This window comes from Gadus chalcogrammus, chromosome 17, assembly GCF_026213295.1.
Source record: "Gadus chalcogrammus isolate NIFS_2021 chromosome 17, NIFS_Gcha_1.0, whole genome shotgun sequence".
NCBI classification, from domain to species: domain Eukaryota; kingdom Metazoa; phylum Chordata; class Actinopteri; order Gadiformes; family Gadidae; genus Gadus; species Gadus chalcogrammus.
The window spans coordinates 17,507,786-17,579,874 of record NC_079428.1 but is presented as its reverse complement, the minus strand read 5'-3'; the positions used below and the strand labels follow the sequence as shown (position 1 = coordinate 17,579,874).

At 43.3% G+C, this 72,089-nt stretch overlaps 1 protein-coding gene, 3 long non-coding RNA genes, 6 other non-coding genes and 2 pseudogenes across 15 annotated transcripts in view; 10 read left to right on the top strand and 2 right to left on the bottom strand.

Annotated features, from left to right (window-relative positions):
• Positions 1 to 78, top strand: part of LOC130370611 (U1 spliceosomal RNA) — a 165-nt gene extending 87 nt beyond the window's left edge. Inside the window, exon 1 of the small nuclear RNA XR_008893098.1 lies at positions 1 to 78. This exon is cut by the window's left edge and continues 87 nt beyond it. This is a non-coding gene — a small nuclear RNA (U1 spliceosomal RNA).
• Positions 79 to 4,477: 4,399 nt separating this feature from the next.
• On the top strand, positions 4,478 to 4,668 carry LOC130370552 (U2 spliceosomal RNA). The gene has a single exon (XR_008893046.1). It is a non-coding gene; the product is annotated as a U2 spliceosomal RNA (small nuclear RNA).
• A 2,892-nt stretch (positions 4,669 to 7,560) lies between these two features.
• Positions 7,561 to 7,696, top strand: LOC130370622 (U1 spliceosomal RNA; annotated as a pseudogene).
• Positions 7,697 to 12,406: 4,710 nt separating this feature from the next.
• On the top strand, positions 12,407 to 12,597 carry LOC130370628 (U2 spliceosomal RNA). Its single transcript, XR_008893109.1, has one exon. It is a non-coding gene; the product is annotated as a U2 spliceosomal RNA (small nuclear RNA).
• Positions 12,598 to 15,820: 3,223 nt separating this feature from the next.
• Positions 15,821 to 15,959, top strand: LOC130370620 (U1 spliceosomal RNA; annotated as a pseudogene).
• A 4,310-nt stretch (positions 15,960 to 20,269) lies between these two features.
• LOC130370627 (U2 spliceosomal RNA) lies at positions 20,270 to 20,460 on the top strand. The gene has a single exon (XR_008893108.1). It is a non-coding gene; the product is annotated as a U2 spliceosomal RNA (small nuclear RNA).
• A 937-nt stretch (positions 20,461 to 21,397) lies between these two features.
• Positions 21,398 to 21,562, top strand: LOC130370610 (U1 spliceosomal RNA). Its single transcript, XR_008893097.1, has one exon. It is a non-coding gene; the product is annotated as a U1 spliceosomal RNA (small nuclear RNA).
• A 3,034-nt stretch (positions 21,563 to 24,596) lies between these two features.
• On the bottom strand, positions 24,597 to 28,114 carry LOC130369685 (uncharacterized). Its single transcript, XR_008892875.1, has 2 exons — positions 26,637 to 28,114; positions 24,597 to 25,961 (listed from the first exon to the last, which is right to left on the bottom strand). It is a non-coding gene; the product is annotated as an uncharacterized LOC130369685 (long non-coding RNA).
• Positions 27,135 to 27,325, top strand: LOC130370623 (U2 spliceosomal RNA). The gene has a single exon (XR_008893104.1). It is a non-coding gene; the product is annotated as a U2 spliceosomal RNA (small nuclear RNA).
• A 9,221-nt stretch (positions 28,115 to 37,335) lies between the features above and the next one.
• LOC130369692 (uncharacterized) lies at positions 37,336 to 38,107 on the top strand. Its single transcript, XR_008892882.1, has 3 exons — positions 37,336 to 37,432; positions 37,557 to 37,719; positions 37,896 to 38,107. It is a non-coding gene; the product is annotated as an uncharacterized LOC130369692 (long non-coding RNA).
• A 6,906-nt stretch (positions 38,108 to 45,013) lies between these two features.
• On the bottom strand, positions 45,014 to 47,309 carry LOC130369674 (uncharacterized). 2 transcript variants are annotated; one of them, XR_008892864.1, is made up of 6 exons: positions 46,920 to 47,309; positions 46,656 to 46,815; positions 46,186 to 46,269; positions 45,623 to 45,795; positions 45,433 to 45,531; positions 45,014 to 45,345 (listed from the first exon to the last, which is right to left on the bottom strand). It is a non-coding gene; the product is annotated as an uncharacterized LOC130369674 (long non-coding RNA). The 2 variants fall into 2 exon arrangements; XR_008892865.1 differs by lacking the exons at positions 45,014 to 45,345; positions 45,433 to 45,531; positions 45,623 to 45,795 and adding an exon at positions 45,974 to 46,107 and having other exon boundaries at positions 46,920 to 47,296.
• Positions 47,310 to 59,388: 12,079 nt separating this feature from the next.
• On the top strand, positions 59,389 to 71,902 carry LOC130369647 (uncharacterized). Of its 5 annotated transcripts, XR_008892848.1 has the most exons (11): positions 59,432 to 59,725; positions 59,944 to 60,111; positions 62,880 to 62,926; positions 65,978 to 66,165; positions 66,738 to 66,858; positions 67,020 to 67,075; positions 67,190 to 67,258; positions 67,687 to 67,749; positions 67,858 to 68,417; positions 68,783 to 68,942; positions 71,593 to 71,902. XR_008892848.1 is itself a non-coding variant. In XM_056575142.1 (4 exons), exon 4 carries the CDS (start codon positions 63,399 to 63,401, stop codon positions 65,139 to 65,141), a length of 1,743 nt encoding a protein of 580 aa, XP_056431117.1. In that variant the 5' UTR covers positions 59,389 to 59,448; positions 59,603 to 59,725; positions 59,944 to 60,111; positions 62,880 to 63,398; the 3' UTR covers positions 65,142 to 65,923. The 5 variants fall into 5 exon arrangements, 4 of the variants coding, with proteins under 4 accessions (XP_056431117.1, XP_056431116.1, XP_056431115.1 ...); XM_056575142.1 differs by lacking the exons at positions 65,978 to 66,165; positions 66,738 to 66,858; positions 67,020 to 67,075; ... (3 more) ...; positions 68,783 to 68,942; positions 71,593 to 71,902 and having other exon boundaries at positions 59,389 to 59,448; positions 59,603 to 59,725; positions 62,880 to 65,923; XM_056575141.1 differs by lacking the exons at positions 65,978 to 66,165; positions 66,738 to 66,858; positions 67,020 to 67,075; ... (3 more) ...; positions 68,783 to 68,942; positions 71,593 to 71,902 and adding an exon at positions 63,392 to 65,923.
• The last annotated feature ends 187 nt before the right edge of the window (positions 71,903 to 72,089 follow it).

The window sequence follows — 72,089 nt, the reverse complement described above, 5'->3', positions numbered from 1 at the left end:
CCGTGCGAATTCCCCAAATGTGGGAATCTCGATTGCATAATTTCTGGTAGTGGGGGACTGCGTTCGCGCTCTCCCCTGATCATGTTGTTCTAAAGAAATAATAGCTATGAATGATACCACCCTGAGCACGCCCGATCTCGTCTGATCTCGGAGGCTAAGCAGGGTCCGGCCTGGTTAGTACTTGGATGGGTGACCGCCTGGGAATGGCTCATGACCCCCCAAAGTCCCTATCCCTCAACACTGGGATCGATCCAAAAGGATCGAGGATCAAAACGGACGGCTCCATCTGGTGGCCACTGGTGGGTGGTTTTATTTTCAGAAATGTCATGTGCAAGGCCTAGATTATCAAAATCCACTAGTCTGCTGGATGTTTTGTTTATTATTTTCATACTTTGAGTGGATGTAGCTGATGAGATTCATACAATCAAGTGGAAAAGTGTTAAATTGTTACATTTTTGGGCTGAATTAAGAAAAATAATAAGAGCCATTCACAGAACTCATTGTTTTGACCACACAGGGAGTGCAGCCATCACAGTGGGGGTGTATTCACACCTCTGGTTGCGGGAGTGAAGACACAAGGACTTCTAATTTCTTTGGTGTGTTTTTTCTTTCCAATACCCCACCCCTTCTGAAACCCAAGCACACTGAGACTCCAAAATACTTTTACAACTTTTATTTTTCAACCAGAATGTGTTTCATTGAAAAGGCAATCCATATAAACACAAATAAACAAGATCATTTTAGTTAAAAGCTCGCCCACCACGACTAGGTACAGATCTACAGGCGAGAACACGAGAGCATGAGACGAGAGACAAACATGTACTACCATTTGCAAACATTTAGTTAAACATGGAGCTGACAGACATACACACATCACAAGGACAGGCACATATAAATAACATTAATAATAATAAAAAACACTCAACAATTAAAGAACACACACACACACACACACACACACACACACACACACACACACACACACACACACAACACACACTTGTACTTAAGATACAAATCAACAATTGGCTTGTACAGGCTAAAGTGCAATAATGAACATGATTATCCATAGACTCGGGTGACCAATCAACAAATAAAGGCTCAAGCTGTTCCTCCCTTTTGTGTTTTCTTGAGCAAACTTTTGTTAAAACTGAAGCAGACAAATACATACAAACATCACAAAGACATGAAGCTGACAAAGACAAACAACATGCATGACAAAAACACAGATTATCTGAACATGAACAACCACTAAAGGGTATGTAAACTGATTGTGTTAGATTGGAACTGATTATGGTTTAAAAGATTGGCCTCGATATTGAACATAGAGCAGAATGGATACTACAAAGTTAATTTTAACAGCAATATAAATAATAATAAATAAAAAGCGAACAAAAGAACTTCAAGTAAATCTGCAAAGTGCCTTTTTTTTGAACGATATAAATAAATAGATAGTGCTTAATGAAGCACTTTAAAAAACACACACAAAGACAAAGACAAACACACACAAACAAGCCTCTTTCTCTCTCTTACAGATGGCACAGGAACAGTGGCATCACAGAGGTAAGTTATTCACACACACACACACACACACACACACACACACACACACACACACACACACACATACACACACGCATTTCCAGGTATTTACACAGTCCTCCTGTCCAACTCTGCATCCACGACACTCTTAAAGTGTTCAAAGTTGTCATACACCACATTGTAAAAGCCAGGGGTAGTGGACTTCCTAGTGGATGGACAGTAGGAAAACATTTTCTGCATGCTTCCAGCCACTTTGTCCTTGAAAGGGTTGTACCTCTTCCACTGTCCACCACAGTTTGGCATGTGGCAAGCCCCACATGGCCTTGAGGACTTGTTAGGCATGAATGTCTTCACTGTTGGTGCAGGAGGGACAAGGCTCTGGCTGCAGGATGGCCCACGAAACAGGACGGAGGGGGCCTGTGGCTGTGCGGGGAGGACCAGCAGTATGGGTGCTGCCGACACAGGGGGTGGGCCGTAGGTCAACGCAGCAGGTGGCCTCGGCTGGAGGTGGGTGGGCGCAGGAGGCCTCGGCAGAATGGGGGTGAGCGCAGCAGGCTTCAGCCGGGTGGAGGACGACAAACCCAGTGGGCTGAACGGGCCGGTTCGCTGGAGTCACAGGCTCATCAACAAATAATCTGGAAATATAAAATACACATGTGATCAGTATTGATATGACGTGTGTGCTATTTGCTTTCCACAGCCAACAGGTGAAACAAAGTGCTTATGACAACTTAGCTCCGCTTCTCACCACGTCTCTTTCCAGCCTGGTGATGGATGTGCCGGTACTGGACCTGAGGCCGGTCTGGCGGAGCAGTCGCTCCTTCTGCCACTTCAGCAGCTCGTTCTGCTCTCCCTGCTGGCAGTACTGGAACAGCAGCCACACCAGCCAGCCGACATCATTCTCCACAAGCCACCTGAAGGTCTGACCGGCGTGCTTCCCGAACGTGATGACCAGCTGACCTTTCCAAAGGTCTCTGCTGTCTTGAGATCCAGCCATTTAGGGTCAACAACAGTGCTGCTGCGGGCCTCTGCCACAGACCTTGCTGCCTCTGTACAGTACAGCCTGGCCTCTCCTAGCCGGTACAAAATGATGTTGGGGTACTGGTGTAGCTGTTGATGGCTGACCAGCGATGGTTTAGTGGCCAAGCTCTTCCCGCAGACATCACAGGTAAAGGTCTCCCTGGCGTCTGCATGGATCTTCAGATGACTCGCCAGGTTGGACTTTTCACCGAATGTCTTGTCGCACACGGTGCACTGATGTGTAGGCATGTTCCATCTGGTACTGTAAAACATGAATAAATGAGTAAAACTAAAAGCAGATCATTTAGATTGACAATATGTAGCCCTTTATTATACAGAAATCTGCTGTTGGTGTATTAGCCTAGGACAACAAGCTCGCCAGATTGTCAAGAGATTAACACGGTCGCCAAATTGCTTCATGTTACAATTACTCTCGCATCAGCTGTTGTCTCAACAGTCACATTTACCCATATTAACACATATCCACATCAAATTGACCAAGAAAACGTTGATTGTCGCCGAAAAGCAACAAGTTTGCAGGTATGCGACGTAGCCCTTACTATTGTAAACAGTGTCGTTAGCCGCGCCTAGCTATCGTCACAAAACACACATTAATCAGCTTATTATTTCAACAACCCTTGGGTGAATATAGTAATGCCATACACCGTTGGAAAGCTTAGATTGCCACGATTAAAACGAGACTTCCCACGGGTAATATGGTTGCTCACCGACAAAACGGCGATAGGTTGACTAAAGTCTACCCAGCAGCTAAAAACGTAACCTCTACGTCTTCCCTTTATACACAACGACCACGTTATGACACGGTCGAAATCTTTTCTCTTTCTACAAAATCGAAACAGCTTAATACAAACCGTAAAAAAAAATGTCTAATTATTAACTAGCAAACGATGCAGGGGATAAAATTTACCTGAGTGAATCCTCCGTTGACTAGGGTGACCAGATTTGAGTTTGTGAAAAAGAGGACACTTCGTCGCGGGGGGGGGGGGGGGGGGGGGGCGAAAACAGGGTATTTTTTTCTTTAGTTCGTCCGTGAACTTACATTTAAGTTTAGGGGGGGGGGATGGGGGGGACGGGGGTATGTATCGTGAGCCTACGGACTTCAGTGGGGGTTTCATTCCGTCTATACACGGCACCTTCTCAACGAGCAGGTGTGCGCCTGCAACATGGGTCGCCAAAATACCTATTCCCCACACAATGTGGTACTTCATTGATAACCGCTACGCAGCGCATTTTTTTTTTATATTGCTCGTGGCGCCACCCGTCAGCTCGCGCAAGAAGGTGGAACGTAAGGGAGATACCATTTCCAGAACTTGGAAGGCCGTAATAACCATAGACATATACAATGGTAATAACTAGTAGGTTATGTGAAAGACCCAGAAACACAAATATGCGACGACGCAAAAACAAATATGCAACGAGATACTTCACCGGGGAATACCACGTGCTGTAAGCTATTTTCTTTTTCAACTCGAGCTCATTGGCTGCAATAGAGTTCCGGGTGTTATAGATATATATTTATTTGTCATTGGACAGAAGTACAACGAAATTCAGTGCACTCACGTACTGGTCTAATTTAAAAAGGTAACATAATAAATAATAAAGAAAGAAAGAAAATACATTCAACATTTCGTTCACTCACTGCTTCACCTGTAGTCTCATATAAGCCTCCACTGCTCCAAACTCTATTTGTGAAACATGCAGACGGAATAGTGAGACTGCCAGCAGGCAGCAGCAAAGAGATGTAGCGACCTCGGTTTATTTCTCCAGCTTTCACAGACACACAAACACGCACACAGATTGCTTGGTCTTTTTTTTGTTTCGTCGTTGTCTTTTAAACCGCCAAGTGGAGCGACGTGTCTGGGAAGCTAGCCTCTTGGTCTGAGCATGTGTGTGCATCGCTTCTCGGCCTTTTGGCTAAGATCAAGTGTAGTATCTGGTCTTATCAGTTTAATATCTGATACGTCCCCTACCCGGGGACCATATATTAAATTGATTTTTCGAACTGGGAGATGGAAAAGGGGCTTGCTCCGTCCACTCCACGCATCGACCTGGTATTGCAGTAACTCCAGGACCGGTGCACCCCTCTCTCACTGTGAAAAACAAAACTAAACTCCTCCTGAGAGTACACCCGTCCGCCTGTAGACAATAAAGTGTCATTTACAATTCACAAACGCACTGTTTACAATTACTCCAACGATATTCTGTTGTAGTGATGTTATGGTTTGCGTCGAGGCATCGGGGCGTGTGTCGAGTACCTCGGCTCCTCCCCCAGCGAAGCTCCGTATCACAAGCAAACATCACATCATCACAGGAAACTCTTTCTTTCATCATAATTTCATTCCTTGTCCCTAGCGTACTCATTTGAAGCTTCGAGGTCGAACCACTTTGATGGTTCACCTGGCTGCGAGGCTTTGACGTTTCATGAGGCATCATCTCGCCACCACTATTCTGTTGTTTAAGAAAGAAAAAAGGATTCTTTCTGTGGCGTGTCGATAACTCGGACCTCCAGGTTTCCTTTCGTTATGCTTCCATCACGCTGATTTCAGATTCGCCTGTCATCGTGTGACCGGTGGTCTACAGTGTTTATTAAAGTCTAGACATCTCCGAATGCTTTGCAACCGTTCTCCTGGGGAACACGCGTGGGCATCGTTCAGCCCACCTGAACGTGTACAACTCATACTTACCTGGCAAGGGAGATACCATGATCAAGAAGGTGGTTCACCCACCCAACGTCGGTATTGCCTCTGAACTCGAAAGTGACTTAACTGTAAATGAATTGACTAAAGCCATACAGAGCATGCAAGATAATAAGGCCCCAGGAGCTGATGGGTTACCCAAAGAATTTTATGTTACCTTTTGGGATATATTAAAAGACCCACTTTTAGAGATGTTTAATGAAAGTTTGCATAGTAATAATCTACCATTATCCTTAAGAACAGGTATCATCTCCTTGCTTTACAAAAAAGGAGACAAAAAAGACATTAAGAACTGGCGCCCACTTACCTTGCTTGGTGTAGACAGAAAGATCCTTGCAAAAGCCCTTTTTTTCCGCCTGCAACAAGTGTCTGGGCAGATTGTGGGGGAAGAGCAGACATGTGCAATACCTGGAAGATGCATGAGTGAAAGTCTTGCCTTAGTCAGAGATTCCTACCTCTACGCATATGACCGCAGACTGCCATTATGTATATCCGCCTTAGATTTGGAAAAAGCATTTGACAAGGTTAGCCATACCTTCCTCAGGAAAGTCCTGGTTAAACTTGGTTTTGGGCCTCAGCTTAGAGCTTGGATTGACTTGCTGTATACTGACTGCTTAAGCAAGGTTGTTATCAATGGTCACTCCACTGACACCTTTGAAGTTTGCTCAGGAGTAAGACAGGGATGCCCATTGTCTGTTATGTTGTTTATATTTGCCATGGAGCCCTTGGCTCGGGCTATAAAGGAAGACCCTTCTATTCATGGTCTCCAAGTCCCTGGAAGCGGGGGACAGGAAGCCAAGCTAGCCGTGTATATGGATGATCTAACAATATTATGCACAGACAATAAGTCAATACTCAAAGTGCTATATTGGTGTGACCAATTCTCCGCCGCCTCTAGTGCCAAACTCAATAGGTCAAAAAGTGAAATCTTGTATCTTAATTGGCCTGAACCTAATTTTAACCACGGCCTGGTCCAAAGGGATGAGAGAATTAAGATTCTTGGACTAGAGATTGGGCAAAATATGGAAAATATTAATTGGGAGAAAAAACGACCAATGATTAAAGGTAAACTGCTCCAATGGGAACAAAGAAATCTCACCTTTACGGGGAAAGTACTGGTGATCAACTCAGAAATCGTTGCTTCTCTCACTTACCTTGCCGCAACAATTCCAGCCCCCAAGCATGTAATGACAGCCCTGAGAAGATGCATTTTTCAGTTTGTGTGGGGAGCGCAGCAAGAGAGAATTAGACGAGAGATAATGTATAGACCATTGCAGAAAGGGGGTCAAAATGTCCCTGATCTAGCAAAGAAAATGGAGGCTCTATTCCTGACGCCCATATTGCAGGCAGTACTAAACGAAAATAGGAGGAGCCTATGGTCAAATTTCGCCATGTTCTGGTAGGCCATCAAGTCCTAAGGAAAGTGGGGTTAAGACCGTGCCTAAAAAGACCTCATGCAGAGAAGAGACCTCCGCTGTATGAAAGGGTGGTGACCTTTGTAAAGTCTGGAAAGTGGCGGGATGTTGGTCAGGTAGACCGAGCCTTTGTGGAGAGTTGTTTTAGCCCCGAACGGTCAAGACTGGTTACTGTTGGCGTGCTGGCTGAAACCAGCTGCCTTAGGGTGTGGAGAAATGTCAATTCACCTTTTTTGTTCAATGCATATAGAGAGCTCGCTTGGCAGGCAGTTCAGAGGTGTCTCCCTACACGAGACTTTCTGAAGAGACGGGGGTCATCTAAGAGTGCAAGATGTCCCAGGGTGGGGTGTGGTGGAGATGAGGATGTTTCACATTTGTTGTGGTCATGTGGGGTGGCTCGGAGGGTTTGGCGCTTATTGGGGCCATGGCTGGGTGACCTGTTTAGAGTCCCAACGGAATCAGATGTCCTGTATGGGGTTATAAAGAGTGGTGACGGTAAGGGCTGGGAAAGATGGTGGGCCTTGATTAATTGCACAAAAGAGTCGATGTGGAGGTGTCGTAACCTAATGGTGTACAAGAGCCTTTTGTTTTCAGCGGAATCAATCGTTAATTTGAGCATAACCTTGGTCAAGGATTATGTGTGGAGGGACAAGGAACGATATGGAATTGTGGTATGTAAGGAACTCTGGAAAATAGAGAACACTGAGTTATGTAGAATTTTGTGTTAACATTTGAATGCGTTGACCTTGCTGTAAAATGTAACTATTTTGCTTGTTAACCTTTGAATGTGTTTTGACCTTGAAACCATGTTGTAAAATGTAACTCTGTGCCTGACTTAAATAAACGCCTAAAAATTGAAAAATTGAAAATTGAATTGGTTCACCCATAGCGAGGCTCAGCCATTGCACTGAGGCTGTTGCTGACCCGTGCGAATTCCCCAAATGTGGGAATCTCGATTGCATAATTTCTGGTAGTGGGGGACTGCCTTCGCGCTCTCCCCTGATCATGTTGTTCTAAAGAAATAATAGCTATGAATGATACCACCCTGAGCACGCCCGATCTCGTCTGATCTCGGAGGCTAAGCAGGGTCCGGCCTGGTTAGTACTTGGATGGGTGACCGCCTGGGAATGGCTCATGACCCCCCAAAGTCCCTATCCCTCAACACTGGGATCGATCCAAAAGGATCGAGGATCAAAACGGACGGCTCCATCTGGTGGCCACTGGTGGGTGGTTTTATTTTCAGAAATGTCATGTGCAAGGCCTAGATTATCAAAATCCACTAGTCTGCTGGATGTTTTGTTTATTATTTTCATACTTTGAGTGGATGTAGCTGATGAGATTCATACAATCAAGTGGAAAAGTGTTAAATTGTTACATTTTTGGGCTGAATTAAGAAAAATAATAAGAGCCATTCACAGAACTCATTGTTTTGACCACACAGGGAGTGCAGCCATCACAGTGGGGGTGTATTCACACCTCTGGTTGCGGGAGTGAAGACACAAGGACTTCTAATTTCTTTGGTGTGTTTTTTCTTTCCAATACCCCACCCCTTCTGAAACCCAAGCACACTGAGACTCCAAAATACTTTTACAACTTTTATTTTTCAACCAGAATGTGTTTCATTGAAAAGGCAATCCATATAAACACAAATAAACAAGATCATTTTAGTTAAAAGCTCGCCCACCACGACTAGGTACAGATCTACAGGCGAGAACACGAGAGCATGAGACGAGAGACAAACATGTACTACCATTTGCAAACATTTAGTTAAACATGGAGCTGACAGACATACACACATCACAAGGACAGGCACATATAAATAACATTAATAATAATAAAAAACACTCAACAATTAAAGAACACACACACACACACACACACACACACACACACACACACACACACACACACACACACACACACACACACACACACACACACACACACACACACACACACACTTGTACTTCAGATACAAATCAACAATTGGCTTGTACAGGCTAAAGTGCAATAATGAACATGATTATCCATAGACTCGGGTGACCAATCAACAAATAAAGGCTCAAGCTGTTCCTCCCTTTTGTGTTTTCTTGAGCAAACTTTTGTTAAAACTGAAGCAGACAAATACATACAAACATCACAAAGACATGAAGCTGACAAAGACAAACAACATGCATGACAAAAACACAGATTATCTGAACATGAACAACCACTAAAGGGTATGTAAACTGATTGTGTTAGATTGGAACTGATTATGGTTTAAAAGATTGGCCTCGATATTGAACATAGAGCAGAATGGATACTACAAAGTTAATTTTAACAGCAATATAAATAATAATAAATAAAAAGCGAACAAAAGAACTTCAAGTAAATCTGCAAAGTGCCTTTTTTTTGAACGATATAAATAAATAGATAGTGCTTAATGAAGCACTTTAAAAAACACACACAAAGACAAAGACAAACACACACAAACAAGCCTCTTTCTCTCTCTTACAGATGGCACAGGAACAGTGGCATCACAGAGGTAAGTTATTCACACACACACACACACACACACACACACACACACACACACACACACACACACACACACACACACACACACACACACACACTTCCAGGTATTTACACAGTCCTCCTGTCCAACTCTGCATCCACGACACTCTTAAAGTGTTCAAAGTTGTCATACACCACATTGTAAAAGCCAGGGGTAGTGGACTTCCTAGTGGATGGACAGTAGGAAAACATTTTCTGCATGCTTCCAGCCACTTTGTCCTTGAAAGGGTTGTACCTCTTCCACTGTCCACCACAGTTTGGCATGTGGCAAGCCCCACATGGCCTTGAGGACTTGTTAGGCATGAATGTCTTCACTGTTGGTGCAGGAGGGACAAGGCTCTGGCTGCAGGATGGCCCACGAAACAGGACGGAGGGGGCCTGTGGCTGTGCGGGGAGGACCAGCAGTATGGGTGCTGCCGACACAGGGGGTGGGCCGTAGGTCAACGCAGCAGGTGGCCTCGGCTGGAGGTGGGTGGGCGCAGGAGGCCTCGGCAGAATGGGGGTGAGCGCAGCAGGCTTCAGCCGGGTGGAGGACGACAAACCCAGTGGGCTGAACGGGCCGGTTCGCTGGAGTCACAGGCTCATCAACAAATAATCTGGAAATATAAAATACACATGTGATCAGTATTGATATGACGTGTGTGCTATTTGCTTTCCACAGCCAACAGGTGAAACAAAGTGCTCATGACAACTTAGCTCCGCTTCTCACCACGTCTCTTTCCAGCCTGGTGATGGATGTGCCGGTACTGGACCTGAGGCCGGTCTGGCGGAGCAGTCGCTCCTTCTGCCACTTCAGCAGCTCGTTCTGCTCTCCCTGCTGGCAGTACTGGAACAGCAGCCACACCAGCCAGCCGACATCATTCTCCACAAGCCACCTGAAGGTCTGACCGGCGTGCTTCCCGAACGTGATGACCAGCTGACCTTTCCAAAGGTCTCTGCTGTCTTGAGATCCAGCCATTTAGGGTCAACAACAGTGCTGCTGCGGGCCTCTGCCACAGACCTTGCTGCCTCTGTACAGTACAGCCTGGCCTCTCCTAGCCGGTACAAAATGATGTTGGGGTACTGGTGTAGCTGTTGATGGCTGACCAGCGATGGTTTAGTGGCCAAGCTCTTCCCGCAGACATCACAGGTAAAGGTCTCCCTGGCGTCTGCATGGATCTTCAGATGACTCGCCAGGTTGGACTTTTCACCGAATGTCTTGTCGCACACGGTGCACTGATGTGTAGGCATGTTCCATCTGGTACTGTAAAACATGAATAAATGAGTAAAACTAAAAGCAGATCATTTAGATTGACAATATGTAGCCCTTTATTATACAGAAATCTGCTGTTGGTGTATTAGCCTAGGACAACAAGCTCGCCAGATTGTCAAGAGATTAACACGGTCGCCAAATTGCTTCATGTTACAATTACTCTCGCATCAGCTGTTGTCTCAACAGTCACATTTACCCATATTAACACATATCCACATCAAATTGACCAAGAAAACGTTGATTGTCGCCGAAAAGCAATAGGGCTGTCAAAATTGCTCAAAAATGACATTCGAATATTCGTTTGGAAAAAAATCACGAATTCGAACTATTCGAATATCTGGTTGCGTATTTTACGCAGTTGCCGTCAATATGTCAATAATGCGACAAAACCATGGTTCAAATTAGTGGGATATATATATCCTATATATAGGGCGGCGGCTTCCTGCTGGGCATTTCCTTACTTTAAAACGAGGGACATCGCGAACAGACGGAGGCTCATTCATAAAGCAGTTAGGCGCTTGTACCGCGGGAGTGTTTTTTCACATTCGAATATTATGAGGGACATCGCGAACAGACAGAGGCTCACTCACAAAGCAGATAGGCGCTTGTGTAACCGAGCGTTGGCACTTAGATATTTATATGACAAGAATGACACAAGCGTGGAAGGGAAAATAGTCTCGTTTACTTAGTACCTATCAGAAGTCACCCAGTCACAGCGTGAGAGCTGGAATACCTATATCCAAGTACGGAAACCCCGAGGGGATAAAATACATTCGCTCTTCACAATACTAGTCTGTTACACTTGTACCGCGGGAGTGTTTTTTCACATTCGAATATTATGAGGGACATCGCGAACAGACAGAGGCTCATTCACAAAGCAGATAGAGGCGCTTGTACCGCGGGAGTGTTTTTTCACATTCGAATATTAATTTTCACGTTCGAATTCGCGTTTTTGGATGCATTTCGAACGAATATTCGAACTTCGAATATTCGTTGACAGCCCTAAAAAGCAACAAGTTTGCAGGTATGCGACGTAGCCCTTACTATTGTAAACAGTGTCGTTAGCCGCGCCTAGCTATCGTCACAAAACACACATTAATCAGCTTATTATTTCAACGACCCTTGGGTGAATATAGTAATGCCATACACCGTTGGAAAGCTTAGATTGCCACGATTAAAACGAGACCCACGGGTAATATGGTTGCTCACCGACAAAACGGCGATAGGTTCACTAAAGTCTACCCAGCAGCTAAAAACGTAACCTCTACGTCTTCCCTTTATACACAACGACCACGTTATGACACGGTCGAAATCTTTTCTCTTTCTACAAAATCGAAACAGCTTAATACAAACCGTAAAAAAAAATGTCTAATTATTAACTAGCAAACGATGCAGGGGATAAAATTTACCTGAGTGAATCCTCCGTTGACTGCTTCACCGGGGAATACCACGTGCTGTAAGCTATTTTCTTTTTCAACTCGAGCTCATTGGCTGCAATAGAGTTCCGGGTGTTATAGATATATATTTATTTGTCATTGGACAGAAGTACAACGAAATTCAGTGCACTCACGTACTGGTCTAATTTAAAAAGGTAACATAATAAATAATAAAGAAAGAAAGAAAATACATTCAACATTTCGTTCACTCACTGCTTCACCTGTAGTCTCATATAAGCCTCCACTGCTCCAAACTCTATTTGTGAAACATGCAGACGGAATAGTGAGACTGCCAGCAGGCAGCAGCAAAGAGATGTAGCGACCTCGGTTTATTTCTCCAGCTTTCACAGACACACAAACACGCACACAGATTGCTTGGTCTTTTTTTTGTTTCGTCGTTGTCTTTTAAACCGCCAAGTGGAGCGACGTGTCTGGGAAGCTAGCCTCTTGGTCTGAGCATGTGTGTGCATCGCTTCTCTGCCTTTTGGCTAAGATCAAGTGTAGTATCTGTTCTTATCAGTTTAATATCTGATACGTCCCCTACCCGGGGACCATATATTAAATTGATTTTTCGAACTGGGAGATGGAAAAGGGGCTTGCTCCGTCCACTCCACGCATCGACCTGGTATTGCAGTAACTCCAGGACCGGTGCACCCCTCTCTCACTGTGAAAAACAAAACTAAACTCCTCCTGAGAGTACACCCGTCCGCCTGTAGACAATAAAGTGTCATTTACAATTCACAAACGCACTGTTTACAATTACTCCAACGATATTCTGTTGTAGTGATGTTATGGTTTGCGTCGAGGCATCGGGGCGTGTGTCGAGTACCTCGGCTCCTCCCCCAGCGAAGCTCCGTATCACATAGGCGAAATGACGTGGCGCGTGACGTTCGAGGCTTCATCTCGGGCTGATCCGCGATATGGGTTCACAATTGGCACATTTCTACAAAAAGAAGACCCTACCCAGTTCCAAGATCACTTTTATGGCTATGTAATTAATCACACTCGTTCTCAGACATCATGCAGTTCTATTATTACAATTATTAGTAGGCTACTGTAGTTATAAGACAATCTATTTTGCCCGGGATGACTTAAAACCTTTGTCAAATGATTTGTTCTCTACCATGAGCTCGGGAGATATTTATGAACGGCACACTCACACGTATCACTGAAATGACTTTAATTCTTAAACGTTTTGATGTTGTACGAAGCAAACATCACATCATCACAGGAAACTCTTTCTTTCATCATAATTTCATTCCTTGTCCCTAGCGTACTCATTTGAAGCTTCGAGGTCGAACCACTTTGATGGTTCACCTGGCTGCGTGGCTTTGACGTTTCATGAGGCATCATCTCGCCACCACAATTCTGTTGTTTAAGAAAGAAAAAAGGATTCTTTCTGTGGCGTGTCGATAACTCGGACCTCCAGGTTTCCTTTCGTTATGCTTCCATCACGCTGATTTCAGATTCGCCTGTCATCGTGTGACCGGTGGTCTACAGTGTTTATTAAAGTCTAGACATCTCCGAATGCTTTGCAACCGTTCTCCTGGGGAACACGCGTGGGCATCGTTCAGCCCACCTGAACGTGTACAACTCATACTTACCTGGCAAGGGAGATACCATGATCAAGAAGGTGGTTCACCCACCCAACGTCGGTATTGCCTCTGAACTCGAAAGTGACTTAACTGTAAATGAATTGACCAAAGCCATACAGAGCATGCAAGATAATAAGGCCCCAGGAGCTGATGGGTTACCCAAAGAATTTTATGTTACCTTTTGGGATATATTAAAAGACCCACTTTTAGAGATGTTTAATGAAAGTTTGCATAGTAATAATCTACCATTATCCTTAAGAACAGGTATCATCTCCTTGCTTTACAAAAAAGGAGACAAAAAAGACATTAAGAACTGGCGCCCACTTACCTTGCTTGGTGTAGACAGAAAGATCCTTGCAAAAGCCCTTTTTTTCCGCCTGCAACAAGTGTCTGGGCAGATTGTGGGGGAAGAGCAGACATGTGCAATACCTGGAAGATGCATGAGTGAAAGTCTTGCCTTAGTCAGAGATTCCTACCTCTACGCATATGACCGCAGACTGCCATTATGTATATCCGCCTTAGATTTGGAAAAAGCATTTGACAAGGTTAGCCATACCTTCCTCAGGAAAGTCCTGGTTAAACTTGGTTTTGGGCCTCAGCTTAGAGCTTGGATTGACTTGCTGTATACTGACTGCTTAAGCAAGGTTGTTATCAATGGTCACTCCACTGACACCTTTGAAGTTTGCTCAGGAGTAAGACAGGGATGCCCATTGTCTGTTATGTTGTTTATATTTGCCATGGAGCCCTTGGCTCGGGCTATAAAGGAAGACCCTTCTATTCATGGTCTCCAAGTCCCTGGAAGCGGGGGACAGGAAGCCAAGCTAGCCGTGTATATGGATGATCTAACAATATTATGCACAGACAATAAGTCAATACTCAAAGTGCTATATTGGTGTGACCAATTCTCCGCCGCCTCTAGTGCCAAACTCAATAGGTCAAAAAGTGAAATCTTGTATCTTAATTGGCCTGAACCTAATTTTAACCACGGCCTGGTCCAAAGGGATGAGAGAATTAAGATTCTTGGACTAGAGATTGGGCAAAATATGGAAAATATTAATTGGGAGAAAAAACGACCAATGATTAAAGGTAAACTGCTCCAATGGGAACAAAGAAATCTCACCTTTACGGGGAAAGTACTGGTGATCAACTCAGAAATCGTTGCTTCTCTCACTTACCTTGCCGCAACAATTCCAGCCCCCAAGCATGTAATGACAGCCCTGAGAAGATGCATTTTTCAGTTTGTGTGGGGAGCGCAGCAAGAGAGAATTAGACGAGAGATAATGTATAGACCATTGCAGAAAGGGGGTCAAAATGTCCCTGATCTAGCAAAGAAAATGGAGGCTCTATTCCTGACGCCCATATTGCAGGCAGTACTAAACGAAAAAAGGAGGAGCCTATGGCCAAATTTCGCCATGTTCTGGGTAGGCCATCAAGTCCTAAGGAAAGTGGGGTTAAGACCGTGCCTAAAAAGACCTCATGCAGAGAAGAGACCTCCGCTGTATGAAAGGGTGGTGACCTTTGTAAAGTCTGGAAAGTGGCGGGATGTTGGTCAGGTAGACCGAGCCTTTGTGGAGAGTTGTTTTAGCCCCGAACGGTCAAGACTGGTTACTGTTGGCGTGCTGGCTGAAACCAGCTGCCTTAGGGTGTGGAGAAATGTCAATTCACCTTTTTTGTTCAATGCATATAGAGAGCTCGCTTGGCAGGCAGTTCAGAGGTGTCTCCCTACACGAGACTTTCTGAAGAGACGGGGGTCATCTAAGAGCGCAAGATGTCCCAGGGTGGGGTGTGGTGGAGATGAGGATGTTTCACATTTGTTGTGGTCATGTGGGGTGGCTCGGAGGGTTTGGCGCTTATTGGGGCCATGGCTGGGTGACCTGTTTAGAGTCCCAACGGAATCAGATGTCCTGTATGGGGTTATAAAGAGTGGTGACGGTAAGGGCTGGGAAAGATGGTGGGCCTTGATTAATTGCACAAAAGAGTCGATGTGGAGGTGTCGTAACCTAATGGTGTACAAGAGCCTTTTGTTTTCAGCGGAATCAATCGTTAATTTGAGCATAACCTTGGTAAAGGATTATGTGTGGAGGGACAAGGAACGATATGGAATTGTGGTATGTAAGGAACTCTGGAAAATAGAGAACACTGAGTTATGTAGAATTTTGTGTTAACATTTGAATGCGTTGACCTTGCTGTAAAATGTAACTATTTTGCTTGTTAACCTTTGAATGTGTTTTGACCTTGAAACCATGTTGTAAAATGTAACTCTGTGCCTGACTTAAATAAACGCCTAAAAATTGAAAATTGGTTCACCCATAGCGAGGCTCAGCCATTGCACTGAGGCTGTTGCTGACCCGTGCGAATTCCCCAAATGTGGGAATCTCGATTGCATAATTTCTGGTAGTGGGGGACTGCGTTCGCGCTCTCCCCTGATCATGTTGTTCTAAAGAAATAATAGCTATGAATGGCTTCATCGTGCTATATTGCAGTCCATACCATGTTTTGCATCGCTACGTTTCTTCAAAAGATCACGCAAACGATGACGCGCAAGCAGTGTAATGCATTGCGTTCAAATATGGAACTCTGAGTCTGGAATAACGCATTCATTCATTCATTCATTCATTCATTCATTCATTCCTTTCATTCATTATGGATCCTTATTTCCAGAAATATTATGTGCAAGGCCTAGATTATCAAAATCCGCTAGTCTGCTGAATGTTTTGTTTATTATTTTCATACTTTGAGTTGATGTAGCTGATGAGATTCATATTATCAAGTGGAAAAGTGTTTAATTGTTACATTTTTGGGCTGAATTAAGAAAAATAATAAGAATGTATTCAGTGCACTCCCTTTGTCTGGATGACAGAGCCATTCACAGAACTCATTATTTTGACCACACAGGGAGTGCAGCCAGCAAAGTGGGGGTGTATTCACACCTCTGGTTGCGGGAGAGAAGACACAAGGACTTCTAATTTCTTTGGTGTGTTTTTTCTTTCCACTACCCCACCCCTTGTGAAAGCCAAGCACACAGAGACTCAAATTCTTTTACAACTTTTATTTTTCACCCCGAATGGGTTTCATTGAAAAGGCAATGCATATAAAACACAAGTAAACAAGATCTGTTTAATTAAAAGCTCGCCCACCACAACAAGGTACAGATCTACAGGCGAGAACACGAGAGCATGAGACGAGAGACAAACATGTACTACCATTTGCAAACATTTTCATTAAACATGGAGCTGACAGACATGCACACATCAAAAGGAAAGGCACATATAAATAACATTAATAATAATGCAAAAATCTCAACAATTGAAGAACACACACTTGTACTTAAGATACAACTCAACAATTGGCTTGTACAGGCTAAAGTGCAATAATGAACATGATTATCCAAAGACTCAGGTGACCAATCAACAAATAAAGGCTCAAGCTGTTCCTCCCTTTTGTGTTTTCTTTAGCAAACTTTTGTTAAAACTGAAGCAGACAAATACATACAAACATCACAAACACATGAAGCTGACAAAGACAAACAACATGCATGACAAAAACACAAATTATCTGAACATGAACAACCACTAAAGGGTATGTAAACTGATTGTGTTAGATTGGAACTGATTAAGGTTAAAAAGATTGACCCGCTTCTCGGCCTTTTGGCTAAGACAGTGATCCCCTCCGTTGTCTGTCTATATATTGCCTATTTAGTGGCAATTATATAGCAGGTTAGGAGGATATTGCACCATCTTTTTGGTAAGTTGGGGTCAAATACCAGTTGCTGATACCCTTTACCAAGAAGACCATTGTCCAGTTTGTTTAAACGGTAAAGTGCATTTTATTGTTGCCTGTATTACCTTGTTTACTCACTGTTTTATTGCTTTTAACATCTTGAATTTTTAAGAGTGTGGTGTCTCCATCATGTCGGTTAACCCCTCCGGCATGAGGAGGCACCACAGTGTACGTTTTAAATTTAAGTCAATCAATGGAATTTTAATTCAGATGTCCCGGCTTGATTTTTCAAGGAAGCACATCCAAGGAATCCTGAAGTTTACCGGAAACGACTTGAATTGTATTCTTACTCTGCCCTTTAACAAAGGATTCGATGTTAGCTTCGCAGCCGCAACAACCCTCAAAGAATTTTGGACACGCTACGACACGGTAAAAGACCAGTTCTCAGCATTTGAAGTGGAGAGACTAAATGACGATTCCATTAAAACCGTAATCGTCAGGATGTTCAATGAAACTGTAAATGCTGATGATATTTGTATATGGCTGGCAACAGTGGCATCACAGAGGTAAGTTATTCACACACACACACACACACACACACACACACACACACACACACACACACACACACACACACACACACACACACACACACACACACACACACACACACACACACACACACACAGTCCTCCTGTCCAACTCTGCATCCACGACACTCTTAAAGCGTTCAAAGTTGTCATACACCACATTGTAAAAGCCAGGGGTAGTGGACTTCCTAGTGGATGGACAGTAGGAAAACATTTTCTGCATGCTTCCAGCCACTTTGTCCTTGAAAGGGTTGTACCTCTTCCACTGTCCACCACAGTTTGGCATGTGGCAAGCCCCACATGGCCTTGAGGACTTGTTAGGCATGAATGTCTTCACTGTTGGTGCAGGAGGGACAAGGCTCTGGCTGCAGGATGGCCCACGAAACAGGACGGAGGGGGCCTGTGGCTGTGCGGGGAGGACCAGCAGTATGGGTGCTGCCGACACAGGGGGTGGGCCGTAGGTCAACGCAGCAGGTGGCCTCGGCTGGAGGTGGGTGGGCGCAGGAGGCCTCGGCAGAATGGGGGTGAGCGCAGCAGGCTTCAGCCGGGTGGAGGACGACAAACCCAGTGGGCTGAACGGGCCGGTTCGCTGGAGTCACAGGCTCATCAACAAATAATCTGGAAATATAAAATACACATGTGATCAGTATTGATATGACGTGTGTGCTATTTGCTTTCCACAGCCAACAGGTGAAACAAAGTGCTTATGACAACTTAGCTCCGCTTCTCACCACGTCTCTTTCCAGCCTGGTGATGGATGTGCCGGTACTGGACCTGAGGCCGGTCTGGCGGAGCAGTCGCTCCTTCTGCCACTTCAGCAGCTCGTTCTGCTCTCCCTGCTGGCAGTACTGGAACAGCAGCCACACCAGCCAGCCGACATCATTCTCCACAAGCCACCTGAAGGTCTGACCGGCGTGCTTCCCGAACGTGATGACCAGCTGACCTTTCCAAAGGTCTCTGCTGTCTTGAGATCCAGCCATTTAGGGTCAACAACAGTGCTGCTGCGGGCCTCTGCCACAGACCTTGCTGCCTCTGTACAGTACAGCCTGGCCTCTCCTAGCCGGTACAAAATGATGTTGGGGTACTGGTGTAGCTGTTGATGGCTGACCAGCGATGGTTTAGTGGCCAAGCTCTTCCCGCAGACATCACAGGTAAAGGTCTCCCTGGCGTCTGCATGGATCTTCAGATGACTCGCCAGGTTGGACTTTTCACCGAATGTCTTGTCGCACACGGTGCACTGATGTGTAGGCATGTTCCATCTGGTACTGTAAAACATGAATAAATGAGTAAAACTAAAAGCAGATCATTTAGATTGACAATATGTAGCCCTTTATTATACAGAAATCTGCTGTTGGTGTATTAGCCTAGGACAACAAGCTCGCCAGATTGTCAAGAGATTAACACGGTCGCCAAATTGCTTCATGTTACAATTACTCTCGCATCAGCTGTTGTCTCAACAGTCACATTTACCCATATTAACACATATCCACATCAAATTGACCAAGAAAACGTTGATTGTCGCCGAAAAGCAACAAGTTTGCAGGTATGCGACGTAGCCCTTACTATTGTAAACAGTGTCGTTAGCCGCGCCTAGCTATCGTCACAAAACACACATTAATCAGCTTATTATTTCAACAACCCTTGGGTGAATATAGTAATGCCATACACCGTTGGAAAGCTTAGATTGCCACGATTAAAACGAGACTTCCCACGGGTAATATGGTTGCTCACCGACAAAACGGCGATAGGTTGACTAAAGTCTACCCAGCAGCTAAAAACGTAACCTCTACGTCTTCCCTTTATACACAACGACCACGTTATGACACGGTCGAAATCTTTTCTCTTTCTACAAAATCGAAACAGCTTAATACAAACCGTAAAAAAAAATGTCTAATTATTAACTAGCAAACGATGCAGGGGATAAAATTTACCTGAGTGAATCCTCCGTTGACTGCTTCACCGGGGAATACCACGTGCTGTAAGCTATTTTCTTTTTCAACTCGAGCTCATTGGCTGCAATAGAGTTCCGGGTGTTATAGATATATATTTATTTGTCATTGGACAGAAGTACAACGAAATTCAGTGCACTCACATACTGGTCTAATTTAAAAAGGTAACATAATAAATAATAAATAAAGAAAGAAAATACATTCAACATTTCGTTCACTCACTGCTTCACCTGTAGTCTCATATAAGCCTCCACTGCTCCAAACTCTATTTGTGAAACATGCAGACGGAATAGTGAGACTGCCAGCAGGCAGCAGCAAAGAGATGTAGCGACCTCGGTTTATTTCTCCAGCTTTCACAGACACACAAACACGCACACAGATTGCTTGGTCTTTTTTTTGTTTCGTCGTTGTCTGTTAAACCGCCAAGTGGAGCGACGTGTCTGGGAAGCTAGCCTCTTGGTCTGAGCATGTGTGTGCATCGCTTCTCGGCCTTTTGGCTAAGATCAAGTGTAGTATCTGTTCTTATCAGTTTAATATCTGATACGTCCCCTACCCGGGGACCATATATTAAATTGATTTTTCGAACTGGGAGATGGAAAAGGGGCTTGCTCCGTCCACTCCACGCATCGACCTGGTATTGCAGTAACTCCAGGACCGGTGCACCACTCTCTCACTGTGAAAAACAAAACTAAACTCCTCCTGTGAGTACACCCGTCCGCCTGTAGACAATAAAGTGTCATTTACAATTCACAAACGCACTGTTTACAATTACTCCAACGATATTCTGTTGTAGTGATGTTATGGTTTGCGTCGAGGCATCGGGGCGTGTGTCGAGTACCTCGGCTCCTCCCCCAGCGAAGCTCCGTATCACATAGGCGAAATGACGTGGCGCGTGACGTTCGAGGCTTCATCTCGGCCTGTTCCGCGATATGGGTTCACAATTGGCACATTTCTACAAAAAGAAGACCCTACCCAGTTCCAAGATCACTTTTATGGCTATGTAATTAATCACACTCGTTCTCAGACATCATGCAGTTCTATTATTACAATTATTAGTAGGCTACTGTAGTTATAAGACAATCTATTTTGCCCGGGATGACTTAAAACCTTTGTCAAATGATTTGTTCTCTACCATGAGCTCGTGAGATATTTATGAACGGCACACTCACACGTATCACTGAAATGACTTTAATTCTTAAACGTTTTGATGTTGTACGAAGCAAACATCACATCATCACAGGAAACTCTTTCTTTCATCATAATTTCATTCCTTGTCCCTAGCGTACTCATTTGAAGCTTCGAGGTCGAACCACTTTGATGGTTCACCTGGCTGCGAGGCTTTGACGTTTCATGAGGCATCATCTCGCCACCACTATTCTGTTGTTTAAGAAAGAAAAAAGGATTCTTTCTGTGGCGTGTCGATAACTCGGACCTCCAGGTTTCCTTTCGTTATGCTTCCATCACGCTGATTTCAGATTCGCCTGTCATCGTGTGACCGGTGGTCTACAGTGTTTATTAAAGTCTAGACATCTCCGAATGCTTTGCAACCGTTCTCCTGGGGAACACGCGTGGGCATCGTTCAGCCCACCTGAACGTGTACAACTCATACTTACCTGGCAAGGGAGATACCATGATCAAGAAGGTGGTTCACCCATAGCGAGGCTCAGCCATTGCACTGAGGCTGTTGCTGACCCGTGCGAATTCCCCAAATGTGGGAATCTCGATTGCATAATTTCTGGTAGTGGGGGACTGCGTTCGCGCTCTCCCCTGATCATGTTGTTCTAAAGAAATAATAGCTATGAATGGCTTCATAGTGCTATATTGCAGTCCATACCATGTTTTGCATCGCTACGTTTCTTCAAAAGATCACGCAAACGATGCCGCCCAAGCAGTGTAATGCATTGCGTTCAAATATGGAACTCTGAGTCTGGAATAACGCATTCATTCATTCATTCATTCATTCATTCATTTCTTTCATTCATTATGGATCCTTATTTCCAGGAATATTATGTGCAAGGCCTAGATTATCAAAATCCGCTAGTCTGCTGAATGTTTTGTTTATTATTTTCATACTTTGAGTTGATGTAGCTGATGAGATTCATATTATCAAGTGGAAAAGTGTTTAATTGTTACATTTTTGGGCTGAATTAAGAAAAATAATAAGAATGTATTCAGTGCACTCACTTTGTCTGGATGACAGAGCCATTCACAGAATTCATTATTTTGACCACACAGGGAGTGCAGCCAGCAAAGTGGGGGTGTATTCACACCTCTGGTTGCGGGAGCGAAGACACAAGGACTTCTAATTTCTTTGGTGTGTTTTTTCTTTCCACTACCCCACCCCTTGTGAAAGCCAAGCACAAAGAGACTCAAATTCTTTTACAACTTTTATTTTTCACCCCGAATGGGTTTCATTGAAAAGGCAATGCATATAAAACACAAGTAAACAAGATCTGTTTAATTAAAAGCTCGCCCACCACAACAAGGTACAGATCTACAGGCGAGAACACGAGAGCATGAGACGAGAGACAAACATGTACTACCATTTGCAAACATTTAGTTAAACATGGAGCTGACAGACATGCACACATCAAAAGGAAAGGCACATATAAATAACATTAATAATAATGCAAAAATCTCAACAATTGAAGAACACACACTTGTACTCAAGATACAACTCAACAATTGGCTTGTACAGGCTAAAGTGCAATAATGAACATGATTATCCAAAGACTCAGGTGACCAATCAACAAATAAAGGCTCAAGCTGTTCCTCCCTTTTGTGTTTTTTTGTGTTTTCTTTAGCAAACTTTTGTTAAAACTGAAGCAGACAAATACATACAAACATCACAAACACATGAAGCTGACAAAGACAAACAACATGCATGACAAAAACACAGATTATCTGAACATGAACAACCACTAAAGGGTATGTAAACTGATTGTGTTAGATTGGAACTGATTAAGGTTAAAAAGATTGGCCTTGATATTGAAAATAGACCAGAATGGATACTACAAAGTTTTTTTGCATTTTTTTTAACGATATAAATAAATAGATAGTGCTTGCTGAAGCACTTTCATAACCCACACAAAGACAGAGACAAACACACACAAACAAGCCTCTTTCTCTCTCTTACAGATGGCACAGGAACAGTGGCATCACAGAGGTAAGTTATTCACACACACACACACACACACACACACTAGGGCTGGGCGATATGGACCAAAAGTCATATCTCGATATCTTCAAGCAGAATATCGATATAAGATATATATCGATATTTGTCGAAGGCGGGGGGGTGCGGCGCGCTCCGTGCGCAGATTTGATATTACTATTTCTACCGTTCGGAATTGAATACAGTTTGATGGTTGAATAAACCGTGGACTAGACACTGCCTCCGCCTCGTATTAGAGAACATTATAATATATAACATCACGGCCAAAAGCTTTGTGCGCCTCCGAAATATTATGAACCGTAACGACTGCGTGGGGGGGGGGCGGACATGACATGCTATTTTATGTATTCTTTAATATAGGTATTAGTGGGCAACTAACACAGTATTCAAAGACGTTCCAGAAATTCTGCCGTGCAGCCACGGTACCATGCGCTGTTTACAGTGGATGTATCGCAATGGCGAGGCGCATAGCCTTTAGCCGTGTTCTGTAAATATTCTAGAACACACGGGAGGCATGTCGCAGTTCATGTACTTCAGCGAGTCAAAGCCAAAGTTCCTTTCCCCCAATTCCTTCTCAACCATGGCTCAGATAACCCCCAATACAGTCTTGTTGTGGAAATACAAGAGACGTCAAAGAACCGACAAGAAACACTCGCGTTACAGTGTGTGTGTTCACACACACACACACACACACACACACACACACACACACACACACACACACACACACACACACACACACACACACACACACACACACACACACACACACACACACACACACACACACACACACGTGGCGCTCGCACGGTCGTGTCTCATTGGCGGGCCAACGTCTCTGGGCGGGCCAGGCAGAGTAAGGGGAGGAGCTTGGTTGAATAAACCGTGGACTAGACACTGCCTCCACCTCGTATTTGAGAACATTATAATATATAATATCACGGCCAAAAGCTGTGTGCACCTCCGGAATATAATGGACAGAATTGCACCCCTTTGGTTGCGACAGTTATTAAGCACTCTCCACAAATTACGTGATTTTGTAATTCGTCAGACAACTTATATCCAAACCATTTTCATACTATGGAGCTGTTGGTCTTTCGCTTGCAAACAAGCTCCTCGGAGCTGCAAGCTGCATGCGCAGGCGGACTCCATAGCTGTGTTCGAAATCTTTCCCTATCACGGATATAGTGCACTATATAGGGTGCTCGCCATTTTGTAGTGGTGTTCGAATTCTCAGTGGTTAATTTCATGCACAATATAGTGCACTTAAAATACCCAATAAATAGTGAACGATTTCGAACACGGCTCATGTTTCAAAAAGTGACGGGGGGGGCAGGCAGAGGCTGTCTGTGTGAGCCGGAGGCAGAGCGGGAGAGACATAAGCAGAGTAACGAAATAGCAGGCGGCAGGCGCGGTTCGAAACTGGTGTTATTTGGAACAAATGTGCTGTAATTTCAACGCAAATTAAATTATATCGATATTGACGATATGGTCTCGTTTCATATCGCGTTTGAAAAAATATCGATATATTTTAAATATCGATATATCGCCCAGCCCTCACACACGCCCAGCCCTCACACACACACACACACACACACACACACACACACACACACACACACACACACACACACACACACACACACACACACACACACACACACACACACACACACACACACACACACACACACACACACACACACACACAGTCCTCCTTTCCAACTCTGCATCCACGACACTCTTAAAGAGTTCAAAGTTGTCATACACCACATTGTCGAAGCCAGGGGTAGTGGACTTCCTAGTGGATGGACAGTAGGAAAACATTTTCTGCATGCTTCCAGCCACTTTGTCCTTGAAAGGGTTGTACCTCTTCCACTGTCCACCACAGTTTGGCATGTGGCAAGCCCCACATGGCCTTGAGGACTTGTTAGGCATGAATGCCTTCACTGTTGGTGCAGGAGGGACAAAGCTCTGGCTGCAGGATGTCCCACGAAACAGGACGGAGGGGGCCTGTGGCTGTGCGGGGAAGACCTGCAGTATGGGTGCTGCCGACACAGGGGGTGGGCCGTAGGTCAACGCAGCGGGTGGCCTCGGCTGGAGGTGGGTGGGCGCAGAAGGCCTCGGCAGAATGGGGGTGAGCGCAGCAGGCTTCGGCCGGGTGGAGGACGACAACCCAGTGGGCTGAACGGGTCGGTTCGCGGGAGTCACAGGCTGTGGCTCAGCAACAAATAATCTGGAAACATAAAATACACATGTGATCAGTATTGATATGACGTGTGTGCTATTTGCTTTCCACAGCCAACAGGTGAAACAAAGTGCTTATGACAACTTACCTCCGCTTCTCACCACGTCTCTTTCCAGCCTCGTGATGGATGAGCCGGTACTGGACCTGAGGCCGGTCTGGCGGAGGGAGGGATGTTGGCAGCGCAGGAGCCTCCGGGAACGGTGCGTCCGACAGCACTTTCAGGTGAGGAGTCACCTTGTGGCCGAAGGAGCAGTCGCTCCTTCTGCCACTTCAGCAGCTCGTTCTGCTCTCCCTGCTGGCAGTACTGGAGCAGCAGCCACACCAGCCAGCCGACATCATTCTCCACAAGCCACCTGAAGGTCTGACCGGCGTACTACCCGAACGTGAGGACCAGCTGACCTTTCCACAGCTCAGCCCCCGACCTCTTGGCAGCCGCCTCTGCTGTCTTGAGATCCAGCCATTTAGGGTCAACAACAGTGCTGCTGCGGGCCTCTGCCACAGACCTTGCTGCCTCTGTACAGTACAGCCTGGCCTCTCCTTGCCGGTACAAAATGATGTTGGGGTACTGGTGTAGCTGTTGATGGCTGACCAGCGATGGTTTAGTGGCCAAGCTCTTCCCGCAGACATCACAGGTAAAGGTCTCCCTGGCGATGGCATGGATCTTCAGATGACTCGCCAGGTTGGACTTTTCACTGAATGTCTTGTCGCACACGGTGCACTGATGTGTAGGCTCCTCCATGTTCCATCTGGTACAGTAAAACATGAATAAATGAGTACAACAAGCAGATCATTTAGATTGACAATATGTAGCCCTTTATTATACAGAAATGTGCTGTTGGTGTATTAGCCTAGGTGGACAACACGCTCGCCAGATTGTTATCTATGTTGTTAGAAATCAGCTACTGTTTCCAGGTATGCAGCGCATCCCATGCAACAAGAGATTAACACGGTCGCCAAATTGCTTTATGTTACACTTACTCTCGCATCAGCTGTTGTCTAAACAGTCACATTTACCCAAATCAACACATATCCACATCAAATTGTCCAAGAAAACGTTGATTGTCGCCGAAAAGCAACAAGTTTGCAGGTATGCGACGTATGCCCTTACACATTGTAAACAGTGTCGTTAGCCGCGCCTAGCTATCGTTACAAAACACACATTAATCAGCTTATTATTTCAACGACCCCTGGGTACATATAGTCATGCCATACACCGTTGGAAAGCTTAGATTACCACGATTAAAAGGAGACCACCCACGAGTAATATGGTTGCTCGCAGACAAAACGGCGATAGGTTGACTGAAGTCAACCCAGCAGCTAAAAACGTAACCGCTACGTCTTCCCTTTATACACAACGACCGTGTTATGACACGGTGGAAATCTTTTCTCTTTCTACAAAATCGAAACAGCTTAATACAAACCTTAACAAAAAGGTCTAATTGTCAACTAGCAAACGGTGAAGGGGATACAATTTACCTGAGTGAAACCACGTGCTGTAAGCTATTTTCTTTTTCAACTCGAGCTCATTGGCTGCAATGGCTGCAATAGAGTTCCGGGTGTTGACGTTGTTGGGGCGGGGAAATCGTGGGCACCACCATTTTGGCAGTATTCGATAGTATTGTTGGTTTATTTATTTTTTAACATTTTTTTGGTGAAGCACTGCTTCACCTGTAGTCTTATAGAAGCCTCCACTGCTCCAAACTCTATTTGTGAAACATGCAGACGGCCTAGTGAGACTGCCAGCAGGCAGCAGCAAAGAGATGTAGCGACCTCGGTTTATTTCTTCAGCTTTCACATACACACAAACACGCACACAGGGTGCTTGGTCATTCTTTTGTTTGTTTTTTCGTTGTCTGTTAAACCGCCACGTGGAGCGACGTGTCTGGGAACGTCGCCTCTTGGTCTGAGCGTGTGTAGGCATCGCTTCTCGGCCTTTTGGCTAAGATCAAGTGTAGTATCTGTTCTTATCAGTTTAATATCTGATACGTCCCCTACCCGGGGACCATATATTAAATTGATTTTTGGAACTGGGAGATGGAAAAGGGGCTTGCCCCGTCCACTCCACGCATCGACCTGGTATTGCAGTACCTCCAGGACCGGTGCACCCCTCTCTCACTGTGAAAAACAAAACTAAACTCCTCCTGAGAGTACACCCGTCCGCCTGTAGACAATAAAGTGTCATTTACAATTCATAAACGCACTGTTTACAATTATTCCAACGATATTCTGTTGTTTAAGAAAGAAAAAAGGATTCTTTCTGTGGCGTGTCGATAACTCGGATCTCCAGGTTTCCTTTCGTTAAGCTTCCATCTCGCTGATTTCAGATTCGCCTGTCATCGTGTGACCGGTGGTCTACAGTGTTTATTAAAGTCTAGACATCGCCGAATGCTTTGCAACCGTTCTCCACGGGCAACCCTGTCTCGTCAAAATTACGTTCCCAGAGAACTATTCGGCATTCTCAATTACGTTTGTCATAAAACGTATTTTGTCCGCGATTACGTTTTATTGAACGTATTGCAAATACGTTCGTCCTCAGCCTATTTTTTGCCATTCATTAACCTCTAGGATTATGTTTGGTTGAAACGTATCCCAGATAGGTTAAATGTCAACGTATAGCACATTATTGTCATTAAGGCATATCTTCCTTTCAGGGAACGTTTCATTTAACGTATTTTGTCTGAAAAATGTATCTTGGCCGTGAATACGTTTTATTGAACATATCGCAAATACGTTCGTTGTCAGCCTATTGTTTTGCCATTTATTAACCTCTAGGATTAGTATCCCAGATAGGTTAAATGTCAACGTATAGCACATTATTGTCATTAAGGCATATCTCCCTTTCAGGGAACGTTTCATTTAACGTATTTTGTCTGAAAAACGTATCTTGGCTGTGGATACGTGTTATTGAACATGTCGCAAATACGTTCGTTGTCAACCTATTTTTTGCCATTCATTTACCTCTAGGATTATGTTTGGTTGAAACGTATTCCAAATATGTTAAATGTCAACGTATAGCACATTATTGTCATTAAGGCATATTTCCCTTTCGGGAAACGTTTCATTTAACGTTATTTTGTCCCTGATTACGTCTTATTGAACATATTGCAAATAGGTTCGTTCTCAACATTTTTGTTGTTATTTATTTAAGCTACCTCTTGGATTACAGGCTACATTTAATTGAAACGTATCCTTAATAGGCTACGTTAAATTTCGATAACACATTATTGTCAGCATGTAGGCATAGGTCTACCTCTCGGGGAAGCGTACGTTTGATTGTAATGTTAATAGTCCAACGTTATATCAACATGTCACAAGAGGATTAGCTGCTGACGGGGTAACTGTAGGAGCGGGGGTTGCTTTGTTGATTTCTTTATCTAGGGCTATAGCTGTGGTCAAAGCGGGAAGTGTGCGTTGTCTGGGCGGCTGCCTGAACTGAGCTGCAGGAAATTATGTTCACACGTTTCTTCATTCATTCATGAAGGCTATACCGGTGAACGGTGACGTCAGACTCACGCCCACCTACAAACCAATCAATGTCCACTATCAGCCTGTCCTCTCGGAAAATACGACCACGTAGGTGGTTTGTTCCGCCACAGATTACGACCCATTGGAATTTATCCAAAACGAGCGAACGAGGCCCTCTACATGTGCGGGGAACCCTTTCTCATCAAAATTACGTTCCCAGATAACTATTCGGAATTCTCAATTACATTTGTCTAAAAAACGTTTTTTGTCCGTGTGACGGACTCGCCGGTGACATAACGATGTCGAGTCATTAGTAATTGAAGGAACTTTTAATGGACCAAAACCAGGTCACTGAAACCCGTAACCAACGGCAGAAATCCCACCCAAAACAAACCCCGGTTACCCCGGCAACCCCCAACACGGTCTCACTCACGTGCAGGCCCCCACCCTCGTGTTCTTCCAAGGCCCTCCCCCAGCTGACCTAATGATTCGCCCTCACACTGATTGACAAGAAGAACATTACAATACATGCACACAGAACAACTGGCATAACGGACAACGAAATACAATGCAACACATAACACACAAACAATTTAATTGTCCCAGGGTCGCTACAATATCGTAAATACGAATTCGTTCTCAGCCTATTTTTGCCATTTATTTACCGTGTTTGTAACTCCCTCTAATAGCATTCGGTAGACACCAATGGTTTCCTTTGACGGGTTTTATTGTAGCCTTTTACTCCAACTCCACCGTGAAAACTATAGATGAATACATACACAGTACAACAGAAATCACGGCATTAGCTTTACATAAAATCATAAATTACACGGCACACAAAAAGCCAAACAAGCAAAACAAAATACAGGGAAACAACAAGAAACATACCTCGTTGGCTGCATGCTATTTACAGGGACTTTGAAACTAGATTATTTTCGGCGATGCGTATCACAAGCTATTCACCTTCTCTCATGCCGCATCTCAAACTGACACAAACTGACAAAACATCAGCCTAAATACACACACACACACAAGTGACGTCATTCAACAAACTATTTAAATACAATTTTAAACCTGAATAACGAACACAATTATTGAATTACTAATATAAACAAAAATGAATTTCCTTATGTCTTATAATATGAAAGTAATAATTAAATTACAGAAACCTTTTAATGATGACAGTTACACTCCCACCAAATCACACAAACCAGTAATGTGGGATTTCTCTAAACTAAATATTTTTGTCAAACTTTAATATACAAATGAAATAGTTCTGGTTTTAAAATTAACAGCATGTCAACCCTTCCTCATGAAATGTCAAGCAAACATTAACACTCTAGTCTGCCTCAAGCAGAGTAACAACCTTATGTATTGGTCTCTCAAGAAACACAGTTTTAACTGTGGGTTTCCCCTTTTTGTCCAATGTGGTGTTGCTAACCAACAATCTTAGCTTTCTGACTTTACTGTCTAACCCTGGATAGACTTCTGTGACACGGGCTAACTTCCACTCATTGCGTGGTGCCAGATCATCTGGTAGAAGGACAATGTCGTTGACCTTTGAGTCTCTTCTCTTCTTTTGCCATTTTTGTCTTGGTTGCAAGCTCAATAGGTATTCTTTCTTCCAACGAACCCAAAACTCATTGGCCAAATACTGGACTCGACGCCACCTCTTCTGAAGATAAAGATCTTCTTTGATAAATTGTCCGGGTGGGGGTAGAATAACAGTTGGCTTCATGGTAAGGATATGGTTTGGGGTTAAAGGTTCGGGTCCGGATGGGTCATTCAAATGTTCAGTAGTAAGAGGTCTGCTGTTAATGATGGCCATAACCTCATACAGGAAGGTCCTTAGGGAGGCGCTATCAAGCCTTTTGGACGACTGGTCGAGAATAACTGTCAGAACACTTCTTACACTTCTTATTTGCCTCTCCCAGGCGCCACCCATATGACTTGCTGCTGGGGGATTCATAAGAAATTCACACCCTAGATCCTTGACCTTTTCTGTGTCCATTCCTTTCACGAGTCCTGCAAACTCTCTTCTTGCACCGACAAAATTGGTTCCTTGGTCACATCTTAGCTGGCGAACATTCCCTCTGATGGCAATGAATGCTCTTAGTGCATTAATGAATGCATCAGTCGTCATGTCATCAATGACCTCTATGTGTATAGCTCTTGAACATAGACAGGGGAGTAAAAGACCATACCTTTTGAGCTCTTTACGTCCTTCCTTAACATAGATCGGTCCAAAACAGTCTATGCCGGAGTAAGTGAAAGGTAGTGCTGCCTCCATCCTATCCTGTGGTAAGTCACCCATTTTCTGTTCTTCAGTACGCCTTCTGTACTTTCTGCACTTAACACATCTGAATAGGTGTGATGAGACTGCACTGGAACATCCAATGATCCACCATCCATTAGCTCGCAGTTCGTTTATCGTCATTCCACGTCCTTGATGATAAACCTTCTCATGAAAGTGCTTGATGAGTAAAGCTGATATGTGACCTTTACTAGGGAGTATAGCCGGATGCTTCACGTGTGGATGTAACGTGGCTTGACTGAGACGTCCTCCCACCCTTAGAATACCTTCTGCATCCAAGAATGGACTCAACTTGTACAGCTTACTGTCTTTGGACATGAGAACTTCTCCCTTTGCTTCCAAGCGCTTTATCTCATCTGAGAATGCTTGTTCTTGAACTAGTTTGACGATTGTTTGTTCTGCTTCTTCCCTTTCTTCTAGGCTTGTGCTTTCGTTCGTTCTTTGCTTCAGACCTTTGTGTTCCTTGACTTTCCGCTTCAATCTGGCAACTGCTCTTACTGCTCTTTTCCAATCAGAGAACTTCTGTAGGCGATCCAATAATGATCTGTCTTCTTTTGTCTGAGTGTTACACACTAGAGCCTTGCGAAGTTCAGGATCGTCTTCCTTTATCTCTTCTACCTTGAACGGCAATGGCATCTCATAATGACCAGTGTCATTCTGTGTGATGGTTTTGCTCAACTTCGACAGAAATTTGAGATCTTCTTGGGAGACAGGATCATCTTCTTGTGTTCTCTCTGAGAAATCTGTTTCTAAGACTCTGATGATGTCTGAAGGAGAAATTTCTTTGACTTTGGTACGGCTCACATAATGCACTTCAGTTCGGAGGTTGACGGAGGGCTCCAAAGTTGGTGTTACTTCTCTCACTATTATGTGATGGCTCACTCCAATGTTGTCACCGTAGTCCACATAGAGATTCCCGTGGCCAATAATGCTCCATCCAAGGTCTGTACGCTGTGCGTAAGGATGGTTATCCTTGCCAGGAACAACTTCCCTTGGAAGTAAGGCTTGTGAGCAGTTGTATCCAATGAGCAAACCTACTTCACAGTCTTGCAGAGGTGCAATCTCTCCTTGAAGGTGCTCTAAATGGGACCAGGACTTGGCGGTTTCATCAGTTGGTATGTGAGTTCTGTTGGCTGGAATAAATTCCCGGGTGTAGACTGGTGGTAGGGCAATCTTCTTACCAGAGAAAAACCCTCGAACTTGGCGGTTGTTCACTTTTTGAGAGCTTACTACTGTTGTTTTTGAGCTCATTGTAGAAAGCTTCAGATTGACTTGTTCTTTGGTTACTTCCAAGGCTTCCACTACTTCACTCAAGGCGAAGGTTGTGTCGCTTTGCGAATCCAACAGAGCATATACAAGGATTTCTCGTGCTGGTTGAGTTGTTGCTGAAAGCCAAACAGGAATTATTGCCGCTGTTTGCATGTTCGGTTCATGAAATAGCACTCTGTTGGCAGTAGCAGCTGTGAATACCCCTTGGTGTTGTGTTGATTGAGTAAATTCATTATTCCTCTCTTGACTTGGTCTGGGCTTTTCTTTACTTGTATTTCTTTCAGTGCGTGGTTGTGTTTGTTGCTCTTTAGATCGCTCCTCATGCAGACAGGTTGGATGTCGGTTGGAGCACACGTCGCAAACACTCCTACTGTAGCAGCTCTTTGAGTGGTGACCTAACTTCAGACAACCAAAGCACAGTTTTTCAGCTTGAATAAATGTGATTCGATCTGAAATTGGTTTATCCCTGAAGTTCCTGCATTTGTGCAAAGTATGTCCGTTCTTCTTACAGAAAAGACACATCATGATGACAAACCCTTCATTGGAACTTGTGGTCAGTGTCTTTGCTCCGACACTGTGTTGTCTTTGGGACTTTTCAGGCTCAGCTTGTTTCAGTGACTGCAGTGAAGTAACAGGGTTACAGGCGATTTTTACTTCCCTTGTCAGAAATTTTACGAACTGGCTGAATGAAGGGAATTGGTTTCTATCCTCTTCTTCATCAACAACCTTCCGGTTCCATCCTGCTATTAACCAATCCGGTAACTTTGACAGAATTCTCCTGTTTTCATTACAGTCATTCAATATTTCCAGTGCTTTTATATGGACCATGGCAGCCTCGCAACTGCGTAGAAAATCTACAAACTCTCTGAGTTCAAAGTTGTCTTTAGATCCTATCTTGGGCCATGCTTGTAGCTTGTCTCTGTAAGCCATTGCAACTGTGAATGGGTTTCCATATCGCTCTTCCAGAATCTTCCATGCACTAGCGTAGGCCGACTCAGTTCCAAGTAGGAAAAAGCCATCGATTGCTTTCTTAGCTAGTCCACTTACATACTGACGGAGGTAGTATATTTTCTCCTTATCTTCAATGTTCTTGTGGCCAATAAGTGTTTGAAATGAAAGTTTCCAGTCGTTGTACTTCAGTGGATCTCCGCTGAATATTGAAGGTTCAGGGATGGGAACTCTGTTAGCGCTCATAGCATCTGCTAGCACCTTGACAAGCTCTGCTGTACTTTCATTTGAGCCGGTACTCGTACTTTGTATGGGAGACTTTTGCATGGACAGACGATTTGAAGGTGGAATAACTGGGTTGTCTGCTACCAGTTGCTGTCCCAATGTGTCCATTTGCTCTTCTTCTGCGGCCCTTGGTTGATCATACACCTGCATTCTGGCTCTTGCTGCATTGAGATTCTTGACTGCCTCCAACTTCTACACGTTTCTCCTCTTTTCTTCCAGAGCTCTTAGAAGAGCTCCATGCTCCTCTTCTAGCTGAGCTTTGATTTTTACTTCCTCTGCCTCTCGCTCTAAGCTGCGCTTAACAATTGCTGCCTGTTCATCAGATATCTTCCTTTTAACTTCTGCTTCTAGACGCTGTATTTCCTGCTGTTCCTTTTCTTGTTGTTCTAACACTTTCAGAACAGCTTCGCTTGCGGCAGCCTCTGCGGCAGCTTCTTGGCGTTTTATAGAGGACCTGGAGGAGTTGATTGAGGGAACTTTTAACTCGGTGGTGAAAGAACCTGACTTAGAGGAGCTTGTGCCAAAGAGAGAGCCTGCTTCTGGCCATTTGACTTCTTCTGCTTCTTTGGCTTCTCCATCGAGTCGGCTTGAGGCTTTGCTTACAATAAAGTTGGAGATCTCTACACACAGATCCACTTTTCTGCGCGTGTCTTGATCCGGAGTTGAGACATTGCGCAGCTCATCATAAATTAGCTGGACATCTGCTGAAAAACCTGCGATATCACCAATGATATCCTTGAGCAACTCTTCAGATAGACGGTCCTTTAATTGTGACAATGACTTCTTGGCTAATTTTGCTTGTGTTTTCCATTTATCATAAGTGTAGTTAAATTTTTGTTGAAGCCCTTTACATTTTTCTTCTTGCATTTCTTTGCCTTTTTCTGTGAGAGATCTGATTCTTGAACTTTGTCTTAGCTTTGGCGCTTCATCATGCTGGGCTTCAGGAAGGCCTACTTCAGGTTTATCTTGGGAGTCTAAGCTATGAACTGTTGACTCACTTGGCTCTGTCATTGGTTAAATCACTTATTTAAGTTGACTCACTTGGCTCTGTCATTGTTTAAATCACTTATTTAAGTTGACTCACTTTTGAAAATAAAGCGTGAATGTAAACATCCCTTTAGTTATGTATATCTTGCAATAAATCAAATAACTTTGGAGGTCACCCTTAAATGCAAACAATATGTAAACCTCTATAAATTGCCCAAAGCATCAAATGCAGAATAAAACTTTGATGTAGCTACAACACACTCTAAGTTGAAACACAAAAGTTCAATGAGAACTGTAGTTGCCCTTTAACTTTGGCACTTAAATGCTTCCATACAGCATAAGAAAAAACATTCACTTAACACAGCTCTTATTCACAGTAAATAATAACCAAATCCTATACAAAAGCCTTAATTTTCTTAGATCACTCTTAACTTAGAGATGTCCGTTGACATCTCGCGGCTCCGGGTGCCTTAACGGTCACTCATCTGTCAGTTAGAGATGTCCGTTGATCGCGGCTCCGTGTGCCTTAACGGTCGCTCATCTGTCAGTTAGAGATGTCCGTTGATCGCGGCTCCGTGTGCCTTAACGGTCGCTCATCTGTCAGTTAGAGATGTCCGTTGATCGCGGCTCCGTGGGCCTTAACGGTCATCTGTCAGTTGGAGATGTCCGTTGATCGCGGCTCCGTGTGCCTTAACGGTCATCTGTCAGTTGGAGATGTCCGTTGATCGCGGCTCCGTGGGCCTTAACGGTCATCTGTCAGTTGGAGATGTCCGTTGATCGCGGCTCCGTGTGCCGGTCCAGCCAAACCTTAACAGGCCGATCCTTTTCTTGCGCTCCTTCGTTGAACTGCCACTCGCGTCGATGAACAGTCCGAGTTTTCACTGTAACTCCCTCTAATAGCATTCGGTAGACACCAATGGTTTCCTTTGACGGGTTTTATTGTAGCCTTTTACTCCAACTCCACCGTGAAAACTATAGATGAATACATACACAGTACAACAGAAATCACGGCATTAGCTTTACATAAAATCATAAATTACACGGCACACAAAAAGCCAAACAAGCAAAACAAAATACAGGGAAACAACAAGAAACATACCTCGTTGGCTGCATGCTATTTACAGGGACTTTGAAACTAGATTATTTTCGGCGATGCGTATCACAAGCTATTCACCTTCTCTCATGCCGCATCTCAAACTGACACAAACTGACAAAACATCAGCCTAAATACACACACACACACAAGTGACGTCATTCAACAAACTATTTAAATACAATTTTAAACCTGAATAACGAACACAATTATTGAATTACTAATATAAACAAAAATGAATTTCCTTATGCCTTATAATATGAAAGTAATAATTAAATTACAGAAACCTTTTAATGATGACAGTTACACCATTAAACGCGTTTCTAATGACATTTCTAGCGAGAAATGTACATTTTCCTTACATAATCTTCAATCAGTGAATGTGTATGATCTTTATTAATCTTTATTATCTGAATGGGAAATGCAATATTTTAGGACAGATACACCATTAAACGCGTTTCTAATGACTTTTCTAGCGAGAAATGTACATTTTCCTTACATAATCTTCAGTCAGTGAATGTGTATGATCTTTATTAATCTTTATTATCTGAATGGGAAATGCAATATTTTAGGACCGATTCACCGTTAAACGTGTTTCTAATAACATTTCTAGCGAGAAATATACTTTTTACTTGCATAATCTTCAGTCAGTGATTGTGTCTGATCTTTAGTTTTATAGTTATTAGGATTTGATCGGCTCGCTCGCATGTTTCAACGACGTCAGGTTGCTTTCGCTAAACTAGCAGCTCACGTGCTTCCTGCGTTTGTGTTATTAAACTGTTACTTTATGTAACTTTTAATGATATCATCTTGTTAGAAACACGTATATCTGAGAGCCAACCCAGTCGCCAAAAGCATACGTTGACAGTGTACTTTTCGTGAACACTGGATTACGTCGCATTTCAACATAAAATAGCGTGTTATACACACACACACACGCACGCACACGCACACACACACACACACACACACACACACAAACACACACACACACACACACGCACGCACACGCGCACGCACGCACGCACGCACACACACGCACACGGTCGTGCGCAGGAGCACGCAATCGCGTGATACCGGGTTGAAAGAAAGACGTCAACTCTGGAGTGACCGAAAATTTGCGGTGCTGGTTTGTGTGACGTAAGTACAACTAGGTGATTGACTGCTATTTAAAAACGGTTGAATGCTTGAAATACTAAGATTATGGAGTTGATAGTGCAAATAATTATATTGCCGTTGTCAAAGAATATTAACAGGTATTAACAGCTAATAACAGATAACAAAAGCGTTGCTTCATAGGCTAATGTAGGCCTACGTCGCCACCTGTCCCTCGGGTAGGCTAGCTAGTTCGTTAGTAATTGAAATTGAACAATGAGAAGGCTTAGAAGTACCATACACAGCATCATGTTAGAAGGTAATTTACACAATGTAGTCGGCTGTTTGTAAAAAATAGTTTGTTTTTAGTGATTTACTTTTTTCTCCATGCAGCTTCAAATAAGCATCATACATCTTAACTATCTCTCTGCCAATCTAATATTTTATATCTATAATCTTTCTTATCTATCTACTATCTGTGTATCTAATCTGTTTTATTTATCTGTCTATTCGGTTTGTCTGTGTCTTTGTAAATTAGGTAATCTTTCAATATGCCAGGCAGCACATGTAAGACATGCCCCTCCTGCAAAACCATTCTGCCTTGCGCTAAAAAGGTTTGCAGCCACTGCAAAATGGTCCAGCCTGTAAAAGAACGCCTCAAAATTGCCTTGAGAAAATTTGAGGCTAAGCGGGAAGAGTGGACGTCTTCCCGCAAGAAGAACCACAACATGGCTGTTGTCAAGCAGGAAATGTTCCTCCTGGTATGTAAACAATTCTGTTTTAATTATGTTCTACCTTTAACTGTCTGAATCACTATTGCTTTGAATAGTAGGTCTTTTTTGATTACTACAGGCAAAACATTAACATGCTGTGATTTCCTTACAGCTCGAAAAGCTTCAAGCAGCAGGATATAAACCTGTCCTGCTGCTTGGAAAAGCCACTAAAAAGAGCCATGTGGTCAAGGTGTTCACACCTCGTTGCACATTGGCCACATTTGCGGAGGAGTCCCTCAAAAAAATGGGCTCCATCCATGAGTACATTTGTCAAGGTATGATTCTTTATTTTTATAAATTCCACACATCCTCTGCTTTGTTTACCAAAATACTAACTGCATCTTGTTATTTGTCCACCACATTCATTTTTATCATGGAACTATTGCTACAATTTTTTTGGTTGCCATTTGCAATTTAATAACCCTTTGCAACACTTTTCAAACTTGCACAGGATGGACCCCTTTTGCAAGTGGGACTGCAGAGGGGCCAGAAGAGGGCAGGGGGACCACTCAGGTGAAGACATACAGGAATATCTATGACAATTAAAGAGGCTAATCCTATATATTGTTATATACTGCATATATACTCCAATATATTATGCTACAAATTACAATATACTAAGTCAGCTGTATAAGTGCTAACCTCTTTTCATGTTTGTTTATGGTTATTTATGTGTATAGATGTGTATAGATCTGTATGGTCTTAATTTCATATTTTTTAAAACAGAATTTACACTTGCACTGTTGAAGTTCCACTGTTGGACTTTGAGTGAGTGTTATCTTATGTCATCTTAGATGGACATGGACATGGGAGAGGTGGAGGACAGGGCCGTGCAGGTGGAGGAGGGGGAGGAGGTGGCCCTGCAGGTGGAGGAGGGGGAGGAGGTGGCCCTGCAGTTGGAGGAGGTGGCCCTGCAGTTGGAGGAGGTGGCCCTGCAGGTGGAGGAGGTGGAGGAGGTGGCCCTGCAGGTGGAGGAGGTGGCCCTGCAGGTGGAGGAGGTGGCCCTGCAGGTGGAGGAGGGGGCCCTGCAGGTGGAGGAGGGGGCCCTGCAGGTGGAGGAGGGGGCCCTGCAGGTAGAGGAGGTGGCCCACCCGGACACGGAAGGACCAGGTATGGATTTTTCAATTAAAGCATGCATGAGAAGGTACTAAGTGTCATACAAATAAACATCATTGCCTGAATGAGTAATATTTTATTTTCCATTCCAACAGCGGTCTCTACTGTGCAGAGGAAGCGGAGGAGAAAAGGTATGTTCAGAATGTCTGTACAGATCGAATTGCTAATTGACTACTATTCTTTTCACCATAGCATTACATTTATTGTAGTTATTTTGGAAAAAGGACTGTAATAAGAATGTTGGTTATGACCATTTGAGTCTTTGTTTGAATACCTCAACATTTCTTTCCTACAGAGCATCACAGCCAGAAGGGGCTTGAAAAAAGGAATAAGACTTTACCGAAGAGTAAGATGAAATAGTTTGTAACGATCAGAGCACTGACAAACCCTTTACACAATTTATAATTATGGAATTGTAAATTATTCTCCTGTGTATTCATAGCAGCGATTACAGCATTAACCCATTTAAGCCGGGAAAGCATTGCCGCTGTTCTACCTTTAAAGCCGGGAGCGCTGTTGCGTCATTCTACCTTTAAGGACGGGAAAGCGTTTGCGTCGTTTTTCTGTATAAGGATTTTTTTGCCCAAAGTGTCGGCCTCTGGGCCAATGAAATGCATCAATATAGACACATATAGGTGTCAACTTGTTCCTCGTGAGTTTAGTTCAGAAATTTCTTCAAGCAAGTATGGCGGAATTTGAGACTGAAGACTTTTCTGACGGTAGCGATTTCGAGGAGTTTCTCGGCTTCGAAGATGTTGATGAGGCCGAGTACTTTGATAACGAATACGAACCGATTGACCGGGAATTATGGTTAAGGCACATGTTCGTGAATGACGACGAGGAAGAAGAAGTATGGAATGGGGCTATGGGAATGGGGCTGCTTGTGTTGCCGGTGCGAAGAGATTACTGGCGACAGAGTAAGAATCTCTTTCGGACGCAATTCGCCAGAAATATGTCCCGGGACAGATTTGCGGCCAGCTGGAGGCAAGGACAATAGTAATACTTATTGATTGGGATGATGCTGTAATAAGTAATTACTACAGTTTATATGTAAGAGATGTATTACTGTCCCGGAGATGCGTAAAGCACCCGGGTGCGTAAAACCAGATAAGCTTCTCTGGAATGTCACTTATACTTATCAATAGTAATACTTATTGATTGTGATGATGCTGTAATAAGAAATTACGACAGTTTATATGTAAGAGATGTATTACTGTCCCGGAGATGCGTAAAGCACCCGTAAAACCAGATAAGCTTCTCTGGAATGTCACCAGTGGCGTAACAAGGCAACGACGGGCCCGTATGCAGGATGTTCAAGGCTCTTCCAAAGAATAGAGCTTCTTTGGAATTTCACACCTAACTGCGATCTCCAGAACAATAAGGCCTAGGCTACTATACATTCCCAAATTATAGCCTGTATCTTTTAATTACGCTACTTCTTAGGATGGAATGCAATTGTATTTGTATTATGCATAATACTTTTATTCAGTCATCACATACAAGTGCATGTAATTTAAAACGCAGACTGTTTACAGTTTTAGTCCCAGTTTGTTCCCCTTCCCATGTTTGTTATTATATACTTTATTACTTTCTTATATACTTATTTCACTTTATTATACTTTATTTTTTTTACTGTTTTGTGCTGTTCCTGCACTTTTACATATTTTTTTACTTTTTTATTTACTTTTCTACCTGTATGTAAATATTGTAAATATTTGTTAATAAAAACTCAAATTTCCCATGAAAGCCACAGGTGTCAGCTCTCAAATACTTTTTGAATTGTGTTCCTATCTGTTACAGGGGCTGAGAAATCAGTAATTTAGTAGGCGTTGACACAATTGCTGAATTTCTAGAAAAACTTCAGGTTTTGGGGGCTTTTCTGAAATCGCCTATAGGTTTTACAGGCATTTTTTCCAGGCGCTTTAGGCCTAAATGGGTTAATACAGTATTAATAATTACTGTTATTGATTTTATATTTGCGGTATTTTATATTTGCCAGTGGATAAGCATAGATGGTTTTGTTGTGAAAAACATGTTTTTTATATTTTCAGATTGCCCCTACCATATTGGTCGTGACTCCTTCGAAATAAGGAGTTACGGGAAGGAGAGGATGAAAAAGGTTTGACAGACCCATAAAGACCCAGCAAAAACACATGCGTGATTAACTGTAGGAATGACATTCTCGCTGATTGATCATGAGCATGCATATTAAGTGCATACTGTAAATGTAATTTACTCATGTATACAAGTAATTTGCATAAATATTTTGGAATAGTACCGTCAATGCATTTTGTCTATCAAACTCATAGGCTAACACTGAATTTATTATCTTACTACTGAATTTATGGTTCCTTTCCTTGATAGGGCATTAAAGAAGTCCTTGTTGATTGGCAGCCTTGCCCAGTTTGGTATGTATTTAATTTGGTTTCTTTCTGTTTCACTGGTTTTTTTTAAACCACTTCATTGCTTTTCCGAGTATTCTATATTATACCATATTATTTTGCACCATCTTGGTGCAAAATAGCTGCTGCTATTTTAACGTTTAACAGTAGTTCTTCCACCAAACACACTTGCCAACCAGATTTCCTATCAAGTGGTTTCATCATTCCCTTTCTTATGTGTCATACACTATTACATTATTAGATCTTGAATTATTAGAAAATGACTTGAAAGTGTGGTATTGCTCAAGAACAAAAATGTGCAAAGATTGGGCTTGATTTGTAATTGCCTTTATAGATGAGAATCAATATAAAGTAGGTATATACTGTGTGTTATGTAAGTGGAGTTCGACCAATCATCACAAAACGGTTCATTGATATATTATTTGTTCTCTTTTCAGTGGGAAGGAGTGGGCCAGGTCCTGGCAGCCAAAAGATTTGAATTAGTCCCCCTGCCCTCTTCAAATAAAAACATATTTTCAGTCTTTCTAGAATGTGGTGCTACTCCTGATACATGATTGCCCTGCCATTCAAATGTGGTCACTAAGAGCTTAATGACACACACACACATATATATATATATATATATATATATATATATATATATATATATATATATATGTATGGACACAACAGTTAATATAAATATGAATTCCAGTCTGTAGGCAGTACATGGTGGGTAAAGTTAAAGTAACTCAAAAGTTGTGGGCTGAAGGGTCTCTAGGTAATAGAGTAGTAGCAGCAATTAATTGAGTATTTAATCCATTCAATGTATTTAAGATATGCATCCAGGTATAATTGCAAATGGCTATATTGTATAGAAAATATTGATTTTAAACATACAAGTGCAAGCAGGGCCTACTGAATGTCAATTTAGTCACAACAGATTATTAAAATATAGTGCTGATAGATCTTTATTCAACACCAAAACACCAGATTCTCTTGGATGATTAAGTTAGCTGCTACGTCAAACCAACCATGGTGTGGTGGTGGTTTCATATATGTGAAAGGGCATTCAAATATAGCCTACTACAATAATAATAATAATACATTTTATTTGTAAATCACTTTTCATAAAAATAATCTCAAAGTGCTACAACAAAACACGAAGGGCAATAACACAATAAAATAAATAATAATAATCTAAGGACCATAGGTGTTATAGGGTGTACCGATGAGAAGGCTGTTACAGTAATCAAGCCTGGAGGGGATTAAGGCGTGGACGAGTTTCTCTGCGTCAGAGAAGGTGAGGATTGGGCAGAGTTTTGATCAATGATCAATTAGGAGGCCGAAGCCCTAAAGGACAACCCTGTCTCATGAAAATTACGTTCCCAGAGAACTATTCGGCATTCTCAATTACGTTTGTCTGAAAACGTATTTTGTCTCGACAGAAAAACATGGTGGCTAAGCCTATGATGGTTGCTATGGACGCTGAAACTAGCAGCCCGAATGCCGTTTAAAGCATGGAAATAAAACCATTGTCTTTGCTGATTATGTTATTTTATGGAACCGTGTAATGATGTTATTTTTCCACACATAAACACAGAACAGTCTGTTCAACCCGGTATCACGCCAAGGCGTGAAATAGATACATTGGTCCACCTCGCAAGGAGTGTTCAGTGTCACGCTATGCCTGACCAAAGCGTGAAGAGATACACGTTTCTTCCGCCCATCTAAATGAATGGAGGAATAGCACCAATAGGGGTCGATACGTTCTCCCAGCATTTGGGGGAAATGGTTACGTATATATATATATATATATATTAGATTAGATTAGAAAACTTTATTTATCCCAAAATGGGCAATTTCGTTCACAGTTTCCAGTCTCACATAATAGATTACTTAATAAATACAATAAATAGCAATAGGAGGTAGACAAAAACATATATCAAAGGCAGTCCAACACACACATTTAACTCACAATTCATTTCAGCCCGTCAGTAACAACCACCCTGCCCCCGGAAACACCCAGCAACACTGGTGTGCTCTCCACCTACTCCTTACTTTTGTCATCATTTAGTAACCTGATGGTTGCAGGGATAAAAGAGTGGGAGTACCTCATTGTTCTTGTCCTGATTGAACAGTAGCGCCGCCCTGAAGGCATTAGGCATATATATATATATATATATATATATATATATATATATCCAATATTTTAGGACAGATTGACCATTAAACGTGTTTCTAATAACATTTCTAGCGAGAAATATACTTTTTACTTGCATAATCTTCAGTCAGTGAATGTGTCTGATCTTTTGTTCGATAGTTAGTTTTATGGTCTCCCTAGCATGTTTCAAAGACGTCAGGTTGCTAGGGACGCGACGATCTAGTTGTGGGCCAGCAGAGGGTAACATTTATACCGAATTTGGCCTGTAACCAAATGTATGATATGCTATACGTATAGCCTAGTTTATATGTTATAAATATTTGTTATATGGTCTGGTTATACCTGAACTTGGTTAAAGATGTTCAATGGTCAGATACAGATCATGTTATAACGATAATTGAATAAAAGTTATGGTCTACTTATAGATAGAATATTACACAACGTAATAATTGTATACATATAATAGCCTATATTTTAATATTAAATTAATTAATTACAATAACGGCTTTAAACATGTGACATGCGTTTTTTGGGCCTTTTCTTTTCAATGGGCCTGCGTCAACGTCACGTGACTCTCGGCAAACCACGTTGGTTAAAGACGGCAATGGAGCTTGGTTAGGAAATAGAAATATATACCATGAAAATATCTTCCCGTAACGGGGCAAACAAGGTGTCATTTGTCATCTACGTTTCGAGGCGATTGCAACGGTGCCATGCATGACCATATTTGACTATGTTTCAGGGTAGTAATTAGCTGTCGATTTTGGAGGCCTTTATAGATAATAACCAGCTATAGATTTGCTACCCGATGGAGTTTTCTGACAAATTACATGTTATTTAGCATCTACATTAGCAGCTGAGTCCAATGAGATCAAGCTCGACCTTGTGCCACACAGAGATCATGTCCTAGACCATAGGTGTACCATGTAAAATACAGGGGCCATGTAGTGTAGGGGGCCGTGTAGGGCCGTGGAGTGTCATGCTTTGTGTCATTGGACTCAGCTCAATGTGTAGATGCTAAATAACATGTGATTTGTCACAAACTTTTATCGGGAAGCAAATCAATAGCTGGTCATTATTGATTAAGGCCTCCAATTTCGACAGCTAATTACTACCATTAAACATGTTTGAATGTGTTCATGTGTGGCACCGTTGCAATCGCCTGGAAGCGTAGATGTTGAAGGACATCTTGTTTGCCCTCTTACGCACCGGCCCTACAATAAATTACTCAGCAAGTGCTCCATCTTGTTGCACCTCACCCAGCGGCTCGCTTGCAAGATTTTGGTCTGAAGTTCTACCCAAACCTACACCCTAGCCATCCAACATGCATATCGGAGAATCAGGCCTCTCTTTAATAATGACAAAAAGTTATGAGAGAAACACACATTAATTTTTTGTTATCTCATAAGCGGCGTGGTGCCGGCTCCTTTTGACCTTTTGACCCCCGACTTCAAAAACGTGGCCACAGGCCAGCTGTGTCTACACACCTTTAGCCACAAATGTACACCTCCATCCCACAAAAAATGGGGACTAGAAACTAACCTCTGTCTTATGTACATTTACTGTACTGTTGGAGGTCACGCCCCTTTGCCGACCTTTTCGAGATAGCTAGGGATGCTAAAATGTTTACACACATTTCCCGGGGCCCCGTGTACGACATATCCGAGATTTGGAGTTCTAGCCCTTAGAGAAAAAAAGTTTTCCCAAATGGAGTGTCATTTGGACAAAGCCCCTCAGAAGTGTAGCCTGCAAGACCTAATGGTTCAGAATGTGGTGGAAAAACAGTTTTTGAGATAGGAAGGTCCTACCGCCCTGAAATTTTAATACCTTATTCTAGGGCCTAACTGGGACCTCCGCACCGAAACTTGGCCCGGTCGGACCCCGAGGGCAGGAAGGGGGGGCCCTTCCTGCCCGAGACTTGGCCCGGTCAGACCCCGAGGGCAGGCCCCCCCTGACAAGCTGACAATATTGGTGAGCATAATAAATAGTATTGCTGATGTCACTTACTCTTCCTGCACACAGTGTGCGATGTTCCAGCATTTTTGCAAGGGCTTGCCTGGAGAATCCAGGTGAGATCAACTTCAGCTCCTGAAAGGTGTTGAGGAGGTCCACCGTGTAGATTGTGGAAGCATTTGCAGAAGCTGGCCAATATCCACTCCTGACTAGGTCTCTCACATCAGGGGCCCACTGCTGCAGGCATGTTTGGCACACATAACGTGGCAAATGCAAATCATAACGCCCTAACGAAAAAAACAACATTAGTCATAATCATTGACACATATTGTATATTAGACTAACAGAAGTCTAAATAGAGAACTGGTTTCTACCATTGATGGTAATCAAGATGACTGGTTTCCCAGCTTCCACTGTGAAGCTAGGGACCTGGCAGGTGCAGTGCTGTGCTGGCATTGTGGGTAAAATGCGATCTGTCGAAAAGAACATTCTGTATATGGCAGCAGACTGAATAAACAAGATAAGGATCAGGAAGTCTAGACAGGTAGATTTGTCAGACCTTACCTTGCTCATGTGTGGCATATATTCCAGTCTCTCCTCTTGAGATACATGTGGATGGGGGAATGGCTTTAAAGAAGCCATCCACCATGCTGTCCCTGTTGTGGAGTGGCCGTTTGCTGTGGTTATGCATGTCGCAGGCCCCACAAAACCACTGCTCCGGAAGGCACTCTCTGCACCTAAGCAGACAAAACACTCAAGTCAAGTCACTCAATTTATATGATATACTTTTTTTAGTGTACATAGATACATTCTATTATTTGATTGATAAACATCCAACCTTATAACAGCCGGCTTGTGGCAGAAGCAACACAATGGCTTGCCAACAGCCTCAGATTCCAAAAGACATCTGAGGTGGTACGGCCGTGCTTCCTCCCAACGGTCAGAGGCTTTCTGCTGCCTAACAGACCACGATGATGCTGCGCTTCTCTCAGGCTCAGCAGGACAGGGGCTTGAATCCAGTAGGGCAGAAAGCCTCTCCATGTTTTGTTCTGCAAATAAAATATAACCAAATGATCTACATTCTATATACAGTATTTGGATTTCAGAATTAAACACTGTATATTTACCAAACATCTCTTGAGGATTTTGCTGTGCTCTGGGTAAGGGCAAGGAATCCTCTGAAGGAAGTGCCAACACCTCAGTGTCCATGCCTGTTAAACAGTACATGACAGATTAATATATCTCTACGGCAGACACTCAAGTGCTTGCACTGCTGCAAGAAACTCATTTGACAGTAAGTACGTCAATCAAACGGTCGTACTGCACTCCCTCTCCCCCGCTCCCATGTACTTGTACTTGGAATGGGTAGAGTCAGCGTTGAAGGAGAGGGGGTAGGACCATTTGAGTTGTGTATTTTCAAAATCTGCTGGCGTTTCGCAAATCCCATACCCAACCTTTAACGGTCCAAATGTTACAAATCGACTTTGACCCACGGGAACGAAAAATCGAATAATAGAAAATTCTGACCCATCCCTAATTGCCATGGGTAATTGTTTGTCACCAAATTAAACTAATCTGAATTTGCACATAAACAAACCTGTAGTTAGGCCACTCCATCGGTCTGCACGGCCTGTATGGCCCGCCCGGCCTCCACGGCCTCCACGTCTCCCTCTGGCCTTGCCGCGTCCGCTCCGTTTGGTTGAGCTCCGTGGTGAATCCCCTCCAGATCTTGCCCGATTGACATTCTCCGCAGCCTCCTGTGTGTTTAAGTCCAACATCTTGTTAGACGGAGTTTCTGAAGTACTGAAACATTCATTTCATGTACAAGTTCAAGTTCAGTTAATGTACAAAAGGTTGTTACCATGGCTTCTGCAAGGAATTGGTCATGCATCAACCCAACGGCAAGGTGTCTTCCTTCTGTGCGGGGGTCACGGAGATCCAGGTCAAACAACTTGTCCATAGCAACACGAGAGAAAAGTTACAGCGATAGAATGAATAGAACTACTGCCGACAATCGATCTTGAGAATGCTTGTAAGATTAGCAGTCCTAGCTATATGTCGCTCGAGAGCAGCGTCATAGAGCTCGTAAGTTCGCCCCTTCCGGTAGGCCCCTCATGGGACCTCTGAGATCGAAAAATATGAATGGGTTTCAATGGAGAGAAAGTAATTATTTTCTGGTCCCCGTCTTTATATGTGCTGGATTACACATATGTATACGTAGCGGAAGAGTCGGAGCCAGGCTGAGCCAAAGTCGGCGCATTTTCCACATAGCCTGCATTAATAGAGTCATTTTTTAGTTTTTATAGTTTTTTATAGTTGCTAGGCGTAAAGAGTTCACCTTTCAAAGCGGGATGTTTATTGCGGGGGAGGAGCCACGGCGGCAGTCGTGATCGTAATTTCCGGTTAGTGCACCACGGAGTACTCGATTTGGAAGAGCACTCACATCTGAAAAATTAACGTAGTAGATAGTACGGATAGTATACTTCCTTCAAGTATACTCATGGAAGTACAGGTATTGGAACACGGCAGCCTTAACAGCATAGCCTATTTGTATAACAAGGGAAATAATTACTTTTCCAAAGCCAAAACTTACTTTATTTTTCAAGTTTTACAAAGAAGAAATCTAAAAATCATTGTACAAGATACTGTGTGTGTGTGTGCGTGTGTGCGTGTGTGTGTGTGTGTGTGTGTGTGTGTGTGTGTGTGTGTGTGTGTGTGCGTGTGCGTGCGTGTGTGTGTGTGTATAACACGCTATTTTATGTTGAAATGCGACGTAATCCAGTGTTCACGAAAAGTACACTGTCAACGTATGCTTTTGGCGACTGGGTTGGCTCTCAGATATACGTGTTTCTAACAAGATGATATCATTAAAAGTTACATAAAGTAACAGTTTAATAACACAAACGCAGGAAGCACGTGAGCTGCTAGTTTAGCGAAAGCAACCTGACGTCGTTGAAACATGCGAGCGAGCCGATCAAATCCTAAGAACTATAAAACTAGGGTTGCCAACCGTCCCGTAAAATACGGAATCGTCCCTTATTTGGCAATTAAATGTTGCGTCCCGTATTGAACCAATACGGGACGCAATTTGTTCCGTATTTCCATAAATGTCCAATACACATGTCTGTCACACACACAAATACTAAATCTAACAATAATGATCAAAACAAAACACAGGGAATACTACGGTCAGCAAAATTGTCGCGGCGGGATCTACGCAAGACCCGCTCCGGTCATCTGTGTGTCTGCGCATGCGTGTGGTGGTCGCGGTTGCCTAGCGACAGACACCACACACCGGCGCTGCTCACAAAACCCGCGCCTTTTAAAAATGCCCACTACACCCGGTACTCCACCACGTCCTCAAAAGCGTAAACGCTTGCAGAAGTACGGACGTGAGTGGGAAGACGCACATCCTTGGCTGGACAGCGTCAATGGAGATGTTTACAAGGCAAGTTGTAAAATATGTCGACGAGTGTTTTCAGTGGCGCACGGTGGGCTGTCTGACATCAGACAGCATGCAACAGGAGAGCAACACTGCAGACACGAAAGATCACAGAAGACCCAAGCGTCAGTGTCACAGTTCTTCATACCCCAATCATCTCCTGAGGTTGATACGGTATGGGACATTATGTTGTGATTGATTTCCTATCTGGTTGTGCTTTTGCCAGAACATCGCAGTGCATGGGCAGAGCCTATTTTAGTAAACTGTTGTGGTTTGATTGATTGTTTAGGATGTTGAGTTTTAAAAGTCGAATGAACGACCATTTATTTAATATACAGAAGTATATAAATATTATATATGGCCATTTAAAGAACAAATCATACTAATGGATTAACAGTTAATAAATAAAAAAATACATTTGTTAAAAGAAAACCTTTATTCTTTAATATACATACATTTCCTAGATTAAAAATGTTTGTAGAGCTTTCTGTGTATTCTGTGTCACAATTTTTATATTTTTGAGGAATGCAGTGTTCAGTGATCATTACATCAATTATATTATTAGTGTGGTTTAACTGTTTGGATGACCTGACTTCTTTTCAAGTCATAAGACAGGGAGCAGACAAATGTTCAATTTAATCAACAAATATCTTCCCACTCTTCCTCTCTATATTACCGCAGCTGAGGTGACACAGGTGTACCACACAGTCAGACACAACCTCAGCTACAACAGTGTTGACTGTGCACATAAACTGAATCAAAAGGTTCTCCTGGATTCAAAAATTGTAAAAAAAAATGTATAGGGAGAACAAAGGCAGAGGCAGTGATTAAAGATGTCCTTGCTCCAAAGGCAGTGGCTGATGTTCTCAAGGCCCTAACATCAGATAAACCCCTCCCATTTTCCATTCAGACAGATGCATCAAATAAAGGCAACAGGAAGATGTTCCCCCTTGCTGTTCAATACTTCAGTCCAGAATGCGGAGTCACCAACAAAATGCTGGATTTCATTGAAAATGCAGATGAGTCCGCTGCTGGGATTGTAGCTCTCATTGAGCAGTCGCTTGACAAATTTGGCTTATCGTTGGATCATGTGACAGCATTTAGTGCACTGCAGACAACACAAATGTGAATTATGGAATTCAAGACTCTGTCTTCACCAACTGGAAGAAGTAATAAAAAGATCTGCTGCAAGGAAACTGCCATGCCCATATTGTGCACAACACAGTGAAGCATGCTCTTGACCAGCTCACTGTAGATGTGGAAAATGTTGTGCTGAAGGTCTATGCCTTCTTTTCCACATCTGCCAAACGAAGAGAATCACTCAAAGAGTTTTGTAGGTTTTGTGATGTTGCGTTCCAGGAAATTCTGCGACATGTCACAACCAGGTGGCTCTCCCTTGATCCAGCCATCACCCGGCTAATGCAAACCTGGATTGCACTGAAATCGTACTTCATCAGCCTGGGGGGAGGAGTGTCCCAAACAACTTCGAGCATTGTTCAATTTCAGTGAGGACTCAACTGAGGAAGATGGAGACATTGTGGAGGTTTACCTTCTTTTCTGCAATAATATCCTCTCTCTCTTTGAGGAAGTTGTAAAGAAGCTGGAGAGTGATGAAACCACCTGTGTTGAGTTATATTCCATCATGGAAAACTTCAAGCAAAAGCTCACACAGAGACGAGATTAACAGTTCTATGGCTACTTAACTAAATTGAAGCTGCAGCGTCTCCGTCCACTTGATGCTGACATGGCAAGGGCAGATTTTACTGTATTCCTCAACACAGCACTCTCATATGTTGAGAAATGGTTCAACTTTTCGGAAGACTACTGGTTGTTCTCACTGCAACCTCTCTCTCTGCACCATGGCACCATGACCTTTACTGACATTGAGAGGGTGACCACCAAGCTCAACGTCATCCATAAAGTCAACATGGATGAACTTTATGATGAATGCTCCACAGCAAAACCCATTCTGAAGAAGCTCAAAGAAGATGCTGAAGATGAATGGAAGTCCAAAGGTGTGGCTGCCAGGTTGGTGGCTCTCTTTCGAGTAGCTGACCTGCCAAACATGCTGTCTATCACCAGACACATCCTGAGCATCCCAGCATCCACTGGATGTGTGGAAAGGATCTTCTCCAGAATGGCCAACAAATGGAGTGACTGCAGGAATAGGTGCTCCACAGAGCTCATGAGAAGTGAGCTGCTGATCACTCTCAACTTTGAGCAGTCCTGTTCAGAGTTTTACAACAGCGCTTTGAAAGACAAAGAGTTACTCAGTGCTGCAAGGAGTAACAAGAAGTACACCTGGAAAAAGAAGTAACAGTTTTGAGGGGAGGAGTAATGTTTTGCACTTTCTTTTTTTACATAAGTTTGTAAGTGTTTTTGTTGTTTATTTGTACTGTTTCTTTTTTGTAAAAATGTTCAAAGAGAGTCCCTATAGTTATGCACTTAAAAAGTAACATGAAGTTCTCCGTTTATTTAGTTTATATTTTAAAAGTTCATTGCTGCACAAGCCACACAAAGAGATTTCATTCAAGATTTAATTGACTGCACTTTATAAGAGAATGTTATGTGATAATAAAGCATTTCAAGCTTTAAGTATGACTAATTCCTTTCTTGATCAACCCTTTACTAAAAACACCAGCACAAAATAAAACATACCACTGCTGCGGGTGCCCCGCCCCACAGGAGTCGGGCCCGTGGTGAGCGTCCCTTATTTTAATTTCTGATAGTTGGCAACCCTATATAAAACTAAAGATCAGACACAATCACTGACTGAAGATTATGCAAGTAAAAAGTATATTTCTCGCTAGAAATGTTATTAGAAACACGTTTAACGGTGAATCGGTCCTAAAATATTGCATTTCCCATTCAGATAATAAAGATTAATAAAGATCATACACATTCACTGACTGAAGATTATGTAAGGAAAATGTACATTTCTCGCTAGAAAAGTCATTAGAAACGCGTTTAATGGTGTATCTGTCCTAAAATATTGCATTTCCCATTCAGATAATAAAGATTAATAAAGATCATACACATTCACTGACTGAAGATTATGTAAGGAAAATGTACATTTCTCGCTAGAAATGTCATTAGAAACGCGTTTAATGGTGTATCTGTCCTAAAATATTGCATTTCCCATTCAGATAATAAAGATTAATATAAGCTAGCCGTGTTCCGGAGCCGCGGGGGATTCTGGGAATTGGGGTTCTCAGTTGACAAATGGGGCTTTTGTTAACTTGTTTTGTTGTTAGGATTAAGTGGGGTTAATGGGTTCGGGATGTTATGTGGTTGTGTGTTGTTCTATTAACATTGTTCGTGTGTTCATTATTGTCGACACCGTCACCGAGAGTGACGTGACCATCGTTTCGTGCAGCTGTTCCGTGTTGAAGTCTCGTTCAATAAAAACCAACTCTCGTTGTCGAGCGTTCAATAAAAACCAACTCTCGTTGTCGAGCGTGCCCCCCCCCCTACAAACGTGTCTCCCCCCCTCAACAAACGTGTCCCCCCCCCCCCCCCCTTCAACTAACGTGTGTCCCCCCCCCCCCCTACAATCGTGTGTCCCCCCCCCCCTCAACAAACGTGTCTCCCCCCCTCCCCGGTCAACAACAGTCTCCCCCCCCCCCTAAACAATCGTGTCCCAAACCCCGAAACCCGCCTCCACAGCGGCACACGTGGATACTGTAGGTATAACACGCTATTTTTTACGTTGATATGCTACGTATCCAGTGTTCATGGAAACGTACACCGTCAACGTTTTTTCTTGGCGACTGGGTTGCTGGGTTGGTGACACAAACCAGCACCGCAAACGTTCTCTCCCGCTTGAGATGACGTGTTTCTTTATAGTGTAACGACCTCGCCGGTGACATAATCATGTCGAGTCATTAGTTGAAGGTAGTTTTAATGGACCAAAAACCAGGTCACTGAAACCCGTAACATTGTAACAACATTGAAACCAACAGCTGAAAACCGGACCCAAACAAACCCCGGTTACCCCGGCAACACGGTCTCACTCGCGTGCAGGCCCCCACCCTCCTGTTCTTCCAAGGCCCTCCCCCAGCTGACCTAATGATTCGCCCCACACGCTGTTTGACAAGAATAACATTACAATGCATGCACATAGAACAACTGGCATAACGGACAACGAAATATAATGTAACACATAACACACAAACTATTTAACTGTCCCAGGGTCGCTACAATAGATTCATGGGTCTGATTCGCCGATTTCCCATGCTGATATCCCCGAAGATTCTCGGGCATCTTCGACAATTTGGCTATAGATTGTCTCATTACACGCTAAATAATATAATTATAGCCTAATTATATATATAGGTTTTGGCATAAACATAACTAGGGTGCACTGTACTATCTGCGCACACCCTTTCTGAAGCCTCTCTCTCGCTCTCTCTCTCTCTCTCTCTGTCCCTCCCGCTCTCTCTTTCTCTCTCTCTCGTAGCGTTTTGTGGAGCACGTTAATTGTCTTAGAACACTCCCATTCAGAATGCATTGGTTTACATTTCGTTTTGTGTAACACGCAAAAAGTCGGACTATCGTGCTCGGGAACACGCTTCAATAGATTAACGTTCGTGCGCAGGAGCACGCAATGGCGTGATACCGGGTTGGTATGTATGCGTGTGTGTTTCTCATATGTATGTGTAAGTGTTTCAGAAGAGTATGTATGTATGTGTGAGTGTTTCAGTAGTGAGTGTGTGCAGTGGTGTAGTCTATTTTATTGTAGTGGGTATACTGTGATGATTCCCTCCCAGCCTCGTACAATCCCGTCCCACCGGTACGTGTGGGACTTATGGGGTGTCCGTCGTCGCACCACACTCACTAACGCAGGGGTCTACAACCCACTGATTTAAGAGTATAACGATTTTGAGCAATCATGGAAAGCTGAGTAGGTTTATCCGTTTTAATAACAGTATGAACAAATACAACGCAAAAATGACGAGTTGTCCTTTGTATATCTATAGTAGCAATAGGTGGCACATGCTAAACAAGGACAAAATCTACTCAAAATAATTTAATGAACTCTTTACAACCATGGCTAACCAGTGCATGAGAAGGAGATGACAGGAGACTAATGTTTCACTCTTTCAATTGCTCTAATGTTTCACTCTTTCAATTGCTCTAATTTGAGCTCTTACTGTTGTTATCTAACATACCATACAGTAATTGAATTGTGTAAAAGTGTGAAATTACTGCACCTTAAAAATGACCATGAATTAGCTATACTCTCATTTGCATAGTGATTAACATTATGAATTTCAATTGTGTATACCAACTGTATGTTGGCTGACATTTACCTAACTCTTTTCCCCTCCACTCTAACCAAGGATGCCTGTTTTTAAATTCCCTAGCCTGACACCCAGTCTGAAAGGCTGGCCAGGGGTTCTCATCTAAAAGTAACAAGGAGATATAAAGTGGGATTAAAACATTGTCTTCTGTTGACTACTTATTATGTGGTTTACACATTAATATGGGAGGACTGGACACACACACTCACTCACACACACACACACACACACACACACACACACACACACACACACACACACACACACACACACACACACACACACACACACACACACACACAGACAGACAGACAGACAGACAGACAGACAGACAGACAGACAGACAGACAGACAGACAGACAGACAGACAGACAGACAGACAGACAGACAGACAGACAGACAGACAGACAGACAGACAGACAGACAGACAGACAGACAGACAGACAGACAGACAGACAGACAGACAGACAGACAGACAGACAGACAGACAGACAGACAGACAGACAGACAGACAGACAGACAGACAGACAGACAGACAGACAGACAGACAGACAGACAGACAGACAGACAGACAGACAGACAGACAGACAGACAGACAGACAGACAGACAGACAGACAGACAGACAGACAGACAGACAGACAGACAGACAGACAGACAGACAGACAGACAGACAGACAGACAGACAGACAGACAGACAGACAGACAGACAGACAGACAGACAGACAGACAGACAGACAGACAGACAGACAGACAGACAGACAGACAGACAGACAGACAGACAGACAGACAGACAGACAGACAGACAGACAGACAGACAGACAGACAGACAGACAGACAGACAGACAGACAGACAGACAGACAGACAGACAGACAGACAGACAGACAGACAGACAGACAGACAGACAGACAGACAGACAGACAGACAGACAGACAGACAGACAGACAGACAGACAGACAGACAGACAGACAGACAGACAGACAGACAGACAGACAGACAGACAGACAGACAGACAGACAGACAGACAGACAGACAGACAGACAGACAGACAGACAGACAGACAGACAGACAGACAGACAGACAGACAGACAGACAGACAGACAGACAGACAGACAGACAGACAGACAGACAGACAGACAGACAGACAGACAGACAGACAGACAGACAGACAGACAGACAGACAGACAGACAGACAGACAGACAGACAGACAGACAGACAGACAGACAGACAGACAGACAGACAGACAGACAGACAGACAGACAGACAGACAGACAGACAGACAGACAGACAGACAGACAGACAGACAGACAGACAGACAGACAGACAGACAGACAGACAGACAGACAGACAGACAGACAGACAGACAGACAGACAGACAGACAGACAGACAGACAGACAGACAGACAGACAGACAGACAGACAGACAGACAGACAGACAGACAGACAGACAGACAGACAGACAGACAGACAGACAGACAGACAGACAGACAGACAGACAGACAGACAGACAGACAGACAGACAGACAGACAGACAGACAGACAGACAGACAGACAGACAGACAGACAGACAGACAGACAGACAGACAGACAGACAGACAGACAGACAGACAGACAGACAGACAGACAGACAGACAGACAGACAGACAGACAGACAGACAGACAGACAGACAGACAGACAGACAGACAGACAGACAGACAGACAGACAGACAGACAGACAGACAGACAGACAGACAGACAGACAGACAGACAGACAGACAGACAGACAGACAGACAGACAGACAGACAGACAGACAGACAGACAGACAGACAGACAGACAGACAGACAGACAGACAGACAGACAGACAGACAGACAGACAGACAGACAGACAGACAGACAGACAGACAGACAGACAGACAGACAGACAGACAGACAGACAGACAGACAGACAGACAGACAGACAGACAGACAGACAGACAGACAGACAGACAGACAGACAGACAGACAGACAGACAGACAGACAGACAGACAGACAGACAGACAGACAGACAGACAGACAGACAGACAGACAGACAGACAGACAGACAGACAGACAGACAGACAGACAGACAGACAGACAGACAGACAGACAGACAGACAGACAGACAGACAGACAGACAGACAGACAGACAGACAGACAGACAGACAGACAGACAGACAGACAGACAGACAGACAGACAGACAGACAGACAGACAGACAGACAGACAGACAGACAGACAGACAGACAGACACGCGCGCATGCAGACGCACACACACGCGAGAAGGAGGGGCTCGGCCCGCCAACTAAAGGCTGGTTTATGCTCGGTTACGTAAGCGTAAGCGCAAGCGCAAGAGGCCCTTGCGCGCCCTTGCGCCCCCCTTGCGCGACTTCTCACGTCTTGCGTGCGTCGGGCGATTTTTCTAGACTTGCGTCATTTTTTACGCAAGCTTTTACGCGAGCCGCCCAGCCTGCAAGGCTGTGATTGGTTTGCTGGTCTGGTTACTACTTCCTGTCTGGAGTATCACCCGGCAGGCTCATATACAAAAGCATTAACCTGAAGTGAAGTTAACTTTGCTGCCAACACATTATGTCGTTTTAAAATGTAGAGAGATATGCACATTTATACAACCCCAATGATCAACAACTTCATCACCCCTGTTCCTCTGTCTGTTGCCATCATTCACTGTGTATGGGGAGAACACGATCTGGCACATAAACAAACCAACGACTCCCACAGACAAAGACGTCATTCTCGAGGTGGTCTTCAACGAAAAACTTTCCTCCACATATTACTCCACCTACTGTTCTGGCGGTAAATTGCTTGGCAACACGCGCAACCTAAAAGGGAGCATGAATTGCTTTGAGTAAATTTTGCGCAACAACGTAACACCAACGCTGAAGCATGCAGCCGCCTTTACGTGAAGAGACGCATGGGCAGCTTCGCGCTTCGTTACAGAGACAGGGCAGAGCGCGCAGGGGGAATTTTATGAATGGTGAATGTAGGAGATAATTTCCCCTGCTTAAAGTATTTTATTGCAGTTATACCCAACCGGTATTTGCGAAAAATAAACACAGAAGTGAAAGATCTGTCACAAGACGATTGATACGTATCCGTGCACATTTTTAAGTGGGTATACGCAAATCCTGGTGCGTTCCTAGTGGGTATACGGCGTATACCTGCGTATCACGTAGACCAGCCGTTCTCAATCTGTGGTACGCGTACCACTGGTGGTACGCGAGCGCCCTCTAGTGGTACGCGGAGTATGAACGATTTTTTGAAGCAATTTTTTGAAGTTGAAGCAACCGTAAAAAAAAAAATCAGGGATGGGCGTGGGGAATCGATAACTCGAGTACTACTCGTTACAAATGAACTCGGTTGGTGGACAGGCAAACTCGAGTTTGCATACACACAAACAAACAAAGCAAATGTATCAATTTTCTGTGCGGCGCCACTAACGCATGCCGTGGGCACAAAGCAAATTAAATGTATCCATTTCTGTGTGGCGCGTTCCGTGCCGTGTGCAGGCACGCCAGAATTCAAAAAGTTAAGAGATGGTTAAGAGATACTTTAAAGAAATAGGAGATCATAAGGTGAAATGTAAAATATGCCAAGCGAAATCGAGCTACCAGAGTAGCTACTACAAGTACTAGGCGGCAACATATGCTCCTGAAACACAACGGTGAGTTCGGGAAAGCAGACCCGCAGCAACCAAGTGTGTCGGCTATTTTAACCGCCGCAAGACGCAGCCGTAATCCCGGCCGTGTAGAGAAGTTCACAACGTGTAATCCATAGTCCATTTGCTGCCGTTTTATTTGCAGCTTTAAATTATTTGCAATGGTTAGGCTACTTGTTTCGTTTTATTTTTTTTTTAAACTGTTACAGGCCTTGGTTCGACGTGATTTAAATTGTGAGACGCATAGGCCTATTTATTTTTGTAAGGAAAATGTGTTTTGAACGTTTGCAAAAATAAATAATGAATCTGATAACGCTGACTGTTTTGATGGAGAATAAGCATTAGGCCTACATGTTTGGTTGGTAATATTGCCGTTCATCATCAGGCCTCTTCCTGCTGCAGTTGCGTTGCATTCTAAAAATAGATTTGATTAAACGAGTACTCGATCTCGATTGATCCTCGAGGATTTCCTTCGATCACTCGAGTTTACTCGTGCCCATCCCTAGGCCATGTACCCATCATATGCAATCATCTTAAACCTGCATTGACTAACTACTGTGACGACGAGTAGGGGAAGCAACATTTTTGCAAAATCGTCCTGAGACGTTGAAAGTCTGCTTTCAGAGGCCAGACATTTCTGGACTTTTGGATCCAGCGACGCAGCGAATATCCTGCGCTTTCAGACAAGGCTGTGCGCTTTCTCATTCCATTTGCGACCAGGCTTCTCTTGGTCGCAAATGGTCGCAAATCTTAATTTATCCCCAAAAACGCAACTGATCGGAGGCATGCATCACATTTAAGGATTTTAAAAACGGATTCTTATTATTTTTTTTAAAAAATGCATTCGGAAGAGAAGGGAGACTAGCGTTGCTCACGGGTTGAAATGAAAGGGAGGAAAGGGGACAGAGTTGCCTGCGGAAGCGATGTCTGAGATGCAGAGACTGCTTCACGCTACCAGTGTCAGTTTTGTACGGTGTGGAATGAGAGCTCGGGAAGGCACTATTGCGCAAGTACGCCTGCGTGCTTGCGCAATAATGAAATAGCGGTAATATTTCCACATTAATTGATAAAATAACAGGGGATGGGAAGGGGGGATGGCTGTTTCAGAAGGGGATGATTTTGATCATTTTAATTCCAAAGGGGGATGCCATCCCCCCTCAACTTGTGTGCTGGAAGCAGGTTGGATACTGAACCAAGTCTGAGGCTAAAGCTAACCTCAATCGACCCCTCCCACTAAGCATGATGGGCCTAATTTTCAATGTGTGCCTGAGTACATTCTCCTTCAAACCTAAACATAGTTTATATTCTGACCTTATGGCACTTACTGCAGTATTTTTTAATAGTGAATACGTTGTTTTTCTATGATACACTTGTTCTTACTCATGATAGTTTGATTACAGTGTTATCGCAGTACACATGATTTCTCTCTTTGCTGCGCATGATTACTTATAACAGGATTGTTTGACTCCAGTATTTAAATATTCATGTTCAATTCTTTGAATGTTTTGATGCAGTACAATTTACCTCACATGATTGGTTGACTGCAGTTGTTAACATTAATATTCAGTGCTCTGAATGCTTTAATGCAGTATACTTGTTAATAACCTCACTAGATTGACTGGTATGTTATATGCCAGATGATATCCCCATTTGCTGGGTAGCCCTATTGAGGCAGTTGTTCAATTGTTAGTATTATCCCGTTGCAAGTGTTTAAATACATGAGTTATAGACAGTTGGTTGCTTCAGTCAAGTCAAGTTATGTGAATAATAAATCGTGTTATTAATATTAATGCCTTCTGTGTAAACTCTATGTAGTTATAGGCCTACGCACTTTATTTTAATTCCGGTGGTACTTGGAGAGCCAAATCATTTCTAAGGTGGTACTCATGGTAAAAAGTTTGAGAACCACTGACGTAGACTACACCACTGAGTGTGTGAGCGTTTCAGTAGTGAGTGTAAGAGTGTTTCATAGGTATGTGTGTGAGAGTGTCTCAATTAGTTATGTCCTAAACGGCCACTCATACTGTTGTGGTGGTGGAGAAGACATGTCGATAACTGTTGTGCACCAGGTTGCACAAATAAACGAGGCAAAAATAGATGTACGTCGTTCTACCGCGTTCCTAAAGATGCGGAGAGGCGAGCTAAGTGGATCAGCGCCATTAAAAGAGCCAGGAGCAAGCAAAAAAAGGCTGAAAAATGGGACCCCCCGGCTGTTGGATTCCGCTTGTGCAGCGATCACTTCATATCAGGTGAGTTACAGAATACAAAGCTTAGCAGCTTAGCTTCATTATTTAATAGGCTATAATTGTGGTTTCGGATCAGTTTAATACTACATAGCTAGTTGAATTATAGCATGCAATTCGTGGGGCTAACAATGTCCTGTTTTGTAGCTGCTAAGCTAGCAAGTGCTAACGTAGTAGTAAACAAACCCAAGTTCGACACTGAAATGTTTCTATTTATTTTGTAGGGAGAAAGAGTGATAATCCCTTGAGTCCGGACTTTGTTCCATCTCTTTTCAACTACGTTCCATCTCCAGAGAAGAGGAAAAGAAAAATGAGACTGGAGGTTTTCAACAGAAAGCAAAGCTACAGAAGATAGAGCAGACAAAGCTATCTGCGAAAGCCATCCCTCCCAGGTGAATATTTAAGTTCCTTAACCTGGTCAACCCCACTTCCATGGACTTGGTAAAATTATAAACCAATTTTTTTTTGTACAATTCATTGTAGGTTTAATAACACCCAATGAGCTAAAAACCATAACATCTGTGACTGGTTTGAAATCATCACACACACCTACCGACTTGCATTTGGCAGCCAATGACTATGCATGTGATTGTCACTGTCATTGTCAATATCCCTGTCATTGTCTTTCTATTCATTTATTTTATTATATTGTTTATTTATCATATACTGACTAGGGCTGGGCGATATGGACCAAAACTCATATCTCGATATCTTCAAGCAGAATATCGATATAAGATAAATATCGATGTTTGTCGAAGGGGGTGGGGGGGGGGGTGCGGCGTGCTCCGTGCGCAGATTTGATATTACTATTTCTACCGTTCGGAATTGAATACAGTTTGATGGTTGAATAAACCGGGGACTAGACACTGCCTCCGCCTCGTATTAGAGAACATTATAATATATAACATCACGGCCAAAAGCTTTGTGCGCCTCCGAAATATTATGAACCGTAACGACTGCGTGGGGGGGGCAGACATGACATGCTATTTTATGTATTCTTTAATATAGGTATTAGTGGGCAACTAACACAGTATTCAAAGACGTTCCCGAAATTCTGCCGTGCAGCCACGGTACCATGCGCTCTGTTTACAGTGGATGTATCGCAATGGCGAGGCGCACATAGCCTTTAGCCGTGTTCTGTAAATATTCTAGAACCCACGGGACCCACATAGCAGGAGACTCCTAGGCGGATCCGCCTTCAATCCGCCAAACCCGCGTAAGCTGCCTCATCCGTTTGGGCGCCGCCCAGAGGATCAGCTCCGCCTCCGAAAGTTCTACTGTCATACAGCGGATCCTGAGCAGACCCATGTCGGATCCCTGTACGCGGATGCGCCTTTCACAGAGGATGGCTCCGCCCACTGTCAAACAGCGGATCCTGAGCGGACCCATTTCGGATGCCTGGATGCGGACGCGCCTTTCACAGAGGATGGCTCCGCCCACTTATAAAGGTTTAACTTAACAGCTATCGCAGACGCTTAAAGAACCGGAGAAGGTCAAGTCATCATCGGAGATTTTCTGTGCTTTTTTGACTTTGGGCTGAATCCTCTTGACTGAGTAAGTGCATTTATTAATTGAGATATTGTGACATTCACAGTAAACATTGGCCTTTCTGTTTTCATCGTGTAGGGGCTATTGTGGTAGAAATTAACCTTACATTTTATGTTAAACTATGATTATTATTAGGCCTACATATCATATAGATACTTTAATAGTGGAAAACAGCTGATCACCTTTTAGCCTAGATGTTATGTGCCGTGTGGCACCAGTGAGTGAGTCCAGTCCATTCCCATCTAATGTGTCACACCAGTAAGAGAGTCCAGTCTACTCCCATTTTGATGTACTCTCTGAAGACAATGCTTACATTCACACGTGTGCATCATCTCTGTTTGTATAAGGATAATATATGTTCTAAGGTCACATTGGGATCCGGAAGACATGAGAATATGCTGACATCCACACAGTATGACCCAGAAAAACATTCTATGCACATCAATATTTGATGAAAGTCCAACTTTGTATTGTGTAAAGGATTGGGGATATAAGGAGCTGTCCGGGATTCATTTGGCAGTGTGTATTCGCGAATACCATTCGGCTTTGTTGTCTCTCGTTTGCGGGCGGCAATAAACTCTCCATCTATACTTGACCTGGACTCTCCGATTCCTCTTTGCTTATAGCTAGTTGAAGTGAATTAGATAAGTTGTTATTATTAGTGCCACAACACTATATGCTATAATTGTATTGTAATGACTTTGCTTGATATTGAACTAGCAGTAGAACCGAGAAGTGATTGATCATGTGAGTGTATTTGATGTAAAATGCAATAGCAATTTCGGCAGACTATGTTATGTAAGGGACAATGTATAGAACGCCGGTCATTATGGGGAAAATGAGCCCTGTGTCGGTCTGGTCTGTTTTAAGGCCCATATCCATTATCTACTCCTAGCCTATCTGCCTGGCAACGGACGATCACGTCGAATGACGTGAACATTCGCGAACCTTCTATCTAGCGATCCGTTATCTGTATTGTGCTATTTCGTCCTTGACCTGCTTTAAACACTCAGTTTACTTGCTCAATTTGATTAAACAATTAAATACAATACAAATATAAAGTAAAAACAAGTGTTATCAAGCGATCCGTTAACTGTATTATGTTATTTCGTCTTAAGCAACATGAGCGCGAATGTTTTTTGAAACCTGCCCGGCAACGGACGACGTGATCATCTGCTGACAGGCAGGTTTGGAATGGATTACGTATGGATGATGCGCCCGGTAAAAATTTGGCAGCCGGTACAAATTTAGTGTGACAGTGCCCGCGTTGCCCGGGCTGCTGTCACGGGCCCGCAGTTCCAGGGCCATTCATTCATTCACGGGGCACGCGGGAGACGCGGGAGTGCCGTGGCCGCATTGCCCACGGTTCCCGGGCCATTCATTCATTCGTTCGCGGGGCACGGCGGGAGTCGGGGGAGACGCGGGAACGCCGTGGCCACGGTGTTCCAGCAGAGTTTGGTCTCATAGTGTCTATTGCCCCTTTTCCATCCTCTTTGTAATGAAAATTAAGCTTAAACATTTTTCACAGTCGTTTAGACAACGCCTGTTTGTGATTTATTATGGTAGCATTATGGAACTTGGTCCTCATCATCTTCTATTTTGTGTTCTGCAGCTTCAACTTTTCTGCCATTGCCTCCTCTGCTGGGTTTGATTGATCAAGTAAGTCAACATTTCTGTTAATGGACACCTCGTCAGGCATTATCCCTTGCATCTTGCTCATGTTACGTTTATGATACAATTGCCTTTGGAGCACAGAAGATTTCATTGCAACCTCATTACATTCCCTCCATATTGGTTTCTGCTTCCCACTTTACTCACGCAGTCACAACACATCAATGGAACTAAAGCGCCCTGATGTGGCATGAATGGTCTGCTAACAATAATGAGAATAATAATGCCTCACACATACATTTTCCAGAAGGCCATTTCATGTAGCCGAATCAAGTAGAGCATCACAAATGTTTTTTTTTGTCTAGTTTGTAGCAATGAAACAGACAACACCACTAAAGTATATTCAGCAATGTATTTATTTAAAAAACAACATTAGGAGCAATGATTAGGAACATTACATTAGGAACAATGATCAATTGATTGCAACCTGTCTTTCTCAAATGTCTCTTTTAGAACAAAAATGAATAGAAAGACTCTGCCTGTCTCCTCAAACGCCTTAAGACGAAGGGCACGTGTTGACGTCCAAAAAAGGCTTCTTGACATTAGGACAGACATGACTGACATGGACATGACGGCAATGACGGCAGATTACAGAGTTCTCTCTGAGGACACTGCTCCTACCTCTTCAGCTGCAGATGCAGATGCATTTGATTCACTTGAAGATTTAAGTGAAGAGGACATGGATTTTGATGATGGGGATGGGACAACATGTTCAGATTCTGAACCTGATGTCCCATCAGATTCTGAACCTGATGTCCCATCCCCATCCCTTTCCGATAACATTGCCAACTGGGCAGTGAGATTTGGCATTTCAATGGTTGCCCTGACTGCGCTGTTGAGCATACTCAACATAACCCATCCCAATCTGCCCAAGGATGGTAGGACCCTTCTCAAAACAAAAGTCCACTATGATATTCAAGAGAAGGCTGGGGGTAACTACCATCACTTTGGGATCCTTTCCTCCTTAAGGAACACTTTAAATAAACACGTCAAAATACTGACAGAGGGCATGACATTGGGGCTGCAGATTAATGTAGATGGTCTGCCTTTATTTAAAAGTTCCACTTTACAGCTGTGGCCGATCCTTGGATTGCTAGTTACCGTCCCTATGAAGGAACCAGTGGTGATTGGGGCGTACTGTGGACCTAAAAAACCAAGTTCGGCCACAGAGTTCTTATCAGATTTTGTGACTGAATTAAAGGAGCTCGAGGCTGGGTTTTGCTTTGGTGATAAGAACCTCACAATTGAGCTTCACACAGTAGTGTGTGACACCCCTGCACGGGCCTTTGTGAAAAAAACAAAGGCCCATAATGCTTACCATGGGTGCGATAAGTGCCAACACCCGGGGAAGTACCAGAATCACCGCATGTCGTTCCCTGGACCAGAGCACCCCCTTAGAACGGACATGTCATTCAACTTAAAGCTCGATGAAATTCACCACCATGAGGGACCTCATCCATTTCAGGGTATCAAGATAGGCATGGTAACACAGTTTCCATTAGATTACATGCATTTAGTCTGTTTGGGCGTTGTTAAAAAAATGCTCCAGTTCTGGCTCCGGGGTCCTTTAACTGTGAGAATGCCTGCACTGATAGTTGACAGGATTTCACATGAACTCCAGTCTGTCAGGCCGAATGTTCCAGTTGAGTTTGCCAGGAGACCACGGTCACTTAGAGAGTTAGACCGGTGGAAGGCAACCGAATTCCGGCAGTTTTTACTGTACACTGGCCCTGTGGTGCTGGCGGGATTCTTGGACCAGAATATGTATTCTAATTTCATGCTCCTGTCAACTGCCATATCGATCTTGGTAAGCCCTCAACATCACAGCCTTGTAGACTATGCTGGCCAATTGCTGAAGTCTTTTGTTGCTCATTTTGGTGAGCTGTATGGGACAGACCAAATTGTTTACAATGTTCACTGTTTGGTCCACCTAGCAGACGAGGTGAATCGACATGGCTGTTTGGATACTTTTTCAGCGTTCCCGTATGAGAACTACCTCGGGAAAATAAAAAAACTCGTAAGAAAACCGGAGTTCCCACTAGCCCAGCTTGTCCGGCGCCTTTCAGAGGTTCAAGCTAGGAAATTGGATGTTGATGCAGACATCACTCTAAAAAGGGAGCATTTTGTGGGGCCAATTGTTGTTGGGATGGGAGTGCAGGGCCAATATGGGGAAATGAGATGTGAACGATGGACAGTAAAATGATCAACAGGGGACAATATATTTCTGGTGGGGGAGAAAGTCTGCCTTGTCAAAAACATCATCCAAAATGATAATGGTGTGTTCATTGTATACACTGAATTTTCCCAGCAGTCGCCATTTTATACCTACCCCTTCAACTCCGACATAATTAACATATTCGTTGTCAAACATGCATCTGATGAGCTGAAGTCGGTTGAGGTGTCATACATAATGAATAAAAAAAACAATCAGTTCAATCAATCAATCAATCAGTTTAAACAATCAGTTCAAGTTAAAAACTCTAATTATATAGTTGCCTACTGACTATGAATCAGTTCATTCAATCAATCAATCAGTTTAAACAATCAGTTCAAGTTAAAAACGAATTATATAGTTGACTACTGCCTATGAATCAGTTCAATAAATCAATCAGTTTAAACAATCAGTTCAAGTTAAAAACTCTTAATAATATGGTTGACTACTGACTTCTGACTATGACTTCCATTACTTCATTACTCTTGCTGTAAGTATTCCAGAAAAGGTGGTATTTTTCCAGGTATACACTACGTGTCTTGTTTTTTTTATTACTTTATTTTATTTATTATGTTTATTTTTTTATTTAATTTTATTTTTTCCACAATGTCTTGTTTTTTAAACGATTTATGATGACTATATGCTCTGTAAGGTGACCTTGGGTGTCTTGAAAGGCGCCTCTAAATTAAATGTATAAAACACACACACACACACACACACACACACACACACACACACACACACACACACACACACACACACACACACACACACACACACTTCTTTTTTTTGCATGACAAATAATTTTTCTTTCTTTCTACATTAAGGATGAGTTTTCATCTCATTAAGTTTGCCAACGGGGACATTGCTGTGGTCCCGGAAAATTGGTGTGATGACGGGATGGTGTACTGGCCAAAATATAAAAACACAGAACGTGCCAAAAGGGCAGCGGCCAACAGTGAGACACCAGAGTCAAACTGGCCAAAATATGACATCATGGTCATCAGAACTTGTGGTATGCCAATTCATAAAACTGTAGTTTAAAGAAAATGTGATGGTTTCTTCTCCTTCTGCTTGGAATAACATATTCTGTCTATGTTGTGAAAATTGTCTTGCATTGTTTAAAATGTTCCTTTAATTTGTGGTATGAGCAGCAGTGCTGAGTATGTAGGTTGCGCTCAAGAATAATGTACCAAACAGCACTCTGCCATTGACTCTCTGACTCTGACTCTGACTCTCAGCGCTCTGCCATTGTCCCTGATTGGCATCGCCTGGGAATACCAAAAGCTCAAACTAAGAGTCAATGGCAGAATGCTGTTTGGCACATTTTTCTTGGGCGCAACCTACCCATTCAGCTCTGCTGCTCATACCACAAATGCATGTTCCTTACAAATGTGGCATCATTTAAAAGGGGAGGTTTCAGGCTTTCCAACGATGTAAGTTTTCTTGCTAAAAAGCATTGTTATAGCAATGAAAATATCAACCAAACACAAGTTTGCTTACTTTGTGTGCCTAGTTTACGTATCTTTAGTAATAATATTGCAGCTAATTTCAACCTTATGATCATTTTAACATATTCAATTTTAGACAACTACAAAGATGCCTGTAGGCTAATGGAGAAGTACCAGACGGGCTGCAACACCACTGATCTTCAGTCTGAGGCAGAGGAGGAGTGTGGGCCGCCAGATAAACGACAAAGGAAGGCAGTGTAAGTGTGTTCTGTCTTGTTTATGTTTTTGTATTGATAGGAAGGATATTTCCCGTAGCATTCAAAAATAGACCAGAGATGTTTGTGCTATACTGTATGTATATTTGGCAATTTTGGGATTACAGTTACCCCAATAATAATATAATATGGTTATTTAACAGGCATCACTTTGGGGACTCTGATGAGAGTGAAGATGGTGGCCAATTGCACTGGCAGAGTAAGGGATAATCTCCTGCCATCAGAAATAACATAATCATAACTTTAATATTAAGATATGGTTAACATTCTTAGTGCTAAAGATAATCACCTCACCTTGTATCCATTCCTCCAGCTCCAACATCTCGCCGAGGGCCAGGCAGCAGCAGCAGAGTCTCTCCTCGACTTGAGGAAAACTGTCTAGGTAAAGACTGATCTCCGAAATAATATTGAATACAGTGGCCCCATCTATATTAACACAGCAATGGTCACTCTGTTTCAAATCAACAGATTGCAACTGCATTACCATCTTAGATTTTCTGCATACTCCACTGAAATTGTAATTTTTTTTTTGTAAAAATATCTAAATGTCAGCCACATATTTTGTCAATTAAAAACATCTGCATTCATGCAATATTTATCATTCATCAATACCAAATTGTATTGAAATACATCGTCAATCCATTCATGGGATTTAAATAGGTAGTGCATTCCAAAATGTTGCAACATACAAATGAATGCACAACCAGAGCATGACCAGAGATTTTTTGTTTGCAATTGTTTGGTCCTCTAGCTGACAGTCTACCATGGTTAACAAATCACAATAATTTAATAACAATTTCCTTCCCTTAGCACCTCACCATGGGGCAGGACCGCAACAACCGTTGCCAAAACAACTCTGGAGAGTTACTCAAGGTAAGGACTGATCTCTGAAATATTAGTGAATAGAACGGTCCCATGTGTATTATCAGTCATGATTAACAGATGACTGATTTAATACAATTCTTTCCCCCTCTGGGCCAGGAACGGCAGTCCCTCCTCTTCTCCCTCCACCCCCTCCACCCCCGACATCAACCCTGAGCCTGCGGCCAACAGAGGAGCCTTCTTCAATCCCCGCCATCGGACCAACATGGCGAGGGGGAAGAATGAATGAGTCCATTCCCTGCTCTGGGAAGCAATAACTGGCAAATACTGGAGGGTCATTCTATGCTACAGATTTTGGAAGAAATTATGACAACTCTCACATATTTTCTTCAAACTTTATCAATAACTAATGTCAGTATTGTGAGTAATGAGGATAAGCACTGAAACGTGATGTATTTCACACACTACATTTGAGCTATATTTCATGTTTGTCATCAGTGGCTGAAGTCCACATCCTCAACCTGCTGGAGACGATTAAACAGCAGCAAGACCAGCTTGTGGCAAAGGTCAACTACCTCTGCAGCAGGATGAACAGCACCCCGGGGCCAGAAGTTGAGATGCCTGATAATATTAATCTCCCGTTGGAACACCTGGAGGCAGTGGAGGCATTTGAGGTGTTTTTAAAAGAACCCTCAAACCACCCAGCTCGACAGAGAATAGTGAGTCTTCTTAATATGAATGGTCCATGCTATAATGCTATTAGGTATATTGATTGTCCATGATTATTGCAAGTATTCTATTGAAGCAGCACTGAACAGGCCTGTCCTGAACCCCCTTTTCCCAGATTGTGTCAGTGAGCGACAGTCTACCTGGTATGACATTGTGTGTAAGGTGGCACATGTCCATGAGAGTGTGAGCCAAGTACATGTTTAGAAAAAGAAAAATTCAAGGGAACAGGATTTTTTTCTCGAGAGCAACTAGTACAAATATAGACGTTTTTGTTTTTCTACATTTCGGGATGCATAAGCTTAGAATTGTTTACCTTGCTGATATTTAAAAAAATATATATATATTTGCCTTTTAGATTGCTTCTTTGGCCACAATTGGAGGCCAGGATTTGAAGAGGGTGACTTGGAACATTCTTGGCCGGCTTTACACAGACGACGTGTCCCACCAGATCAACTGGAAAGGTGTGAACACCAAAAAGGCCTTCAGCCAGATGTCGGCAAAGAGCTTGCTTTTCAGTAAGTATATAATTCAAAGTAATATTGATTGTCTGTGGCGTTGTGTAGCATTATGTAGACAGTGGCGTGAAGTGTAGCAAGGCGGTGTCACGTTAAAATTGTACCGGGGGCGAAAATTTTACCGGCCTACGTCATCAGTTGTTTACATCTTGACAACCTGCCTGGCAACAGACGACGCGATCGTCTATTGCCGGGCAGGTTGCAAAAAACATTCGGCTCATGTTTCCAAAAGACGAAGTAACATAATATAGATAACGGATCGCTAGATAAAACTTGTTTTTACTTTATATTTGTATTGTATTTAATTGTTTCATCGAATAGCGGAAACGGGCGAACGCGTCAAATGACGTAGGAAGGTTCTCGTACATTCCTACGTCATTTGACGCGATCGCCTCGATTAAACAATTAAATACAATACAAATATAAAGTAAAAACAAGTGTTATCTAGCGATCCGTTATCTGTATTATGTTATTTCGTCTTTTGGAAACATGAGCCGAATGTTGTCGGCAGGTTGTCAAGATGTAAACAACTGATATATATAGCCTACACAGATATCTATATCATATAATATATATTATCACGGCCAAAAGCTGTGTGAGCCGATATTATGAATCTCAAACGACCGCGTTGGGTTCTCCGACGTTCCTGGTTCTTCAACGTCCACATCAATGTGAATACACACACTGTAACGCAAGTGTTTCTTGTCGGTTCTTTGACGTGTCTTGTATTTCCACAACGAGACTGTCGTGGGGGTTATCTGAGCCATGGTTGAGAAGGAATTGGGGGAAAGGAACTTTGGTTTGACTCGCTGAAGTACATGAACTGCGACATGCCGCCGGTTGCCGCGAGGCACCATCGCCCGGCAGCGGGCAGCCGGCAGCAGGCAGCGCGCGGTTCAGTCGACTTCAGGTTGATGTGAAAGTGGAAGAACCAGAGACGTCGCAGAACCCGACAAAGTCGTTTGTGATTCATAATATCGTCTGGAGGCGCACACAATATGTTATATGATATAGATATCTATGTATTATATGATATTATTTAGATATAGAGCTCCAGGACTGTAACGCAAGTGTTGTACACTTCCTTGTTATTTGGATAACCGTTCTGCTGTTGGTGTGATGGCGCATAACACGAATGAATGAATTGGGGGGAAGGAACTTTGGCTTTGACTCCCTCAAGAACATGAACCACGACATGGAGGAGAAAGGGATTGTTGGCGGCGTATGTCTCCCGCTTGAGCCCCGCTGAGGGACCACCGCCGGAGGCGAAGGTGCATAAGCGCTGCCCGGCAAAGATCCCTTTCTCCTCCTTGTCGTGGTTCATGTTCTTGAGGGAGTCAAAGCCAAAGTTCCTTCCCCCCAATTCATTCTCAACCTTGGCTGAGATAACCCCCAATACGAGTCTCGTTGTAGAAATACCAGAGACGAGAGTCCGACGTGATGCGCCATCACACCAACAGCAGAACGGTTATCCAAATAACAAGGAAGTGTACAACACTTGCGTTACAGTCCTGGAGCTCTATATCTAAATAATATCATATAATACATAGATATCTATATCATATAACATATTGTGTGCGCCTCCAGACGATATTATGAATCACAAACGACTTTGTCGGGTTCTGCGACGTCTCTGGTTCTTCCACTTTCACATCAACCTGAAGTCGACTGAACCGCGCGCTGCCTGCTGCCGGCTGCCCGCTGCCGGGCGATGGTGCCTCGCGGCAACCGGCGGCATGTCGCAGTTCATGTACTTCAGCGAGTCAAACCAAAGTTCCTTTCCCCCAATTCCTTCTCAACCATGGCTCAGATAACCCCCACGACAGTCTCGTTGTGGAAATACAAGACACGTCAAAGAACCGACAAGAAACACTTGCGTTACAGTGTGTGTATTCACACACACACATGTGGCGCTCTCACGGTCGAGTCTCATTGGCGGGCCAACGTCTCTGGGCGGGCCAGGCAGAGTAAGGGGAGGAGCTGAGATTCCTCATGACGTCATGAGCACAGATTTCCAAATCAGCGCGCTTGAGCCTCCATTTTTTCAAAGGCGAGCAGAACAGCTAGTGCTCGTTTTACACCAAACGCAAGTTTTAGCCACTGGGGGACCATAGGCAGGCTAGGGGAACTCATATTTATGTTAGAAAACCTCATAAACTGAGATTTTCATGTCATGGGACCTTTAACACTATTCATTTAATTTAAGAAATAGAATAATAATAAAAAAGAAACACATTTTTTAAACTGGGGAGTCGGGACCCATTGAATTTCTCAGGGACCCACCCAACTCGCCACCTGTGGGTCCCGGGGACTCACTACATTGAAAACCTATCAACATCACAATATATGTGCTCTGATCAGGGAAATATTTAATACAACTGATATTGTTTGAACATTTTGGATGTCCTTTTAATCATGGCACACCTTGCCCTGATCACAAATTCTTAATTTACCCAAATTCTCAAATTCTTAGTTTACCCACCTCTTATTTTGATCCCCACAACCTTCATAACTTTGCAAGTCAGGTTTTTTTGCACCTCGTAATTTTTTTAATTATTATTATTTAATCTCCTTACCTATTGTATTGTGTTAGCCTACTTGGCTTTGAATGCTACATACCATAAACATAAACATATTTGTCTGATTTCAGGTGCTGTGAGGAAAAACTCCCTCACAAAGTCCGTCACCGATGCGGAGGTCACAAAGCACACCATCAGGTGGTTTAACCTGGCCATGGATCGGGCGACAAAGAGACGAGGAGGTGTCCGTCCCCCGACATGTCCCTCACAGCCGTAGTGAAGCCGTAATGAAGCAGTTGAGAACATAATGAATAAAAAAATTACTCAAATTATTGAACGTTTGATTCTTGTTGTTAACCAGTTTTTAATTTTCTGATATTTTAGCTGTGTATTGCACAACATTTCATTGAATTTCATTGAAGATGTAGCCTAATATATAAAATGTATGCACTATAGGCCGGTAAAGCACTAAATGAGTTTCTGACCACAAAATGAGTGTAGCCACATTCATTTAACAGGTTAGCAAAAACAGAATAGGCTATAACCGGTATCTTTCCATAAATGTCCATTTTCCATTGAGAAGTTATTACTTTTGTACAGTAAACCGATGTTTTGAATTGAACCTTTT

Excerpts from the sequence above, each read along its gene's own strand:
- LOC130369647 (XM_056575142.1), top strand. The coding sequence starts at position 63,399 with ATGAATAGAAAGACTCTGCCTGTCTCCTCAAACGCCTTAAGACGAAGG.